The sequence below is a fragment of the Pteronotus mesoamericanus genome, unplaced genomic scaffold, assembly GCF_021234165.1.
Source record: "Pteronotus mesoamericanus isolate MK-2021 breed Mesoamerican mustached bat unplaced genomic scaffold, CSHL_Meso_final contig_82, whole genome shotgun sequence".
In the NCBI taxonomy this organism is placed as follows: domain Eukaryota; kingdom Metazoa; phylum Chordata; class Mammalia; order Chiroptera; family Mormoopidae; genus Pteronotus; species Pteronotus mesoamericanus.
In genome coordinates this window covers 26,334,602-26,406,690 of record NW_026555265.1, presented here as the reverse complement: position 1 = coordinate 26,406,690, position 72,089 = coordinate 26,334,602, and positions in this window count along the sequence as shown.

Sequence of the window (72,089 nt, the reverse complement as noted above, 5' to 3'; positions counted from 1 at the left end):
CAAGTATTTATAGAAACTACACAGGATGTATTTTAAGCAAGTGTGTGCTTTTCTATGAGATTTCTTAATAATATAGTAATTTTAATACAAGGTGTGTGTTCTGAGGATTTATTTCCTTTCCAACACAATTACAGTGGGAAAAAAAAATAAGCGACATTCTACAAACTCTGTCCTTTCATTATTTATCATTCTCATGCTTCCCTGTGTTATGCTGGAGTCCCACCAGGTGGCTTATTCTTTAAGTTCCAACAGATATATGCCATATTTTCAGTGCAAAATGCACAGTTTTTGCCCAAATTTTTGAGGGAAAAATAAGGATGCACCTTATACATGGGTATTGCTAATCTCCCTAAAAAATAAATAAAATCTTATAAAAAATACTTATAAAAAAATCTTATAAAAAATTATGCATCTATATAAATGTTTTAAATTCTTTTATTTATGCTTATGTATTAAAAGTGTAACTTTAGAAAGCAATAACAGTATCCACACACAAAATCTGGAATCCAACACAGAGGTGCTCACTGAAGATTGTCATCCACTAGACAGTATATGGGACTTGAATTTCCTTAAATATTCTGTGATGGGTCTTACTCTGAAATAGTCCGTAATAGAGGACTTGCCTTTTCATAGCCACACACAGCCATGTAACAGCTCCATGGTGCACTTTCTCAGAAGTTATAGTCTGACACCCTTTCATCTCTGCCAGCTTATAAAAACCCATCTCTTCTTGTCCGTCCAGAGCTGACATAGGGAAAAGTTGTACATGACGGTTTCATCCTGAGATCACAGCAATGAGCTGATCGTGTGGAATGACCCTGGATGGTGCGGCTCAGTGCATTGAGTGTCAGCCTGTGAACCAAAATGTCATCAGTTGGATTCCGTCAGCGTACATGCTCTCTCCCTAAAAAATAAATAAAATCTTATAAAAAATACTAACTTGGTCATAATTTATTTAAATTCATTATATTCTAGATTGGTGATTTTCTTCCTTTTTAAAAATTTATTTATTTACTTTTAGAAGGAGGGGATGGGAGGGAAGGAGGGAGAGAAATATCAATGTATGGTTGCTTCTCCCATGCCCCCTACTGGGGACCTAGCCCGCAATGCAGGGATGTGCCGTGACTGGGACTCGAACTTTCAACCTTTTGGTTTGTAAGGCCAGCACTTAATTCACTGAGCCACATCAGCCAGGGCTAGATCAGTGGTTTTCAATTGGGAATTCTTATCAGTCACCTATAAGTTTTATTAATAAATGTGTTTAAGACATTTTATTCATTTTCAATTAGTTTTGATTCAGTTTCTTAAATCTTACAGTTATAAATATGTTCTTATAATTATATGAATGTTCTCCCACTACCTTAAAACTATCCCTTATAACAGGACCACTGCCATTTTTGTTGTTAAATTTTTATCAGAACAGATGTCTCACACATGAGGAATTCCCTTTCACTGGTAAAGCCATTCAAGGAAGCCAATGATTTTTTCGTATTCTCCTAAATTATGTTATCTTTGTCTTTATACCTGAAATAGTAGAGAGAGGTACTAGATTATTAAAATTAAAACTTACTAAACTGACAGGAAAAACTCAATGTCTCCTATGACCTAATATTTTACCTTTATTTTTCCCTATAGGCCTGATTGATTTTCATTCCACTCTCTCTGGGTTGGACCAATTCCCCCTAGAAAACAATAACTGGGTGACCCATAAACATTACTTATTTCCTTGGATCTCAAATATTCTGAACTTCCCAGTTCAGATATTTTAAGATACCACAAGGAGCTGATTAATTATGAACACACTTATCATGAATAGATGAGGCTGTTTTTCCTCCAGTATTAGAGACTTCACTCTCTGGAAACAACTCAGTGGAACACTAATTTAAAAACCCATTAGAAGTGCCCTTACACATTATATTTCTCACCACCATTACTGCCCCTAAGCCCAGAGAGTCCAACTCTAGATTCATGTCTCTCAACTAAAATGATATAAAAGTTACTTGAATAAAATTGCACCTCAGTTAGAAACCTGAAACTAAGGTTTTGTTGAGAGTCCTATGGAAGCAGACACCATGAAGTAGACAGTGTTCTGGAAAATTTTGCATCAAGCAGATAATATCATGCGGTAGTTAGCTTCAATCCAAGACATTGAAACAAGACCACGCAAATTCTGTCTACCTCTGATTCTCACTATGTTATTGTCCTGTATTAAATCTTATTTCATCTCTATTCCTTTCAGCATCACCTTTGCTATCTACCTAAATCCCCCCATTACAACTACAGCTTTCTATAATGGGCTTTAGTTTGTATTATTTTCTCCTTTCCTTCATTCGACTTGCTCTTGTATTAATTCCCGCGGACCTATAAGGGTCCAAAGATCTTCATTCAACTCACAGCACAATCTCACAGTTTTACTATCGATGGCTGATTGTGTATTCCATTCCTTTGAAATACTCCAGTTTACTCCAGATTTCTATATCTGTCTCAGAATATTCTTGAGTTACTACTTAAAGACACTTTAGCTTTTCTCCCTACACTTCAAAAGAAATGTACCTCAATTTCAATACTGTCCCAAAAAGTGTGTGTGTAGCGGGGGACAGGGCATTCATATGAACTCCCAGATACAAATCCATACAATAGTTTCATAAATCGTGGATTACCCCTATGGGATATGTTTTATTTGTGGTAGCTGTGTCTATTGGCTTCTGCCTGTACTCATCAATTTCTCAATAGGGAAGGAGAAACTTGGGCCCACAGAGACAAAGAGCCTTCCTGCTCTGAGTCCACAACTGACTTTCTTTTTCCTGTTCTGTCTGCCTACCCCAGTATCTTTGTGTGAAAGATAAGAGTCTTGGACTATGGAGTCAAAAAGCTTCCGGGAGTGCTCTACCTGCTATAAGGTTTCTGCTGGTCTACCTCTGTAATTTTTGGAGAATATGGAAATTTCACATTTGGTACGGAAGTGTATTATTTCACTTGAACATTTATTTTTGGTGAAGCTTCTAATTCTACTTTGTCTGTGGTGTTACACTCACCTGATATTGTTAGAGGGATTCTCATTTCAGCCCAAGGAAAGAATAAATCTGCTTAGGCTTCGTTCTCTTTCTAGCACCAAAGTTTGGAAACACTGGGTTTGGGTCTTCTTTTGGGTAAGGAAATGTAAGATGTGCTCTTTTCTATAACTATGGTATATTTTATCTCTTGATTGACCATATTTTGTCTATAGTTTTTATGTATTATCACAATTTATAATAAATTAGAATTTTTTCTGGTCCCAAGCATTATTTTTATAGTTTATTGTTGGAAACAGTTACATGAATGTGCCAATGCTTTGACAAAATCAATAGAGGGATGGGCAAAAGTAGATTTATAAAGAATTCTGTGACAAATGTGTATAGCAAGTAGACTGCAAGAACATGTAAATAATGAAGGCCAAAAATCTGAGTGCTTATAAGACTGTACCTAAGTGCACTGTGCCATTGTAAAATTATTTTGAGTTAATCACGTTATTATAATAACTATAATCTTTCTGTCTTTTTCCAAATGAACAACTGTAAACCAACTTTTGCCCACCCCCGTATGCTTAAAATTTTACTTAGTAACTCTGCTACTTCTGGTGTTTCTCCTTATATTTCCTAAATAATAAACCTGAATAATGTTCTTTGTCTTTTTATTGTTGTTTTAATAATTCCTCATTTAAATGTAGTAACTTAAACAAGTCAGATAATCATTACCATGCTCAGAGCATTGCTGTAATATCTTTTCAACTGCTCTTTTTATATCCACTCTCATCCTCTTGTAATTCTTCGTCCATCCCACCACTTCAGTTAAGTAATGACATGTCTTCTTCTGGAAACTATACTAGTCCCACCTGTCCATACATACCTCAACTCTCCCTGTCTTTACATTCTACTCAAATTATTAATTTCTGGTCATTTTCTAATTGATATTATGTACACACACACACATACACACACAATTCTATACATTTTATAAACCCATACTCAAGTCCCAATTTAAATCTTGTTTTTTAATAGCTGCAAACTTTCCATAAGACCCCAAATTGGAGTTAGTTCTTTTCACTTATATTATGTGGTGAATAGTAAGTCTCATTTACTGTGCATGCTCCTACTGTGTCACAGAAGAAACCTTAGATTTACATCTCTATCATAATGTCATGGCATAGAGGTCTTATTCAGGCTTGTATTCAAACTATTCTAGAACATGTGTACATAAAAATACACTAAATCATTAGTTTTTAAAGTTTTATAGTAGGTCATGTTAAATATATTATGGCAGCGGACCTATGTTAGGAATTATAATAATTGTATTTCTTTCTCCAAATTCCTATCTAAGTGTCAACTTTTCATACAAATGGTACATAAACAATTTTTAAAATATTAGATCAAGAAAGAAATAAAGAAAGCTATTATTATTATTTTTCATTCTGGAAGGTAAAGCTCTTTTTAATTAAAATATAGTTGACATAAAATATTGTATTAGATTCAGATTAGTTTCAACATAGTGAGTTGACATTTATTTTCCTTACAAAGTGATCATCATGAGAAGTCTAGTAATCATCTATTATCATACAAAGTTAATGCAAAACTATTGACTGGATATGAAAATAATTTACCATAAAATTTTTATTACATTTGTATTAGTACAGATGAACATTATATATAATTCACAAAGAACAGACCTTTGCTATTCTTTCTTAAAAGAACATATTTTTTACTGACTTTTAAATTTTACTTTAAGACACAGTCTACCAAATAAAAACGTGCCCCTGTGTTTCTCTCTCACTTTCTCTGTTTTTCTTTTTTACATATTGTATCAAATATTACAAAATGTTTTTACCCTGCTTTCTTCCTTAAAATATATGTTCTGGGGATTGTTCTATATCAATAAATATAAGACTAAATGCATTTTAATGACTTAATACTATTAAATTTTAAATATATCCTATGTATTTATCATAATTTATTTAACATGTACCTTTGCCTTATACTGGACATATAGGTTTCAATCTAATTTGATAGTGCAAGTAGTAATGCATTGACCATTCCCTGGAGACAGAGTATGGTCTGCCACTTTAGCCTTCTTTCAAATTTACAGTTTATCATGCTGCTGTTTGGAGGATGCTGGCAAAAGATACGAGACTCATGGTTTAAGGACATTACTCACAGCAGTAGCAGGAGCCAGTATTAGTATTTGCACTAATTCCTTGTGTCCCAGCTCACACTGGGTGCTGTAAAGGGGGCCAGCTGACACCTGCAAACTGTGGAGGGTGCTACAAGAGAACACTGAATTTAAAAAAAGGACACGGTCTGCCTAAATTTTGCCCCAGAGAGAGACATTATCTTTATTACACTGAACAGTAAACAGAACTGATGTTTGTTTTGGAGGAGATATTATCTCTATTTTCCAAGACTGTTCCTTGAAAAGACAGTCTGGAATAAAAGACTGTCAGTGACTCTGATCACAGTATGTGTGGAAATGCGAAAAACCTACAAAGAACCATCTCCCAATATGTCACATATGCATTTTTAACTGAGGGATACATTTCTCGTAATAAAATTGCTGAGTTGCATTTAAATACATTTGATTTAGAAAGACATTCTCAATTTTTTTATTTTTACTTTTATTTTTTTCCATATCCATTTTTCCTACCTATACCCACTTCCACCTCCAACCCTCCCGCCCCGACCCCTACACACAATTGTCACACTATTGTCCATGTCTGTGAGTTATCTCTCCTGTTATTTCCTTTTTGGTTAAAAGCAATGTATAGTGTTCACTATCTCCAGCAATAGTGAAGAGTAACTGTTTCATGAAACCTACTTAAATTCAGGGATTTACCAAACTTATTTTTTTAATTAGATATAGTTAACAAATAACTTTATATTAGTTTAAGGTATATATTATAATGATTTGATGTTGCATAGATTATGAAATAATTACTGTAATAAGCATAGTTAACATCCAAAACCAACAGTTATAATTATTTTTCATTCATGAAAGTTTTAATATTTATTGTTTTAGCAACTAACAAATGTACAATACATAATTATTAACTCTAGTTGTTATGCTGTACATTATTAGAGCCTCATAACTTATTTTATAGCTGGAAGTTTGTATTTTTTGACCTCCTTTATCCATTTCACCCACCCTCATCCCACCTCAGGCAAAAATCAATCTGTTCTTAGTACCTAGGAATTCTTTTATTTTTTTTAATTCTACATTTAATTGTGATCATAAAGTAATTGTCTATGTCTCACTGATTTAATTTAGCATAATACCTTCAAAGTCCATTTATGTTGTCTTATATGGCAACATTTTATTCTTTTTTATGACTGGATTATGTGTGCGTATGTGTGTCTGGAAAAAGTCCAGCCCTTATTAATATAGGGAGAATATTTTGTGCAACATAAATGTAGCCTGGCAGCCAAGGAGAATGGACTGGAATGCACATGCATGAACAACGACAACTTCATTATACTAGTGAGCGGGGGCGGTAGGCACCATTGAGCAAGTACTTATACTGTGTGGCCATCCCATTCAAAATGGCTTGATTTTGTTGTTGACCCAGTTACTGTTTAAAACCATGTTATTCTGCTTCCATGTTTTTGTGTATTTTTCAGTGTTCTTCTTGTGATTGATTTCTAGTTTCATAGTGTTGTGGTCAGAGAAAATGCTTGATATGATTTCAATCTTCTTAGACTTACTGAGACTTGTTTTGTGTCCTGACATGTGGTCTAATCTAAAAATAAAAATTTCCATATGCACTTGAAAAGTATTTATATTCTGCTGTTTTTGGTGAAATGCTCTGAAGATATTAAGTCCATTTGATCTAGTGTGCATTTAAGGCTGCTGTCACCTTGTTGTTTTTCTGTCTGGAAGATCTATCCAATGAAGTCAGTGAGGTGTTAAAATCCCCCGTTATGACTGTATTTCTGTTGATCTGTTTCTTTATTTCCATCAAGACTCGTGTTACATATTTGGGTACTGCTATGTCAGTGCATAAAAGTTTACTAGGGTTATATCCTCTTGTTGGATTGTTCTCTTTAACATTATGTAGTGTTCTTCTGTGTCTCTTACTATAGCTTTGGTTTTAATGTCGATTTTGTTGGATACAAGTATTGCTACCCCAGTTTTTTCCTTTCTATTTCCATGAAATATCTTTTTCCAACATTTTACTTTTAGTCTGTGTGTATGTTTTGATCTGAGGTAGATGTCTTGGTCTATGTCAGACACTGCCTTTGACTGGCCCTCAGCTACCATCAGTCTATAGATGTTAGCTCTCTCTGCTGGACCAGGGTTCATGCATAAAAAACGAGACAGCGTGCTGAGCCTTCTTTGCCAGCACTGGTCCCAAGGGAGCGTCAGCTAAAGACTCAGACCTCCGAGAGATCCACTTTAGTTGTTGAACTTAACCTCTGCAATAACCTCCAGCTGTGCTCAGGAGCCTGGCTAAGCTTCACAGGGTGCAGAGAGTAATTCCTGTGGGTGGGACTATTGTTTCCTCTCAAGCTGACGCCACTTGTTGGGGACTGCTCTGCCAGAGAAAGATGGCCTCTGCAGTATGTGAAATGACTCAGCACAGGTGTCCTGGCTGCTGTCCTTTATCTTTTGCAAAGGGATTTACATCCTTCTTAGTTGCCAACATTTTTTTTCAAAAATATTAAATTTTATCAAAAAATTTTCCAAAAAATTCAAATTTTAGCAAATATTTCTGCTGCATCTGTTGAAATGATCATATAATTTCCCTTGTTATTTTGATAGTACAGTCAAGTAAGTTGATTGATTTTCAAACATTAAGCCAAAATGAATTTATGATATAAAACTTATTTGGTCATGTTGTATTATATTTATTATTTTATTTATTATGGATTTATTGGCTAAAATTTTGTTAAGAATGTAGAGTAATCCCTCACTTAATATTGTGGATAGGTTCTTGGAACTGCAGCAAAATGTCACATAACAAAACTAATTTTACTATAGCATAATTCATATAAACAAAAGTTAAGTTCCTACAACATCTCATTATTAACATTATTCCTGAAATGACATTGAATGAGATGTTATTCTAGGGCCTTCTGTATGTGTCTATATTCATAGAGAATACTTGTGTAATAGTTTCATTTGTAATGTCTACATCTGACTTTCATGTTAAGATAATGCTTATCTCACAGTATAAATTAGGTAGTTTTTCATCTTCTTTTATTTTCATGTAAAACTGGCATTTAATTATTTCTTAAAACTTTATAAAATTCACCAGAAAATCTATGTGAGCATGGATTTTTTTTCTTTTTAGGAAAGTGTTTAAACAAAGACTCAGTGTCTTAATAGATGTAGAGCTATTCTTGTTACTCTCAGCGGAATTTCAGTATCTTGCAAAAAATGAATTAAATACACTGGCATGAAGTTGTTCTTAATACCCTCTGAATTTCATTTTAAAGTTCTAAAAATTTCTATTCTGTAAATATCCCCACTGCAGTTTTTTAAATCATGACTTAGTCTCAGGCCTGTGTGTTTCCTGGTGATTGGCATGCCTGATCCCTTCTGATGGTTTCTCCATGGCCTTGGAATATTTCTTCACTTGTGTGCACGGATACGGACTCATCTGAAGACCAAAGAAGGAGTCTTTGCACATATCCAGAGCCATCTCAATCTATGTGCAGCTTTCTTTTATCCACTACTCTGCTCTGAGAATTTTACAACTTGGCTTCCATAAACCCTGAACATGGTCTCTTCTATCCTTATTTTTCTGATTGAGTATCCCTTCCTTATGTCCGAGTTTGGAAAATCACCTCATGCAGTGAGCAGGGGCTATGGTAGGGATTACTTCATTCATTTGCACTCTCTCAGAATAACTAGCCCTTCTTGCCTGATGTCCATTGTCTAAAAATATGTATTTATTTCTTATCACTTCATTGTGACTGGAAGAGAAGGTCTAAATGTATTTTTAAAGAGAAACGAGTAAAGTGAGGCAGACTAAGATGAGAAAGATGCTTATAGAAATGTACTTGAGAACATTGAAAACTATCTGCATTGGTTTTATAATGTCTTTAGCTTCCTCTTTCTGTTCACATTGGTTTTTGTATTTAATTTAATTAGTTGGTTTGATTTTTAAATTTGTTTTGGCTAAGATATAAAACCTAATTCAAAAATAAATGCTATCACATAGAGGAAATAAAAAATAGTTTGAAATGTCTCACATTAGCTGAGGAAAAGTGTGTCTTTCAATCAAGAAAAATATAATTCTCTTTAATATATATTGGGACAGTTTAATAGCAAATTTCAAAGCTTGCTGGCAATATAGAAGACTATTTGGTTCACTGATTTATATTTTATTTCACTAAAGGAGAAAAGTACAGATGCTTTGGACCTTAGTTCAGAGCTCAATTAACTTTGAAAGGTTTGAAAGTAATTTCCAAGGCCATACAAGTATCTAATGAATCAAATGCCAAGGGAGGTGAAAGTGCTTGAGCAAGAGATAATAATAAACCTCCCCCTTTTTGACCCACAAATCATGGATGACTTTCTGTAGCTTGGTAAGTAGGAAAACACATTTTTCATGCTCAAGATGAAATAAATCAAATAAATATACAGAAAATAAAGGTGTTCTTTATAGAATAAATGAACAAACTTTAAGTATAATAAATTTTGAATAGTTAAAATTACTATTTTTAAACAGTTTCACCCTAATATTTCATTATATCTTCTTAGAATATAAAATTATTTGCTGAGGGAGCTTTATTGATGAGGGGTTTTTTTGTTTGTTTTTTGTTTTGGTCAATCTTCCTCCTCCTAGAACATATAAATTTGTCAAAAATTACTTATTTTTATTGTTTTGATTCTGTCAGGTGACTTGACACTGCAATCCCTAGTCATTTAAACAAATACCTCTTGTGTTCTACCTGTGTGTCTTCTCTCATCTGCTCTTCTCTGCTTGGTTCTTACTAATAGTCTTTACAGTATTATTCTGAAAATAATAGCAAATAACCTTTTTCACTCTATAATATGAAACCATCCTGGTATGGAAACTCTTGGATCCATATATAATATTTTTCATTTTATTTAAAGTTTATTATGTTATAGTTTTTTATAACATATACTGTTGCTATTGAAAATACTTGTACTAGATTACATAATAATAACTGAATTTTAAATTCTTGTATAGTGTATTAGTTAATATGACAATCATCAGTTAAAATTAAATTAACATTTTGCCATAGAAATTGATTGTGGGTGGAATGGGCAGAGAAGACAAGGGGAAATACTGGGACAGCTCTAACAGAATAACAATAAAAAATGATTAAAAAAGATATGTAATACAAAATAAGCAGGGTTTTTTCAGAATAATACATTAGTTAGTGAGTTAATCAATAGTTAGATTTAAATATATTTAATATCAAAAACCTCCATATTTTAAATCATATTTAGAAATAGCCAAATGCACCTCTGAGTAATTAATTATGAGAATCCAACACTTCCTCTTAAAATAGAAATATTGATGAGTTGGAAGAATGATACCAAACCATGTTAAGTATCTTTTTTTTTTTTTTTTACAGATTTCAATTTTGAATTCCAGTCTTATACCGTAATTATTTCTATTACCTCTTCTTCATAGGGTGCCATCCAAATGCATACATTTAAGGACAAAACAATGGAAAGAATGTAACTCATCAGTCTGATTACTCATCAGTAATGAGTAACTCATCAGTGACTCATCAGTAGTATGCAGTCTCAGCTAGCCATGTACAATGCATTTTCACAGTTCAAAGGTCCTAGACCCAAGAAATCTATTATCTTGCCTTTAAAAAAATCTAGTTTTTGATATTGTTTCCTCAATGCATACAGTTCCAAGATTGCCAAAATTAGTTTTTTCCTCAATTTATCTGAATTTGAACTAAACTAATCTCAACATTTTAAGAACTTCTTATAGATTAAGAAATCTTCCTGAATACATAGTGTCAAGTCAAACTTCCTTTGAAACTTTGTCTTTCTCTCAGGTTTCACTTTACCTGCTTACTGAGATTTTTCTTCAGTTATTTACATATTACTTAGCTGAAATTATGTAAGTTCTAAAGTGTATAAACCCATGTTGTGTTACCTTTCATTCACTTAGACACATTAAAAATCAACTTCTTTATCAATATATAATGATTGAAAGAAATTGCAAAGTGGCTTCTACAAAACAAACATTAAATTTCCATCATCCAATGAATATATATCCAAATATATATAGAAATAAAGAATGTAGTTAGAATAATAACAAAATTATAAAGGAAAGATTTTTGTAGTTTCCCTCAAAATAAAAAAATATATATATAAGAAGTAAACTAGAATTTTGTCTTTTGGAAGATTTTTTTTTTGGAAAAATAAAAAAATGAAAAAATTAAATCTGTGTTATAAACTTAAGGAAAATTTGATACTTAAATTTTATTAGGTTTGTCAAACCAGAAACATCACTGAAGAGAATCAATTAAAATAGGTTTTAATACAATAATTTTAGAGACATGCTGCAATTACACATATTTTCAATAAAACTTCCTTTTTTGATGTATTTTCAGATGAGACCTCAGAGGATTATTTCAGCAGTAGAGACCCATTCTCCTCATTAGCATTCATTAAGCATAAGTTATTAAAAATTCTAGCTTGTTCTTAATGCCCTGCAATTTAATTCACAAGTATAAAATTTTTTCACATTTAAAGAACTGAATGTATGAAATCTCAGCTTCTGTAAGCAATGGTTCATCCTATGAATGGCCTTTGGGGATTTATTAAATTAATAATATATTTATTGGTTGATGTTTATAGATAAAGGTTATTATATGTTATTCATAAAAATATAAATTTAATAATAACAGTAATTATCACTGTTCTATGCCTTTTATTGAAATGATAGATAGACTGAAAGTGAACTTAAACAAAATACCATAACGACATTTGTAAAAGGAAATTTGGTCACAAGACCTCAACAGTAAATTACTGTATGTTTAATTTAAAGACCCCAATTAAGTTTTTGACATGCTAGTCATATTTTATGCAGATAAACCCAATAGTCTCTTTTAAAGGATTGGGTTGTAAATAAAAAAGACACTGATTTTAGAATATTGATATTAATGAGAAGTGCCTCTACATTTCTCTCAGTTTCTAGTAAGCATGTTTACTAAAAATGTGTAACGTAGTTCCAGGGTTGCAGCACCAAAGGAAAAAAAAAAGTGTGTAACATACAATAATCACATTGGAAAACTACATTTACTTAAGATTATGAAAACTAATGTTTATCTCTACCTGCATTGTACATTGTGCAATCACTTTTTGATCTTTACATTTCACCTCTCAAGCACTCTATTTTATTTTTGATATTGGAAAGCAGAATGTATATCTCACAAGACATATAATAAACCAAGCTGTTTTTTATGTATAAATTCAAGATGTTTCTATGGTAAATAAACACAGTTTATCTAAAAGTAAATAGCAGATATCCTTATACCTAACATATTAAATATTTAAAAACAACAACAAGAAACAAAGAATAATGGTATTTCTGGGTTGTTTAATACATATCTAGCTACCTAGATAATTAAATAGATAAAGAAGTAAAAGGAAAAATTAAAGCATCTAGCTGATATTTATTTAAATACTACAAACTGAAAAAAACATAGCAAATCGCTTCTTAAATTTTTGAATAATATTGGTAATCAAAGAAGGAAAATAAAGCAATTAAAATTTACTTTTTAAGTTATAGGTTTTAAAAAGGAATATTTATGTTGAATAATTTCTTTTTCTCGTTCCTTGAAAATATAACCCACATGTTCAATTTTTTAAAATACAATATAGTGCTCCAAATACTATAATTATCATCAGCACTGAGCATCAATTTCAGTGTACCATATATGTTTTATTACTTAAAAATTAGTATTTTATCTTTTTCTTTCTGGCAGTTCTGTGTCTCCATCGTTTCTTTGTTTTTTTTTCCCTCTGTGTTTCTGTCTGTTATTTTACTTTGGTGGTATTCTAAAATTTTCTTCTGTTCCCCTTTTTTTTGTTATATGTATCAGTTCTATAATTTTTTTTTGTGGTTACCATTAGGTTTATGCAAAATAAACATTCATGTACACAGTAGTGCTTTTTCTTCTGAATGCATTTCAATTCTCCTGTGCAAATTCAGACCTTCACCCCTTTCATGTTTTTGTTGTCACAAATTGTTCTTTTTTATGCTGTGAGCTTGTTTCCAAATTGCAGTAGCTAGAGTCTTCTCTCTTTTTTAATGTTTTTACCTTTTTTTAAACTTCTATGTTATATTTAAGTATATAATACCTTATTATGAATAGGGTTAATTTCTTGTTTCTGTCTATATGTTAGTCAATTTATTCATAGTTTTATATCATTTTTTTCTTTTTTGTTTCAGATACCATAACTCCCTTCTGTATTTCTGTAATGTAGGTCTTGTGGTGATAAATTCCCTTGGCTTCTGCATGTCTTGGAAAAAATAAAAATAAAATAAGATTTCCAATGCCCTACAAAAAACATCACAGATTACCCACTAAATAAAAATAAAGGATAGAAATTAACTTTATATAGAGATAAAATGATATTTACTAAATATGAGGTGAAATAAACTCCTATTTGATTTCTTCAAACTAATTTGACAATATTAGCCAGTGTTAAGGGAAATATAAAGTTTCCATCTCTCTCTCAACCTGGATTAGTTGGTTTTGTTTTTTAACAAAATAAGAATTTCACCTAAACCTGACTTTATATGAGAGGATTGATTGTTATTTCACATAGAGATATGTGTTTCATAAATACGCTTATTAGATTGGCAGATGATAAGAATAGTAGCTATTAATCTCATTTTCTTACTTATACTGGAAATAAAATAGGAAGGATTTGTAGTTCTCTTTTCTTTTTAACAGTTACCCTAGTCCATTTGGGCTGCTGTAACAAAGTACCAGAGAGTGGCTACATTATAAACTTCAGAAACTTACTTCTCACAGTTATGCAAGTTGCAAGTCTGGAATCCGGGTGGCAACACAGGCGAGTCCACCCTTTGTCCTGGGATGCAGACTTCTGCCTTCTCACGTGGTAGGAGAACTGAGGAGTTCTCTGGAGTTTCTTTTATTTTGTAACGCTGTCCATCCTCATGACCTAAACATTTCCCAAAAGCCCTTAATACCATCACCATTAGATGATTCATAATCACTTCTTAATACTATTAGGATTTCAACTTATAGATTTAGGATAGGTGGGGTGCACAAACATTTAAACTGTTATAAGGGTTTATACCAATGCACTTTGTAGTTTTACTTAACCCAAATTTAGATATATTTGGCATACAATCACCCAACAGTGGTTCCAATAATAGGCTTAATTTACCTGAACAACTGAAGTATTATAACAAAGTATATAAGTATGTTGAGTAGAACAATGGTCAATGATCACAAATTATGGCTTCCCTTGCCAACTTTAAATATCAGTTGTTTAGTCTACCATATTTACTCTTACCTACATTTTTTAAAAATACAAATCCAGCCCTGCCTGATGTGGCTCAGTGGATTGAGCACCTGCCTGTGAACCAAAGGGTCATGGTTTTGATTCCCAGTCAGGGCACATACCTGGGTTGCAGGCCAGGTCCCTGGTGGGGGTGCACAAGAGGCAACCATACATTGATGTTTCCCTCTCTCCCTCTCTAAAAATAAATAGTCTTAAAAAATACAGGTCCATAACACAATAAAGAAAAAAATTTGTTTCATTTTAGGTTGACACCCTAGGTAATGAAATCCCAAATCAATATTCAGAATAATTGACATTTAGAGATACTTGCTTAAAAATACTGCCAGAACAGAGGGGAAGGAGGTTGGGAGATGGGATGAAAGAAGGGAAGATATTAAGAAATAACTTGGCAATTGCAAAAGAGTCATGAGGATATAAAGTAGAATAGAGGATACAGTCAATAATAGTGCTGTAAGTATGAATGGTGCCAGGTTAGTGCCGGAAATGTCAGGGAAACACTTGGCAAAGTATATGATTGACTAACCACTATGCCATACATATACCTGAAACTAATGCAAAATAATATTGAAATTAAACTATAATAAAAAAGGAAAAAGAGCACTAACAGTACATTTAAAATTGCTCCACATAGTCAATGGGAACAGAGATACAGAAATGCCACTATCCTGCTAATGATTATTTCAAATTTGGAGATGTAATACATTTGGTTTAAGCCTAACTCATGACAACACTATAGATACAAGGTAATATATAAATATAAAATTATTTTAAAATTATTTATAAAATTATTTATAAAATTATTATAAAATTATTTATAAAATTATTATAAAAGTATGGCTTTCATATCAGACTAGAATTTTAAGTTGAGAACTTGAGTGAAATTCACATTTATTTTATCAACAAATTTCCACGGGGCCCTGCATTTCACACTGTGTGAACCACATAATGATTCAAATATTTCATATCCTATTTCCAGAGGTAGTAACATCATGCACCCAACAGTGTGCATCTGATTTAAACTGCAATTGAGCATATTTTAGAAACAATCTATTTTAGAACTACATGCACAATTTCAATGTTAAAAATTTTATTCTTAGGAAAATATATACTTTATAGAGCCACAGCTTCAAATAAAGGAGGAAAATTAAAGAAACTAGATGTAAGTACTGGTAAGTAGATGATGTGTCATTTTTTTGAAGTTATTTATCTCACTAAAAGTGGTTCTACTGTTTGAAGATAGGAAATAATATTCTGTAGCATTTAAATTCAGACAAAATCCATTTGAAATGACCATAAAATTCAAGTGATATTTTGACTTTAATCTTGAAAGGTTTTCATTATTTCATGTCTAAAATTTATTTCTAATATAATTTTTGGAAGGTTATGAAAAATATGCTTTATTCTGTCCCTGTTCTTTGAGGTAATAAGAGGCAACCAACACACATTTAGGACAATTATTACACACTCATACTCTACACAGTGATATTTCGATGAACAATGGACCACATTCATATGAATTAGTGGTCCTGTAAGATTATAATGAAGCTCAATTTCCATTAAAAATGGAAGGATTTGTGGCTCAGGAGGTTTTTTATTTTATTTTTTCTCTCACAGTAGCAATATCTGTAGGCGTTGGAAATAGACTTCTTCTCATTCACAGCAGCTCAATTTGGAGTGCACGGATTACATCCCAGTCCTTTAGCCACGGACCTGCCTCAGCACAGATGATCTTGTTGCCAGTGCCACAGATTCAGAGGACACTGCTGCTTGATGGTCTTCAACATACATTGCTGTAAATTCTTTTTTGAGGATTTAAAAGCCTAACAAGGACCCAAGCTCACAGGAGCTATCTTGGCAAGTATTAAATGCCACTGCCACTTTAGTACAAACTGCCCCTGTACTTTGGAAATATTTTTAGTTTGTAATAACAGAAAGCATTGATTAGTTTTATTTCCTTCATTAATTTAATGCCGGAGAAAACCTTTTGTGCTAGAGAGGCTCAATGAAACCAATAACAAATTTCCAATGTCAAAATTTTTGGTCCTCAACTCTATACTCTCTCCATATTGAATGCCCTCTATTATGTGAATACGACAAAGATCCTTAATCTGACCACTGTTCCAACATGCAATAGCCAAAACCACATTGCTATGACAATCTATGTTCCTTATCTCTATGTCTTAATTTCTCACTCCTACTGATCTTCATGCCATCTTTTCCTCATTTTTGATATTAACTATCATAGTGATTACACCTTACCCAGCCAGTTTCTCCTCAATATTTCTCGTCAGTTCAGTTTATATCCCTCTTCATGGAGCATCATTAGCAGCTTTGATATTTTATTTCTGACCCCGTTGGGAGGAAGCAGGGGCCAGGCTTGTAGACAATGTTATAAAGTCTAGAGTAGCATGCAGAGTGTACATTAATGTCCCAGGCTTTCACATTCACTCACTGACTCACCCAGAGAAACTTCTAGTCCTCTAAGCTCCATTCATGTTCAGTGCCTTATACACGTGTACCCATTTTTATCTTTTATACCATATTTTTACTACTTTTCCTACATTTAGATATATTTAGATACATAAATACATACCATTGTGTTACAATTATCTTCATTATTCAGTACAGTAACACACTGTACTGGTTTTGTCACCCAGGAACAATAGGCTATATCATAAAGCCAAGGTGTGTAGTAGGCTACACCACCTAGGTTTGTGTAAGCACACTCTACAGTGATGCAGTTGCCTAACAATGCATTCTTTATTTTATTTTATTTATTTTTAGAGAGAGGAAGGGAGAAAGAGAGGGAGAGAAACATCAATGTGTGGTTGCCTCTTGCACACCCCCTACCAGGGACCTGGCCTGCAACCCAGGCATGTTCCCTGCACTGGGAATTGAACCAGCAACCATTTGGTTCACAGGCCAGTGTTCAATCCACTGAGCCAGACCAGCCAGGGTAGAATATATCCCTCTTGTTAAACAACACACGACCATATTCAAAATATTCATTTAATTACAATTAGGATAAAAAGCTCATTTAACCATATGCATTTCCAACAATTATTATTGGTTAAAGGAGGAAATAAATATAAACAAACACAATACATGGGGAAAAGTGTCTTAAAGGAAGACAGATGAAATACTGTGAAATTTCATAGAAAGGAAAAATATGTGTATTTGAGGAACCAGGGAAAAATTAACAAAGGAATTCATGCTTGAACAAGAAAAAAGTATTTAAATCATGGGAAAATAAGGAGTTAAAATTATCCGAGTCTATGGGAAAACAATTACAAAATAAACAGAAACAAAAAAATATTTTGCCCAGAAAAAGAAATTAATACTGTCATATTTTTAATACTAAAATATATATTAAAATTGATTTTAGAAAAGTAAAAATATCCACAAAATTTTCTAATTAGAGATATAGGTTCCTAGAATGCGTTTTTCACGTTACTTCAATATGCTTTCATAAATTATCAAAGCATGTGTGACCTCAAAGAGATAGCATACATTTTAAAGTATTAAAAGCATGGCAAAATTTCTTTGTGGGCCAAATATTTCCTACTTGGTGTATGTAACTACAAAGAGAAAGAGGGGAAAGAAAAAATTTAAACAATGATTTCACATACACCTTACACATAGTTTAATAATTGTATATTTTTCTTAGGTGTTAAGCTTTCACAAAGAGAACACTGTATTTTTGGATCCAACTATTATATCCTAAATGAAAATTTATAGGTAAATATCTCTAATTATTTTTTGTCATATGCTATGCATGTTGAAATTCTTATGTATTTATAGTTCTTTATCATTTGAGTGAATTCTTGAAAGCAAAATGAATCAATAATTAGATCATTGCATTTCTTAAGAGATAATTCCATAATAGGTCAAATTTAAAACAAAATGTATGTTTCAGTTTTAAATACTGCAGTCGCATAAAAAATTATTAGAATAAGGCACACAGAGCTGATGTTTTGTTATATTAGCACCTTAGAAATTCCTATCTATGTAAATGTATTTACTAAATAGCAATTCTAAAAATAATTGCAATAAATTTGATCTCATGAAGAATTTATAAGATTTAATTAAACATTCTTTCAAAATGCAAGTTTTTTTCCATACTGATTTATAATTAGTTTGCAAAATAGAGATAATAAACTAATTTGAAATCACATTTGAAATTAAAATTTGAAATAGTTTAGAATAGTAAAAATGTAACATTTTACAATCAATTTGAAAGACTGTATTTTTTGTTGTTGTTGTTATGTCCTTTTTGGTATCTTGTCCTATTCCAAAATGTACTAAATATGAAAATACATAAAAATGTTTTCTTGTGAAGCTGTATATATTGTTGTTTTTAAAATAACATTTTTTAAGTTTTTATTAAATGTATTATGATGACACTGGTTGACAAAATTATACTGGTTTCATGTTTATAATTCTACAACAAGTCATCTCTACACTGTATTGTGTATTCACCAATCCAAGTCAAGCCTCTGTGAATTACCATTTATCACCCCAACACTTTCCATTTTAAATATTATAAAAGAATATGACCTCTGTTAGAGACCTTGAAAAACAAAATGAGCACTTTGGGTTTTTATGTTAATTGTTCAACAAAATTTAACAAAAATTACCGGTATTACTTTATTTTTTTAAATAAAAAAAATTTAAATGAGGCATGTCTTTAAACAGATGAATGGTTTTTTCATGTTAAATTTTTTTATTTTATAATTTTGAAATTAAATATATTGAGATGACATTGGTTAATAAAATTATATTGGTTTCAAGTTTACAATTTTATTATACATCGGCTGTATAATGCCTTGTGTGCCCATAAATAAAAGTAAAATATTCCTTCACCATATATTTGACCTCCTTTACCTTTCACTATGCCCCCCTCCCCTTCTTTCTGGTAACCACCATGCTGTTTTCTGTGTCTATGAGTTTTGTTTGTTTTGTTTGTCTTATTTGTCTATTTGTTGCTTTCAGCTTCATATCCCACATAAGGGTGAAATCCATGGTTCTTGACTTTTTCTGTTTGAGTTTATTTCACTTACCATGACATTCTCATTCATATCCCAAATGGTAGTATTTAATATTTTCTTGTGGCTGAGTAGTATTCCGTTGCATATATGCACTGCATGTTCTTTATCGAAGATATGTGCACTTCTATGTTCATTGCAGAAATTTCCCCAAGTGTGTAGTCTTCAGCTTTTAGAGTATTTTCGAGTGTTGAAAGGATCCATGTGAACAAACATATCTTGCTTCCTTGCTTTGGAGTCCAGAGACTTTCTCTACTTCTTTCCAGCCCACTGTTTTAAAAATTTCTTCTTACGTGATCATCTAAGCTTTCCATCTCGATGACTCTTATTTTGATCTAATTTGGTTTAGATTGAAAACCACTGCTTAAGATATATTATTGACTTAACACCTATTCTGGAGCCCTATATTATACAAGCACCTAAAGATGTCACATCACTGTCCTCTGGAAATTTTAAAGATATTATGACACTCTCAAAAGAACACGGTTAGATGCCCGCACTCAGGTCAACACTTCTACTGCCATTACTCTTCTTTTTTGGGAGAGGCATCACACATTTATAAAGATCATCACACATTTTATACCTTTTCCATGCTTATATGAATAACATAATTGTTCATAAGGTCCAGATTTAAGGGTAAAAAAAGAACTTCCAGTAAATTAAGTAAAGAAGTCATATTATTAAAAAAAATAGCATGCCATCAGAAATGACCTTGATAAGGTTTATGTGCAATCAATCTTCTTGTCTGCAATTCTCCTTAGGTTCATCATTGATTTCTATGGCCTTTTCTAGTAGACAATAGATTTTAAATGTGTGCCAATAGCAGTTGGCACACAGTTTTATTAAATGGATGAATGCTTCCAAATTTTTTGACTTGAACTCTCAAGCTCTATTCTCAAAGCTCTATTTTTTCTTCCTTGGGTAGAAAATCAAAGTATCTACTTTTCAAGTTTTGTTCTTATCTTTGCATTTCTTCTCTCTTGGGAATAGGGTAGTAGGAATAACAAGTGTCACCTTGTTAAATGTTGAGGAAATCACAATTAAATGATGTTCTAAAGTATGTTTCAGAATTTCCCCATGTTCCTCAAAGAATTCAGGTGTTAGGTAAAGATTTGAATTCAAAACTGTTAATGTTCTAAAATATCATATAATATTAAATCTGGAAAGGATCATAACTTTAATCCTATATGACAACCTCATTTTATCTGAAAAGAAAAGTTTCAAAGACAGAGAGTCTAACCAGTCACAATGTCTGTTAGTAACTGAGACAGACAGAAACCTAGACCTCTTGATCTAACATAATCTTTTGCAACTAATTGGATGTGAAATCTTTTATATGTCAAAGTGGCAATGATGTAACAATGCACCATCCACCTCAATTAATGGCCATACTAAAAGGATTGCTTACCACAATAAAAATAAATGCAGCAAGTAGATTTATTGAATTTATAAAGCTCTAATGTCTCTCTATGGCCTGCATGTAATGATGCAACCATAGTCTTTTTAATCTGCTTATGTTACTAGATCTGATACCTGATTATTCAGGGAGCTATGAGGAAGGAAAAAAAGTCTAAGTTATATTGAGAAAGTGTGTAGTTACAGAGAAAAATGTCACTCATAAAACATAGAAAAATGTGCCTGTATTGTGTATATGTATGTATTTAATTTATATATGTAATAAAAAAACCTATCCCTATACATTCATTAAGAAATATTCAAAGAATAAAAAGTAAATGAGAACTTAAAAGGAAAAAAACTACTTAGCTTTTTTAAATGAAAGTAATATTAATTTTAGACATTTCTGAGAGCCTGTTAACATTTACAATTAATTATAATGGCACGTAGTGTTTTATTTGAAATTTTCTTTTTTTCAAAAGCGTTTATAGTCACCATTTTAATATGTTCCCACAATAGCCATAGGGAATTGTCAAGAGAGATTTTATTTTTTCCTTTTTACTGATGAGACAACAGAGTCAAAATGATAAAGTGGTTTGCCAAACTGAGTTTTTTAGATCCTTGATCTGTTATTATCTATATGTCAAATTAACAGTTTCACTCACTTTTAATACCAATATATTTATAAAAACACACCATCTATAACTCACAAGGCATGAATATCTGTTTACTATTTTTATTGAAAATACTTTCATAATTGCTTTATCAATTCCATTTTCTTTAATCCAAAGAAACTTTCCTTAAAAAGAAACAGACCACTAGTTCTTACCAAATGTATTCTATTAATTGCTCACACTATGTATAAAATATAGCCCAAAATACATACAGTCTTCATAAAGTCTGAGATCCAACATGAAACAAGAAAACAGAAAAGCAAGAAATATTCCATATATTAGTTTATAATCAGGCTTACTAGATTGTAAAAATATGCCATGGCTAACAGATCTTAGCCATAAGCACTAATAAGATAATTTTATTATGTGTGCTTATTCATGCCACATTCACAAATCAGTTCTTATTCAGACATACTGTTAGTTCTTAAAGTCAATGATGGACCTTGGGTTAGTCATGCTGCATTAGTGTGAGTGCAGTGAATCAGTGTTCTCACTAAGATGTGAACTTGTAGCCATGTTCAATCATTCTGTGTGAGGGAGCCCTGTATTTTCAAGCCTCAACAAATTGCTACTTTTAGGTTTCTTGAACTGTCATGCCTACAGTTTATGGCTTTTTTTTTTCTCTGTACCTTAATATGACCTAGTTTTTCTATCTCATTATAGAAACTTTAGTCTGGATACTTGAACTGTCTGGCCCAATACTGATACCCTTTGTCCCCTTTCAACAGTGATATTCCCCAACTACCTTCATTCACCTAGAATGTGTGATTTTAAAATGTTCATTGAAAGTGCTGAATAAAACAAGGTACATTCATTAGGGCACAAAGCTTTACTTTTTTAATGTGACTTTCCAGCATTTCTATTCACCTTGACATACTTTACACAGATTCACAGCTTTTACATTTACCTTTGGATATCAATAGTTTTGTTCTCAGATATTAAATTTCCCATCAGACATAAATTAAGACATTTATCTAAAATCTAATATAAACTGTATCTCATCCTACCAGTTAAGGCCTGTCAGGCAAAAGACTGAAATTACTGAGAGAAACATTATTGACCACAATTTTATTAAACTCAACCTCTAGAACAACCAGATAATTAGAAAGTATCCAATTGCATGGGAATTTTAAGGTAAGGTATAAATAATTCATGAATGATAGAAGAAATAAAAATGGAAATTAAAACATTCAATTTTGAAACAAAACATTTATTAAGATAACAGGATATAGTTTTAACTTACAGAAATCAATAGTATTCATTAACACAAGAAATGATTTAGGTGATAAAATTGTCGGGAAAGGTCACTTAAAATAGAAACTATGGCTTGCATATGTTCAAGATACAGTCTTTCTTATAAGCCAGGCTTCGGTCCCCACTCGGATTGTCTGAATGGGCCTTAAGAGGTGAAAGCACTAAATCACCTGTATGACCTCCAGTCCTACAGGTGGCACTGGCACCAAGAAATAACAGAGAGCCAACAAAGGTGACTATGCTATTCACTCGGACTTTACTAATACAGGTTCACTCAGCTTTTATTAATACAGATTTAATCCAAATCTATATTAACTTGATAATACTAATTACTCAGGAATAATCAGTAATAATATCACATGAGAGGCTTGGGGGATAAGAAATCTGTGTCAGTCTCAGTTTGCAGGCCTAAGAGACAGCACAGTGGACAAGTAAAATATCGGCATCTTGCAAGGAAGAATCTCCAGAGACAGTTGGGTAGCAGGATAGATAAAGTATTCAGTCCAGCAGGGCAGAGCCTCTGGTAGCTGATGCCAAAGGAGATTAGTGTGGCATGGAGCAGCATCTTGGTATGTAGATGTCAGCTGTCTCCACAGTGGGGAGGAGCCTACCTCAGTTGTACCTTGAAAGTGGTGTACTCCACACTTCTAGGTCTCTCGATAAGTGTCTTGACACATCTGATGATGAGTGGGGAAGATCCCCAGGAGCCTATCTATGGATGGCCCTGCTCTGCAGATGCAGCTGTTCTGGTAACGTATGTAAATATCATAGGTGTGTCTCCTTGCCAGATGTGTCTCATGACTTAGGTAGTTTTCCTTTTGAACCAAAATATCATGGCTGACTGGCAGCCATCTTCATTGATATGAGTGACTCTGCTTTACTTTATATACTTTATGCTATCTTGACTGGACAAATGCCATTTTATTGGTCTTGCTCTCCACAAAAGCAAAGAAGATAAATATACTTAAGACAAAGCTAAAATAAACAAAACCTAGAAATATATAAAATGTAAGGAAAACTCTAGGACACTCAACAAATACAAAACTAAAACTAAATAGAAAGATGTACTTTTTGTAGATTACTAAATGTTATAAAGATGTGAATTCTAATTAATTTATCAATTAAACCAATTCCATTAAAAATGACTACAAACTTTTTATGTAGCTACACAAATTGATACCAATAAATATAGACAAATAAATATACCAGAATCATTTAAAAGGAAAAGAAAGAACAAGAAATTTGCAAGTAGAACTAAACCAACCCCCTATTTAAACAGATTATAAAACCACTATTATTCAAATAATGCAGTGTTGGTGCTTGAATATACAAACAAAAAAAAACGAAATATAAAATTAAGAAAAAGTCAAAAGTACATTCAAAATTTAATACATAATCAGTTTAATATATGATAAAACTGCCTTTACAAATAATTTGGCTAAAAGGAATTTTTAATAAATCATTCTGGGACAGCAAGAGAGCTATTTTATTAAAAAAAAAGGATTAAATACAGCTATACACTAAATATAAGAATAAACTCTAAACTATTTAAATATCAGCAAAAATATTAACAAAATATTAGGAAAATATAAAATGCAAATGGCTAATATTTAAAATATATAATTTTAAGTATATTTTATGTTGTTACACATAATCAATATAAGCCTACCCTACATGATACAGTGTCAAACCAGATCTATCTAAAACATAGGGAGAAAACAAAACAAAACAAAAATAGGCAGCTGAAATAAGGAGACAAAGAAAAAACACGTCCAAATAAAAAAAGAGGAATCCCCCCAAAAATAGCTAAATGAAATTGAGGCAAGCAAATTACTAGAAATTGAGTTTGAAGTAATGGTTATAAGGATGCTCAAGGAATTTAGTGAAAACTACATCAGCAGAAAAGAACATAGAAACTATGACTAAAAACAGGAAAGAAATGATGGCTGGAATATCTTTAATGAAGAATACACTCGGGGGAAGATCAAGCAGGCTAGATGAAGCGGAGAATCAAGTCAGTGATTTGGAAGACAAGGTTGAACAAAAACACCCAGTCAGAACAAAATGAAAAAAAAAAAGACTTAAGAAGAATGAGGAGGGTTTAACGGAGCTCTGGGAAAATAAGAAATGTAGCAATATTTGTATTACAGAGAGGAAAGGAGTCAAAGGACAGAAAAATTATTTGAAGAAATAATGACAAAAACCTCCCTAACCTGGTGAAGAAAAAAGCCATGCAAGTTCAGGAAGCACGAAGAGTCCCAATCAAGATGAATTTAAAGGAATCTACACCAAGACACAACACAATTAAAATGGCAAAGTTTAAGGACTATGAAATAATCTTAAAGGCATCAAGAGAGAGACAGTTAGTTATTTACAAGGGAGCTCCAATAATGCTGTCGAGTGATTTCTCTACAGGAACAGTACAAGCCAGAAGGGAATGGCATGAAATATTCCAAGTAATGAAAAGCAAGGACCCCCTACTAAAATTACTCTATCGAGCACAACTCTCATTTAAAATGGAAGGCAAAATAGATTTGCAGACAAAAAAGAAAAATAAAAAAGAGTATATTTCCACAAAACTAGCATTGCAGCATTGCAAGAGATGTTAAAGGGACTGCTTTTAAAAGAAGAAATAGAGAGAGAGGGAGGACCACAGGTACAAAGGTAAAAAATGTCAGTGAATAAGTACCTATAAATAATAACCCTAAATGGAAATGGAATAAATGCTCCAATCAAAAGACATAAGTAGCTGAATGGATAAGAAAACAGAAAACTCATTTATGCTGTTTATATGAGATCCACCTCAAAATCAAAGATTTACACAGGCTGAAAGCAAAAGGGATGGAAAAAATATTCCATGCAAATGGAGATGAAAAAAAGCTGGAGTAGCATTACTTGTGTCTGACAAGATATACTTCAAACAAAGGCTATAATAAGGGACAAAGAAGGACACTATATAACACTTAAACATTCAATCCAACAAGAGGATATAATGCTTTTAAATGTATATGTACCCAAAATAGGAGCACCAAAATATATAAAGAAAATCTTGTAGGACTTTAAGAAAGAGATCAATAGCAATTCAGTCATAATAGGGAATAGTAACACCCACTGTCAACAATGAACAGACTTTCCAGGCAAAAAATCAATAAAAATATAGCAGCATTAAACTATACCCTAGATTAAATAGATTTAATTGATATCTATAGAACATTTCATCCCAAAGAAACAAAATATTCATTCTTCTCAAGTCACATGAATTATTCTCAATGATAGACCCCATGGTCAAACACAAAATAAGCCTTAACAAATTCAAGAAAATTGAAATCATATCAAGCATCTTCTCAGATCATCATGGCCTGAAGCTAGAAATCAACCTCAAGAAAAAAAATCAAATACATGGAGGCTAAATAACAAAGTATTAAACAATGAATGGGTTAACAATGAGATCAAGTAAGAAATAAAAAAAATACCTGGAAACAAATGAAAATGAATACAGAACAACCCAAAATCTAAGGGACACAGCAAAAACAGTCCAGAGAGGGAAGTTCATAGTATTACAGGTCTACCTAAGGAAGATAAAAAAATCTTAAATAAACAACCTAAACCTACATCTAAGAGGACAAAAACAACAACAGACAAAACATAGAATGTGTAGGAGGGAGGAAATAATAAAAATCAGGTAAAAGTAAATGACATGGAGACTACAAAGAAAAAAAATCAAAAGATCATCAAATCCAGGAGCTTGTTCTTTGAAAAGATAAAAAAAAAATGAACAAACCTTCAATCAAGAAAAAAAGAGAAAGGACCCCCAAAAAGTAAAATCAGAAACAAAAGAGAAGTAACAATTGATACCACAGAAATAAAAAAGATTGCAAGAAATTACTATGAACAACTATATGCCAAGAAATTGGACAACCTGGGTAAAATGGATGAATTTCTAGAAACACACAATCTTCCAAAACTGAATCAGCAAGAAACAGAAAATCTGAACAGACTTAAAACAACCAGTGAAGCACTATTCAAAGAACTCCCAGCACACCAAAGTTCTGGATCAGATGACTTCACAGGTGAATTTTACCAAACATTCAAAGAAGAACTAATACTATCCCTCTCAAACTATTCCAAAAATTTCAAGAAGAGGAAAGACTTCCAAATGTCTTTTACTAGGCCAGTATTACCTCAGTCCATACTGAGGTAAAAACAAAACAAAGAAAATTACAGGCCAATATTGCTGATGAACATAAATGTTAAAATCTTCAAGAAAACATTGGCAAACCAGATCCAGCAATACAGCAAAAAGATATACACCATGAGCAAGCAGGTTTTATTCCAGGGATGCAAGGATGGTACAATATCAGCAAATCAATAAATGTGATATATCACAAAAACAAAAAGAAAAACATGAATCACATGATCATATTAAAAGATTCTGAAAAATTAATTGATAAAATCCAGCACACATTTATAATAAACACTAAGTAAAGTGGGAATAGAATGAGCATACATAAACATAATAAAGGTACAAAAAACCTACTGCCAACACCGTAATCAATGGGCAAAAACTAAGAAGCACTTCCTTTAAGTTCAGAAACAAGACAAGGTGTCTGCAATCACCACTACTATTCAACATTACTTGAAGTCCTAGTCACAGCAGTCAGACAAGAAGAAATAAAGGGCATCCAAATTGGAAAGAAGGAAGTAAAGCTGTCATTATTCAAGGGTGACATGATATTATAAATAGAAAACCCAATAGGCTACACACACACACACACACACACACACACACACACACACTACTCGACCTAATAAATGAATTCCACAAAGCAGTGTGATACAAAGTCAATATTCAGAAATCAATGGAATTTTTATGCATCAACAATGAACTGTCAGAAAAGGAAACTAAGAAAATGATCTCATTTAGTATTGCAAAAACAACAAAGAAAGTACTTAGGAATAAATTTAACCAAGGAGGAAAACACCTATATTGGGCAAACTATAGAACACTGAAGAAAGAAATAAAGATACAAATAAGTGGAAACATACACTACATTCATGGATTGGAAGAATTAACATCATTAGAATGTCTATACTACACAAAACAATCTATACATTCAATGCAATTCCTGTTAAGCTATCAATGACATATTTCACAGATCTAGAACAAATATTCCAAAAATTTATATGGAACCTAAAATGACTCCAAATATCTTCAACGACCCTGAGAAAGAAGAGTAAAATTGAGGGATCACAATACCTGATATCAAACTATACTACAAGGCCACTATAATCAAAACAGTCAGGTATTGACATAAGAACAGACATATAGATCAATGGAAGGGAATAGAGAACCCAGAAATAAAGCCATGCCTTTATGGTTAATTATTATTTGACAAAGGAGGCAAGAGCATACAATGCCATAGACTCTCTCTTCAATAAATGATGTTGGGAGAACTGGACTGGTATATGCTTAAAAATGAAACTAGACCAACATCTTACAACATACACCAAAATATACTCAAAATGGTAAAATACTTAAATATAAGTTGTAATACTATAAAAATCCTAGAGGAAAACACAGACATTAAATTTTTGGATATCTCATGTAGCAATATTTTGGCCAATATATCTTCTTTGGCACGGGAGGTAAAGGAAAAAAATAAACAAATAGGGCTACATCAAACTAAAAAGCTTCTGCACAGCTAAAGATACCACCATCAAAATAAAAAGGGAACTGACTGCATGGGAGAACATATTTGCCAATGATACATTGGACAAGGGTTTATTCTCCAAAATATTTAAAGAACTTATATGACACAACACCAGGAAGACAAACAATCCAATTACAAATTGGCAAAGGACCTGAATAGACACTTTTGTAAGGAGGATATACAGATGGCCCACAGACATATAAAAAAATGCTCAACATCACTAGCTGTCAGAGAGATGCAAGTTGAAACTCCAATGAGATACCACTTCACACCCGTCAGAATGGACATCATTAATAAATCAACAAGCAGCAAATGCTGGCAAGGATGCAGATAAAAGGAAGCCCTAGTGCACTGGTTTTGAGAATGCAGACTGGTACAGCCACTGTAGAATATAATGTGGCATTTTCACAAAAAATCAAAATTGGAATTGCCTTTTGACCTAGTGATTCCACTGCTGGGAATATGCCCTATGTATCCTGAAACATTATTTCAAAAGACTTTATGCGCCCCTATGTTCATAGCAGCACTATTTATATTAACCAAGATTTGAAAACAGCCTCAGTGCCCATCAGTAGATAAGTGGGTTAAAAAACAAACAAAACAACTGTGGTACATCTAGACAATGGAATACTATACAGCGAAAAGGAAGGAGGAATTTCTGTCTTTTGCTTCAGCATGGATGGAGCTGGATACCATTATGCTAAGTAAAATAAGCCAGTCACTGAAAGACAAATACCATTAGGTTTCACTGATAAGAAAAATCTAATAAACAGCATAAACTAATCAGCAAAATGGAACCAGAAACATAGAATCATGGAACAAACTGACACCTATAAGAAGGGAGGTTAAAGGTGTGGAGACTGGAAAGAAGGAGAAGGGGTTAGTCAAAGAACATATATGATGATCCATGGACATGCACAATGGTGAGGGGACTGATTATGGAAGTGGGGGGTGGTGGAGGGGGTAGAAGAGGGAAAATGTGGGACAACCGTCATAGCATAAAAAATAAAATATTTAAATTTTAAAAAGGGAATGTGTATTTTTCAGAGAAGTTGATAACTAAGGATACTACTTAAAAATCAAGTTTAAAACACCAGTTAATAAAACATGTATTTAACATATTTTTATGTTAATTCAACACTTATGGGAAAAAATGCAGACCTCTATATAACTACACACCTTAAATGTCACACGGATTTGAAAGTTGCTCTGTAATAGTAGCTCAAATTGATATTAATTATAAAAAGGTAATAATGACATTTTAAATAATTACTTGCTAAGTGCCACAAGATGACCTCTGTGCTTTACATACTTCAAATTTTAAACTATCACAGTGAATTTATTATGATATTATGCAGAATAATGCTCTTGGTTCCACTCTCCGCAGCCACACCTATTCCTATTTCTAACTTCTGTCCCATCAAAAAGCATGTATCCACTTCGTGCCTGGAGCTAAAGCCTGAATTCTCCTTAATTTCACCTTTTAATTGTCATCTTATTTGAAATCCATTATTAAGTACAACTGGTTCTGCCACCACCCTGTATTTCATTTCCATAGCTTCAACTCTACCACATGTCCACATCTTCTCTGGGTTGGAATTCTGCATTTGCCATATTAAAGGCTATTTTTCATAGCATATGTCAGGTTTATTTTATAGAATATAAATTTGATCTTGCCTTTCCCCTGCTTAAATCCTGCAACATCTCCTCATTGAACTTTCAATAAAATTTAAGTTCTATAATATCACATTCTAATTTTTACAGAAAGGAGTCACTGGCTACATTTCTAAACTCACCTTATATAAGTATCTCACTCAAATCATCCTCACTGGCCTTACTCCTATTTCTTACTATATAATAGGCACTTTTCCCATTACTTTACATTTGCTGGTTCTTATCTGAAAGCTATTCCCAAGGTGTTTCAATTGGCCAACACCTTCTCATTTTTCAGGAATCTGTTAAATGCCATTTCCAAAGAAACTTTTCCCTAAATATTCAATCTAAACTAATGCTCCATTACAATTTATCATATACTTTATGTTTTCCACAACATATTTGCAAGCTGAAATTATTTTTGTTTTATGAATTTATTGTAATTTTTTAATTCTTCCCAATAAGACTAAGATCCTTGATGGATCTGACATTGCCTATCTTTAACATCTCCTGGGCTTAAAACACCGACTTGCATATAGCAAATAATAAATATGTAAAATGACATTTTGTGCTGAAATTATATAAATGGTGAAGTTCCACCTCCCACAGAGTAGGATTCTAATGTCAAACAGGAAAGTAAAATTACATATAGTCAAAACGGTAACCTCAAAATACATTCAATTATGATAACTACAAGGTTCACATTTTATGTGTAGGATAACACTCTCTATAAACAATGTTGGTGGTTCCTCTAATATTTCATGAGACATTTTCTCCATGGCAAATAAGTATTTGATAAACTTTTCCTGATCATGTTCATAATTTTCTCCCACTAGCATTGAAAATTTAAGATTTGCTTTTTATAAGCTATTTTCAGTTTTTTTCTCCTCCTCCTTCTCTTCCTCTCCTTTTCTACCTTTTTTAAATTAAGAGGAAAAGTGACTACTTTTCTAAATGACTATGAGTATTTTGCAAATTGTTATCACCTTATTTATAATATAAAAAATTTAAAAAATTTTAATAATATTGCACCCCACCAAAATTACCTCTTCCTTTTCTGACAGTGATGCAATAATACAAAACATACACTTAAAACAAGATTAAAGAATCTCAAATTAGGCATTAAAAAATTCTGAATAACTTGAGTCACACGGGAATGATGAGGATGGAACAAAAAGTAATGATTTGATTGGGGCACATGAATAAGTGATGGTCCCCTTTGCAGAATGGAGAAGTAGCAAGTAATGGGTTATAAAAAATAATAGTAATGATTTCTGTTTAGACAAGTTAGGTTTGTGGTTCCTTAAAGGATCCAAGTAGACTGTTACAAATGCAGTTTTATGTACAAGTATAAAACCTAGGAGAGAAATTGGCAAGAAATTAAAATTCTGTAGTTATCTCTTTCGAGGCAGTATGTAATATGTGGACATGGAGGAGGTAACTGAAGTATTGAAAGCAGAAAAAACGTGAACTTGCGTTGCACCCCAGACAATTCACGATTCAATACTTTGTGAGTGGGAAAGGCAGGGAAACTGGTAGAATGAAAAGTAGGAGGAAGAAAAGGAGGAGAATGCTATATTTCAATGAAGTTCCCAATTAAATACTATACTTAATGAAAATGACTAGCTTTTTATTTCTCTCTTTTATGTGGGGGGTGTGTGTGAGAGACTGTTGTTTGTGTGTGCTGAATAACAATATAAATATTAATGTCACAACCAAAATTGTTTTATAACCACTCTACAGTGTTTATTTTCTTAATCTTAATTTCTTTTACAGCATGAAAACTTTTTATAACAGTCTCTCATGAACAAAATATATTCTCTTTATCATTTTATGTTCAGTTTTCTTCTTGCTAGATACTGGAGTGAGTGAACATAGTTGCATAATTTGATATAACGTGTCTCTTTTATTTTAATAAATAGATATATCCCTAGATAAAAGGTTTTTTTTATTTCATTTTTTATTTTTTTATGCCACAGGTCAATGTCCTTCAAAGTACACTTTATTTTTCATTTTGTGTACCATGGAATAAATGTCAAATATTATATATTCTTTCCACTATTGTGTCTAAGTTAATTATGCTTTTAGAAAAGACAATTTAAGTATAAACTTAGTTTTTTTGTTTTTTTTAATTTTATTTTAATTTATTTTTTCAAGTACATTTATCTCTGCCCACCCCCACCTCTTTCCCTTGCCCCCTCCCTCCTTCCCTCCCTCAGCTCTTCCCCTTTGGTTTTGTGCATGAGTCCTTGCTATATGTTCCTTGACTTTCCCTTCCCTTCCTTTTCCCCGCCCCACCTCCCTCTTTCCCTCTTGTCTCGGTTGATTTCTTTTCCTTTCAGTGTTGCTGGTCTTATTTTCCTTGCATCTTTGTATTGTTGGTTAAGTTCCACTTATACGTGAGATCATATGGTATTTGTCTTTCGCCCCCTGGCTTATTTCACTTAGCATCGTTAATGTTTATACATATAATATATGTTATATCTTTGAGGGCAAGAACCTATGCTCATGTTAGATGTTTTAATATATTGCAGACTATTCTCCAAGATTAATTATTTGGGCAAAGTTTATAATAGAAAAAAATAAATAGCTCCAAAAATTATGTATTAGCCTTCACAGATTATGCCACATTTATTACACATACCAACTAATATTCTCAAATAATCAGCATTTTTCAAAAAAATCATAAAATGTTGTTTAGATAAAATTAACCACAGATAATTAATGAATCAAGGGAAAAATGATCTTGTAACAGTTTCTTCAGGGCAGTTTAGAGATCTCACTCCTAAGAAACTATGACTTACATAGTCTTTTACTACTTCTATGAGTAATCTATGGATATATTAGTTATAATTAAAATTAAAATTAATTTAATTTGGGAAATTTTTGTTTTATGCAGGATTTTATTTTTCATGGGGATTTTTATAATTTTGCTATCTTCTTTATATATTTATTATTAAAATATTCATATAGGAGGTATGATTATTATGTTGAAGTTGAAATATGAAACTAAACTGTCACTAAGATCAACAATCACCAGTTCTTAAAATTTCTGTGGTCACAGATCCTTCTATCTATATCCCTACATATACACATGCATATATATATATATGTAAAATCTCATATAATTTTGAAGATAATTTTGGGGGGTGATGATAGGAAAACAGAGTATTTAAAATGAATCACAAATATATATGGATACTTCATTATCTTTTAAGTAATACTGGCATTCAAACAATTATTTAATATATATTGTATGTTAGTTACACTGTTTTCTGAGTAAAATGTGGTTCCTGATTTCAAGGATATCAAAGTTTGGAAGACAAGAAATGTATGTAACTAATCACATCCCCTAATCATTGGGGCTGTGCTATGAAGAAGTGGTATGGGAATACAAAGAAAAGAAAAAATAAACATTAATTCTTTTTCTGACATTGGAATGGTTTCCAAGTAAAAGTAGGTTATAAAAAGCTGAGTATCATTTAACTCGTGTGAAAGGGAGAGAAGAGAAATGTGAAGACCATGAATCAAGCAGATACACAAATAAATAGAGACTGTGCCTTATTATATTTGTACCATATGGGCTGGTCTAGTTTGAGGTATAAAACAATGTATTGAGGTTGTAGACTTATCAAGACAGAAATAGAAAAGATTGGGAGGGGAGTTTGTAGAAAAAGTGTTGAAATGACAAAATGCCTAAGAAAGTAAATGGGATTTTATTGCTATTAAACTTTGTATTAAGAAATATGGAATCTTTATTGTTGATAACATGAGGAAAGCTCTTAAACTGTGCTTTTCAATTTTTAAATTTATGAAAGATTTAGGAAAATAAAGTGGCAACATGGCTTGCATGTTTAATAAAAAGAAATGAAGTATGAAGGAGGCTTTAATATTGCCAGTATAATATTAAGACAAGGTAAATGAAAGATGGAAAAAAGATGAGTCAATGAATGTATTTTGAGAGAAAAACAACAGACGATTTGGTACAAAACACTAATTTATTTTTTGTGTGCATGTGTATTATCTCATTTATTTTTAAAAATTTTATTATATTCTTCCATTACCATTTTACCCCCCACATTCCTCTCCCCTTCCACAGCCCCCACACTGTCCATATCCATGAGTCCCTTTTCCTTTTTGCTGATCCCTCCTCTCCCAGACTCTCCCCAGCCAGAGCTGTAAGTTCATTTATTTAACAAACATTTTGTAAGTTTTTGACTTTAAGCATCTTATTTAGGGTTCTAATAGTAGAAATTACACTCTATTGTGGTCATGTAAGATCAACAACTATCTTCAAGGAACTAATAATCTATTAAAATTTATAAGCAATTAATCTCAAATTATGTTTTAAATTTATTTAAATCACTTATATTTTGGCCTATTAAAATGCAGATTCTACTTTTTATTATATTTCCTTTATGCCCCAATCTCTAAATTATATCTGCATTTATTTAAAAATTCAGGAGCATAATAAGAAATGTTGCCTTATTGTAGCATAAAAAGTAGTATATAATAAAATGCTATGTGCATCCACAAAATAATAGAAAATACATAATCCGACAATTTTCATGAAAGAAGCAAATTAAGTGATGACTTATGAGAGCTTTTCTTTATGCACACCTAAAATGGTTTTCCATAGTAAATGTCCTTGCCACACACACACACACACACACACACACACACACACACAATTAAAAGCACTTATATCCAAGAGTTATAACATTTAAAAATATTTATATGTGTATATTATGCATGTATTTTCTCTTATACCTACATATATAGGTATTCAACCAAAATATTAGATGCTCCTCATTTTTCTTTCACTAGCATTTTTAGTTCTTTACGATCAAGCAGATATGGACCTACAAATATTGAAGTTTGAAAATTTCTAGTTTTGTCTGATAATTCAAATACAGATAACTGCCTATGTATACCACTACCTAGGATAATAAATAATGCATTGGTGTTTTTATATTTAAAACAAATGTTATTTATCATTTTAGTATCGTTTTCTTACAAGGATTTCTCAGGACCTGTTGCTTAACATGTAGGAAAAACCATTAAATTTCATTATATAGAAACTTATTTTTCTATAAATTTATTGTAATAGTTTAATCTAAAAATTATTTAAAACATTAAAAATAGTGAACATCATATTTTTTCTACACAAAACTGCCAGTAATTTTTGTCTTTTTTTTCTATGGATTTGCACTGCAATGATTCTATAAGTCTTCTTAACTCCTGCAAGGATGGTTGATCTTTAGAATGCCATTGAAAATGAACTTGTGGGACAGATAATTCCTATGTGGCAAGCCTATTTGCACACTGCCACCAGCATTCAATGACAAGATATAAAAACTGTCAGAGCAATTCAAGTGAAGAACATCACACCACATAACATTATGGAGAACCCATATAACTAATAATAACACATTTTCCTGATCTCTTTAAGTTAAACATGTAATAAATTATCTGCCTGATTGTATAGTATGAAATCTACATTGCATTCAAACCATGTTGTGTGTTCATATGAACAATAAACATACAAATACACATATACACAGAAAGTTTCCAGTGCATTAAGTTCCAGTGAGAAAAAATATGAGACCCAGGCAGAACTGGAGACTCACTGATAGAAGCAAACCTTTATTAACCTATGGTACCTCTGTAGTAGTTCTAGCCAGCAATTCCACAGACACTTAAATCTAAATTACTTAATGGTCCTTGTCAGCAGCCTGCACTTCTAGGGATGTTGCAAAGTATTTCTTTCTTCCAGTCACAGAGAGCCTTGACTACAGTGAAGGATACTGAGGAAGTAGAGCATGTGCTATAAATGAAATATATTGGGTCTCTAATGCACATCTCCTAGTAACCATTATTATTCCCAAGTTTCTCAGCCTAAAGTCTGGTAGCTGCCAAAAAGAAATAGTAGTAGTGGCAGTTAGAGTAACCAAGGCTTAAAAGGTAATGCCTTCCAGGCATGGATAATTGATAGCTTGAGATCAAACAAAAAAGTCCTCCTGTGAATGCAAACCTATTTTAAAACAAAGTAAATTTTTAAAAAGTGTGATGACTTTATTCCTTGGCACCACCTAGTTACATATTTCTAGCTAATGAAAAGAAAGTGCTCTTTATATCTTGTGTGATCTTGACCCTCTTCTCTCAAATAAAGATGACAAAGCATAACTTATAGAATTGTTATGCATAAATATTTTTTGTACTTTTAAAACCCTTAAACCTATGCCTAGAACATAGTGAGTATAAGTGCGTGGGAAACAAACTAAAGAGAGAATAGAGAAAACTAATCTGAAAACTAATTTAGCTCACATCACTGTTTAAGGAAATAGCATGAGGAAGATCTCAACCCTACCTCTTACAAGCACAACATTCTTAGATAAATTGCTTAATTTTGCCAAATTTCACCTGTAAAATGGAAATACTGCTTGTTTCATAGTGATAACTGAGAATTAAAGTTGCCACCACCTGTAATGCAGTAGATAAAACAAAATAGATGCTCAGCACGAAAGAGGTAATATCATCCAGATTTTCCTGTCAATTAGTACTAGGTTTGTCTTTGGGTTACTTTCCACTACTCATCCATGTGACCTGTACTGAACTTGATTCAAGCTTCTTTCACACTTTAGTAACAAAAGCCTTTCAGGGCAGAGCTCATGTAGTGCAAGCCTAGTGGAAATGAAAATGTTTAAAAAGAAAACTTCAGGATATCATAACCAGAGGTATGTCTGAGAGTATAACTTAGAATGTTACTTGGAATCAATGGCTTTTGTGAAATGTAGAAGGCTTCCTCTGGTTGCATTCAACTGAGAAGTTATTCTTTTTCTACCAAAAGCAGGAGCCAAATAGGATGTACAGAATGAACAAGATGCAATTCTATAGAATACAGAGGTACAGTTAATGAAGTCTCTACACTTGAGATTAAAGCATGAGCAGTTACAGAGAAAATGAAGAACCAACATATAAAAATGACCATTTTGACTTAGATTAGTTTACAGTGACAAAAGGTCAGTGAATTGCACAAAATATAAGTGACAAATAAGACATTCTATAGAGGACCAGGTCAAAACATCAATCTTAGCAACAACTAAATGAAGTGGTATCTGTTTCTTTATGTAAAGAGCTGTGTGCTAACACTACAATCATGCTAAATTTTATGAGGTATTGGTTGAGTAAGAACATTTATACTGTGTTTCTGTATATTGTGGGCATTGGACTACAGAAAACTAATAGAAAGGCAAGTGAAGATGAAATAATACATAAATGGAAATATTTTTGAAGGTTTATTGAGGAGAAGAAAAAATTAACATGTTGAAAGGATTATTCCAAGAACATTATGGAAAAAGGACAAATGGAAGAAAAAGTATGGCAAGAACTATGGAGAAGTTCATTAATTTTCATGTTTCCCCTCCAGTAAACTACACAATAGGTTTGGAAATAAGCAAAATAAAAATCTGGATGAATATAACTGGGACCATTGATCTACAAACAACCACAATAGCAACCATCATTGATTATAGTATAATCCTGCAGAAATCCTACTTACAAACACAGTTGGCTATTGGAGAAAAATCAGTCTTGGTATTAGTAGATCAGCCACAGGGAACTCCATTGAATCCCAAAGCAATCCCTAGAGGTATGAACACACACAGATCAACTTCAAATATAAGATACATGTGCCTATATGTACACATGAGATGATCTTAGGTTACCAATAAACTAAGAGCCACATAATTTCAAATACCATAGTATAGTAATCCAAATACCTTAATTTAAAAAAAAAATCTGGGCTTGGGGGAGGGAGTTAGAATCAGATGGAACTGAATTTAAAACATCACAATGCATTCTATGTTTCTTTTACCTTTAGCACTTTAACCCTGTTAGCTTATTTATCTAAGAAAAAAATATATTCAGTTGTTATGTGTAAATATATATAATAAAGGCATAAAAGCTACAACTCCTGTTCTTAGAGAACTCTCTGTTTAGTGAGGCAAGTGAACAATGAGCAGATGCTAGAGTATTATAAATACTAGAAGTGATGCATAGAAAGGGCTATGATCAAGTCTGGAGTACAGGGCATTGAGGATGCCATTAGATATTTTGGAGGAAGTGAAATATTAGCTAGACTATGAAAACTGAAAATAGCCAAGCTTGTAGCTGGGAGATTGTTTTTTGTAGATGAAACCATCTGTCCAAAATGTAAACAAATATGAGTAGGAGATTGTACCTAAAAATTATAAATAGATCCATATGGTTAGAGTGTAAGGAAGGGTAAATTAAAAGGGAATAAAAGCACGTCATTATGTGTAATTTAAAATTAATATTAAAGCCTGTAGGAAGCCACTGATGGATTTTAAAAAGGAGACTGAAAGAGTTTTAGAAAACCGCTTGGATGGTATGGTGGATGTGTTTGGTACTCTGCCCAGACAGTTTCTTCTGAGCAATTGAACTTCTTTCCAAAACTGCTGTTGATGCTGTTTATGTTAGCTACCCATGGCTCAGAGTTGCCCCCCTCGAGAGAACCTCTCTCAGCTGTGGTAGCCTGACATACCCAGTATGCTATGTTCTCTCCTTCCCAGAAGGCTCCACAGGCAAAATGACTGACTGATATGGGGGTGCGCAAGGCTGGTCCAAGGGAGCACTAATGCTGTAGAGTGGTTTATGCTCAAGCACACCCCAAGAGATCAGGTTGAAGGCAGACATGAGCAAAGACTACATCCTGGCTTAGCTTTTCTCTCCTGCCTTATCCTGTATCCATTTTTTCCCTTTTCTGGAAAACAATCCCTCAGTGAATTGTTTGAACAACAATTTCCAACTAAGAATTTGCTTCTAGAAAATCCAACTGCCGTGGTTCGTGTGGCTCAGTGGATTGAGTGCTGACCTGTGAACTAAAGAGTTGTCAGTTCAATTCCCAGTCAGGGCACATACCTGGGTTTCAGGCCAGATCCCCAGTGGGTGCACAAGAGAGGCAACCACACGTTGATGTAACTCGCCTCTTTCTTCTTCCCTTCCCCTCTCTCTAAAAATAAATAAATAAAATCTTTTAAAAAGGAATTTAAAAAAAGAAATTCCAACCTAAGGGAGTTATTTCTGTAAAGGATGGCCCTGAATGGGAGATGGAAGTTTGGGAAGAGTTCATTCTAAAATCAGAATAATTACAGAGCTCTTACTAAAACTCAGATTAGAAGAAATAATGAGGACCAGAAGTAAGGCATAGCACTTAGACTAGAGAAGACTGTGTCATTTGTAGGGATATGGAAGACTAAATTGACAAGACTAAGAGATATGTGATAAAGGAGAATGTAACATCAAAGATGATATCTGGCTGTAGTTACTGGCATTAATAATTGTTGGAAAAATAATGCATTTAACAATTTATGTAAACATTTAAGCACACACAGGAAATAAAAGTGAATATTTAAAAATACACACTCACTTTTAAAAACACCAAAAACAGTAGAATTGGTGTCAGAATTGGGGACCAATGATGGGATCAAAGATGGAAAAGACTATAAAATCAAACAATAAGGCCCTGTACTAAGGACTAAAAATAGCGGGCTATGATTTGAAGAGTGTGATTAACTCAGCTTCTTATTTTCATACCATTACCTAGGAAAAGCTGTGTAAGAGAAGAACATAGGGTAAGTGGAGGAAATGTGATGGAGGAAGAGACTATTTATTAAGTTTTGGATGTGTCTAGTAGAAAGTTGAAAATTAGTTTGCACAATTTGCCTTATTACCGAATGTTAGTGTTTTTGAATTTGCTTTTTGGTATGGCTCAACTTTTATTTTCATCTGATCCACTTCTAAACTAAGGACTCTATAGTCTCAGGCTCTCTGCTTTACTATTAACTGATTATTTCAACCAAATTACTACAGGTTTACTTTGTATCCTATCATTCACTAGTTGAGTTAACTACCAAATATAATCATTTCATTAATCAATGTAGCCTATGTTGTTTCTTTGTATGAATGGTTTGGAGTGGGAAAAACAAACAAACAAATAAAAGCTGCTATTCTCCATGTAATTCCTTAGCTTTAAATTACTGGAAGTGTACAACCAGGTTGCTTCTGGTTAGTTTACTTCCTTTAAGTCCCTTAATATAAAGAAGATGAAATTAGGTCCCTGAAGAGCAATCAGCATATATATTAGTGAAAAATGAACATGATACTCACATGGAAAATATAGGCAGGTTGTTATAATTATATTTGAGTTGCCATAATCTACATTTTGGATGCATCTTTGCCACAACTTTTTCTCATAGAGGATAATTCAATTTCAATAGTAGCATTTGAGCCCAGTGCTTATGGATTATATAGAGAGAGCGAGCTGAAAGAAGACACCCAACATGAGATTTAGAAAAAGACTGTACAATTAATCACACAGCAGCTAGCCAAGGCTAACTTGAGAGGTCTCACAGACCCAGAACATGATACCATGTTGTTTCTTATCATCTAGACCAGATGGCATGCATTTCCCTTACAAGACAAATAATTAAGAACAGAGATTGAAACAACTACCTGAGAGAGAAAAGGGAAAGAGGGTGGGATTATGATGTTGATTTATAAATCCACTCTTCTGCTTTTAAGTAAAGATGCTCTTTAAGCCATGTCAATTCTCCATGTATACACATATACAAACACACAATACCTTCCAGGAAGAGAAATATATTTATAGTAATAAAAATTTCCGTGACTATGTAGTTTATCTCTTTCAGAAGGAGAGAGAGGCTAGTGACAGGGCAGAAGTTTCCAAAGGTTTAAATTTTCTCTTATTAATTTTTGCTTGTTAGTGGTATTAATAAATATATTCATATTATTATACAACGTGAGTGTACATTCATATGCAGATAAATATGTTACCAAAACTAATATATATATTACTTATTTCTACTTTATTTTTTCCTTTTTCATCATATTTTCTCCATCCTTACCTTCCTTCCTAATCAATCTTTCTTTCTTTCCTTTTTCCTTCCTTCCTTCCTTCATTCTTTTCTTCCCTCTTTTTCTCTTTCTGTCTCTCTCTTTTATCATTTCTTCCTTTTTTCTCAACTGAACTATCTAAATTATTTTAATTAATTTTATGACAAATAAAGATGGATCATGGACATAATGTCAAAAACTTTCTGGCAACTTGATTAGGTACAAAATGACATTCTTACCCAATAACCAGGTAAATCAAGAAAAACATAAAGTGCCTAAAAGGTAAAAATGGGTTTAGGATAAAGACCTAGTACATTTTAATTTTACCCTTAATTAATATCCTTTTACACTCTTCCATTGCAAAAGCTAAATTATACATTTTATCACCCCAAGCTAATAAACATGGAATTGTGATGTCTTTAACAAGATAATAGACTGGAAAAAAATCTTTTAAAAAAGACCATGCCTTTTAATTTACTTACTTGTTTCTTTAATAAATCTAGAAATGACTTGGGAGAATAAGTAATAAGTTATTTCATATAAAGAAGTTAATGTGTCTGAGATGGAGGATTAGCCATGGACTAATGGACTACCTTGAGTGGTAAGTAAGATAAGTCTTTCATTTGGAATAAGTGAGAATCATACAAATCCCTGCTCTAAGAGTCTTGATTCTCAGAGAGAGTCTTTCTCTGAGTTCAGTAAGCCTACTTCTTAAATTTCTATGAGTGAATATCCTAAAGCATGAGGATGGATGAAGAAAATGTGAATATTTCTATTAGAGCTGAAGGAAGGCCATGACTTTCAAGGGGTAGCCAACAGGTATAAAAGCTTCAGGGAGATCAATTTGCAGCAGCCACAGAAACCAAGCATGAATTGGCTATCAAATAGGATGCCAAAAAAGCATCCTGAGAAGACTATTCATCTCTCAAAAGGCAATCAAACCACCTACACCCAGACATCAGAGTAAGGGTTTAGATTCCCCTATCTTCAACATCAAAAACTTGCGAAAGCCCTTTTATATACCCTAAGATGCCAGTTTAAAGAACACAATTGTTCTCTAACATTATACAATGCAACTATTAAAATTACTAGAGCTAAAACATTCTATATTGGTCAGTGCTAAATTTTAACCTAAACATGATGCTCATGAATTTCTAGTCAATTATAATCAAGATAGAAAACCAGCAATTCCTCTCTCTGTATATATGAGTTGTAGCATTACTAATTTTGACACTTTACACATAGTCACATTATTAACTTTTCTAAATCATATGTAATACTGATACTTAAGTCCATATGCTGAAATAAAGTTAATATTCCAGAAAAAGGATTGACCTATTGTCATTTTAAAATTTTTGTTATTAAAGCTTAATACCACAGATTTATAAATTCTCCATTAAGCATGTTTTTCTCCCAAACAAAAAGGATTACCTTCAAGACTGCTCAGATGACTAATCCACTTATGCTAGGTTTAGGGGCTAATCTTCTACTTATTTTCTTGCATGTTCTAAAATATATGCTACTCCATAGAATTATACCAGTGGAAAGAATTCTAATGAATCAGAATATTTTCCTTTACCTTAGTTAAGACTGAAAACATATTCTAAAAGTTATCACAATTATTAAAATATACAGAATATATGTATCAAAACTTACTATCAACTAAATATACTAGTGGCTATGCTTACAATCTAAATATAAGAATATCTGGTGTGGCTCAGTTGGTTGGGCATTGTTCCACAAATCAAAGCTTTTCTGGTTCAATTCCTGGTTGGAGGCACGTGCCTGGGCTGCAGGTTCATCCCTGGCTGGGGCACATGTGAAGCAACCAATTGCTGTTTCTTTCTCACATCAATGTTTCTCTCTCTCTCTCTTTAAGGATTCATTGACATAGTCAATAGTGTGGTGATTGCTAGGGGTGGGGTATAAGGGGACTAACTGGTAATGGAAAAAAAAGATTAAATTAAAAAACTTATCTTTGAATGGTGAATACTATCTCAATTGCCTCATTAAAACTTTTAATGTTTTTATCAATTTATTGAAATAATAAGTCGTTTGATTGGTGCTAGGTCTCTAGTACTTTTCCTTTTTTTAAAAATATGATGTTTTACCTAAAAATATGAATTAAAAATGCACATTTTAGCCTTCACATTGAGCCACATAGGATAAACTTTTGACTTGTAATATCCTTCTAAAACAAAAATCTTGCAAATGCACACATGGAGGTAAATCCCTGAGAATCCACACACAGAATTTCAAAAGTTTATATCCAAATGAGTTGTGAGGTGAGGGTTGCATTACTAGATCATTTGGCAATTAAGGGCAATACTGAGAAGATCACCATTTAAGTACTGAATTGATGACGAAGAAACAAAACAGCAGACATTTGGAGCATTCCAGGCAGGAGAAAAAGTAACTGCCAAGGGCCTGTAATCAGAGTCTGACTGGTGTGTTTGAAGATGGGCAAAGAATCCAATGTTGCTGTAGTGGAATGTGAAAAACAGGTGAGAACAGATGCAGCCAAGTGACATACTGTGTGATCTTTGGCTTTTACTTTGAGAGGGATGGAAAACCACTGGAGGATTTTGAGCAAAGTAACGTAAAGTAACTTATGCTTTATCATGATCAATATGACTATTTTATTAAGAAAAGATTGAAAATCAGAAGACAAAATAGCAGGATGACATTTGCAGTGCCAAATCATTGAAAAGAAGATATTGGAAAGTTAGGTTGTTAGTTCTAAATTTTCCACTTTTTCTTTCTTTTTTTTAACTTAAAATGTATTCATTTATTAAATCAGATTTTTAAAAATAGTCATCTATATTTTGCTATGCACATACTTCAGAGCAGAATGACCTGAGTGACATTAGAGATTAGAAGAAATATTGTATAAAATATATAGGCAGGGAACAAATTATGTGTTCAGGAGATCCTCTTTGTACAAAGTAACTTGAATTAAAGATGAGTAGGGCAATGTCAGATTAATATTGGAGGGAAAATAATCAGAAAGTCAGAAGAATAAGGTGAAGACTCAGAGAGAGGAAAGATCTTGGTATAGTCCATTCATTTTAAAGTAGTCAAAGTGACTGAGTAAAAAGTGGAATTACTGAAAGGCTTGGGATGAAGTTAGGGATCAGACTATGAAGGACTTTTGAATTATTGTCTTAGTTCCATATTTTATTCTGAAAAGTGGGTTTACTCATTGAAAGGTTTAAGCTAGGGAAGCTTTATTATTTGATTTATTGTTAAAAGAATTACTCTTAGAGCTCTTGAAGAATGGAACTGAGATGAAGAAACAAAAGCATAAGAGAGGAAATGAGTAAAAATATCATTACAGAGAACTGATACTTAAAGATTTATTATAAAGCTACACTAATTAAGAGTTTGGTAGTGGTGAAGAAGAGACATATTGAAAATTCTAGTCACTAAGAAAGCTATAAAAATAGGACTACCTGCAGTCCCTGTTTTGATGTAAAGTTGTGAATTTATTCTATAGGGGGGGAAATCATTAATTCCTCTTCATTATTTGAAACCATGAGTATAAGCTTTTTTATATTTATTCAGATGACTAAATTTGTGATGCTAATACAAGCATACAATAGCAACAGTAAATAAAGTATGCAAAAGTGTAAAATTATCAAGGGTCAATGTTTGAATAAAGCCCAATCAACTTTATAGTATTGATTATAAGAAAACAATGGATGGCATAAATACATACTTTATAAGGTTTTGCTCAGAAAGGTAGCTGTCTCCCCAGAAAGTTATTAACTTAAATTTATTAACTTTTAGACACACTCAGTGGTAAAGCAACTAGAGATACGTATTATAGTATGCTTCAGAAAAGTATAAATTCAAATACACTGAGAAAAAAATATTTTATTGTGCTAAAAATAGAAAAGAAGAGAAAGAAACTAGCTTGGTAATGATACAATTAAAAAGAAGATGGAGTGATATAGAAACTTATGGTGCTAGTGAAGAAAATTCTTTCCTCTCACCTGTCATAATTTTTGAAATTCTGTTTCTATGAGACCGATATAACATGTCTTTAGGAAAACTGCCCATTATCATCCCCACTTTTCATTTTTTTAAACCTCATTTCTTCTCAAAATTTATTTTTGGTTAAGTAGGGCTAGAAAGTCATGACATACGTGCCTTTCTCCTTCTCGCTGAAAATGTGAACATTCCTAATTGGATTGATTGTTACAGTGTGTAATAATATAACGGATAATGATGATCCCAAAACACTCAATCCAAAACTCCATTCAACCAGTCCATATGAGTTGATTGACAAGGTCACATAAGCACTGACATACGCTGTTTCATGTTGGTATTTCCAAGTATATTGTAATCTCTAGTGCTAAGCTTATATCACATCTTTGAACCTTGTTTCCTTTTAATAGATGTGCAATACAAATTTATTCATAACAAAGACATAAAAGAAATGGGCTAGAGCCCAGCAACAATCATGTTGGCCATGAAAAGTTTCTGATCCTCTTCAGAGCACTGCTAGAATTGTATACCTCCACTCTTTTGAAGTTACATTTCGAACACATTTGTCTTAAGCAGCGGTTCTTGTGCATCAGAATCTACTGAAGGGCTTATTAAAACATAGATTGCTAGGCCTCAATTCAGTATGTAGATGATTAAGTAAATCTGAAATCTCCATTCCCTAGGAACTTAGAGTATTTCTAATTCAGAGTTTGGATATCCAGAGTATTTAAAACCAGATTTTAATTCTAGAGAGGAATCTAGAAACTTTACATTTCTAAGAAGTTTCTAGGTGTTATCTAGCTGTAATGCTGTTTCTGGTATAGGGAACACCTGATTAAAATCACAATTAAATGAAATTAGAGTGCAAAAAGCTGATATTTTAAGAGCCAGTGACTGATTTTTCAAATCAATCTCTCCGTCTCTCTCTCAGCTATTTTATTCACCATGGAAACCTGCACCATCCACATACTGGATTCTCTGGAAGCCTGGGTTCTAGTTTAGGAGAGATGGAGGACAACCCCGATCATGTAAGACATGTAATACACATGTAATATGAGGGAGAAATATGTTTTATGTTGTCAGTTTCCATAGCATGCATAACCTACCTAATTTAACAGAGAAATAGGCTGTCCAATTTTTCAAACATCAACATGTTTTTTAATAAGTATCTGATTATAATCAGGAGAAAATAATTTTTATCTCTTTCCCTTCCCTGATTAAGTGTCTCAGAATTAAATTTGCACTCATTTCTTTATATTAACTAGATTAAACCACTTTCTAACTTAATTTCAAGTATATAAGAAATAGTTGAGTAGGTATTTATGCAAATTAAAATAAAGCATACATTTTTATAGATAAAATTTGAAAAAATTGACTTTAGTAGCACTTGGTAAAAATCTGATTTTGCATAACTAAAGTAGTTTGTTGACTAGTTATTTTCATTGTTTAAGATAATTGCTTAAGAGAAAAAAACATGCAAAATAGAACTATAATAAATCAAATACAAGATTTGTAGAATCTGGGATGTAAATGAATAATATTTTTAGTTTTCAAATAAGTGAAATTCAACTGATATAATTTAATATTAAGATTAGAGAAAGTTATTCAATGTTTTCTCAAAGTCATCAACTACAAGGAAGGTTCTTCATAAATAAGTCATACTAGAAACAGGGTAGCATTTTGAAATGTCTCTGAAGAATGATTATTATTTATTTCTCAAGACACAAATCTTCTTACTTTAGAAGTACAAAATTGAAGAATCTATCATATCTCATATTGTGTGTATTGGAATTCAGATAGTAGTACTGGAAACATTTGAGCTACTATAGAGAAAACAACCCTTAAACCAATTTCATTTGACATATCTTGAAAAATCAAATTACACATATGAATCAGAATTATGTGTCATAAATATCCTCCAATTTCTTATAAGATTATATCAGCACTATAAGATCATTCAATTCTAAAAGATTAAAGTACAAAGACCTATAAATTGAAAAGATAAGACAATTTTTCATTGTTAGATCTATCTGATTAAAGTAGAAGAACAAACTGCATATCAAATGGTTGTTGAAGGAAAGAATATATTCAGTTTTCTTCTCAGCAATATATTGAATTGCTTTATATTTATCAAATTACTCTGTGTATAATTTTTTTTCTTTGGCAATTAAAACTTAGAAATCTGTTGTCAAAATGTTTGCTTATCTGGTATACATTGGCCATTACTAGGTATATAATGGGCTGTATGTAATTGAACACTCACCACTTATCTAATAATTTTATTAGTATAAAAACTCTTCTATCATAAAGTATCTTCCTTGAAATAAGGTAGAGTCTTCAAATAACTAAGAAGAATTAAAGTGATTTTAAACATATTGGTATCTCCAAGGATCTCATGTTGTTAACACCATTTAATTTTGGAGAAAGAGAAAAATGTCCAATTTTTAAAATTTTGTGATTTTTTTTCTTTAAAATTTAGAAGTAGTAAAAACACTCTTGTGATTTAATATGTCATTTTCTTTTGTGGAATTTCTGTAAATCAATTATTTGGTATAAAGTGCTATTCTAAAATAAAAATTTATTTTTAAAACTGTAAGTGCAGTCCATGTTCCAGTCACAGTTCTCAACAAAGGACTATGTGTGAGTGTAACTCCTGTGTGATATACATATACATTTATGTGTACATTATATATAAAAGTGTATATATATGAACATATACATATATTTATGCATATAAACATAAATGCAGACAAATGATCTTATGGGACCTTTAAAATACATAAATTATTTATATATATTTATATATACTGTGTGAGTTTTTGTTTCTTTGTTTTTAGCACTGGCTTATGTCCACTCATCCATTAGTTACTTTCCCAGTTTCCTTATACCCGTTATATATATTCTGCATGGCAATTGGCTTAAGACATCTCCCCTAACACAACTATAAATGGAGATAAAGTAGATCCAACTCAGTAGCATCCAAAGTAATATTTTCAGGACCTCAGTAGCACTTATAAGTATCATATGAAAAGAATAAAAAAAAACTTTATTTTGATGGTATTTATTTTTTAACTACAATATTAATAATTGCATCTATAGCTGACCAAAATTGAAATAAAAGCTATGCTCTGCTTTGTTTGGCTCAGTGGATTGAGTGTTGGCCTGCAAATCAAAGGGTCACGGGTTTTATTCACAGTCTAGGGCACATATCTGGGATGCAGGCTAGGTCCCTAGTAGGGAGTACACAGGGGTAACCACACGTTAATGTTTGTCTCCCTCTTTTCTCCCTCCCCTTCTAAAAACAAATAAATACAATCTTTTAAAAAAGAAAGAAAAGCTCTTATATAGATTTCTATCGAATTACAAATATATCTAAATTGATATAAGGTAAATTTGCAAAAAAAACTAATAATTTCAATGATGTTTAAATAACTTGTCATGTTTTATAAAATGGTATAAGGGAGTCCAAATTGCAAGTGTGTATTCTGCATCATGTTATATTGTACCAGATATTTTATTGGAAGAAACATTATGATATTCTTTCACTCTTAGATCAGTTAATAAACTATATATGTGAGAGGGAATAAAAAACACAAAGGAAATTTTTCAATGAAAGAGAAAATAAACACTTAATAAAAATAATCTAAAATCTTTTAACTTGACAAATTAGTCGTTTTATTTTTATTTCCCTGAGATTTGTCAGAATTCATTGTTGCTTATTTTGCCAAAATAGTCAATAGTTAAGAGTAGACTCTTGAAAATAATAAGCAATTGAGATATCTGTCTGTCTGTTTATCAATTTATCTATCTATTATCATTAGTAAATGCATATAATTAACAATACTAAATCAAACATGATTATTTAAGGTAAGTGCATTTTCAATATTCCATGCTCAGTTATTTATAAAACTATTTTTTACCCTTTAATTTTATTCCCTTGAAGTTACAATTACCTATAAAATATTTTTATCATATATTTCAAGGCTTGGTGTTTTATACACTATGTGAAGTTTGCAAGGAAATAATTTACTTATAAATGAGGTTAAAATACCTATGTAGTTATTTGCTTTGAAATCTAAAATATTATTTGGGTGATTTTTATTTTGAAATAAATTGCAGATTATAAATTCCTTAACACAAAACACGTGTTTTTAAAATTTTATTTTGTGCGTGGCAGTAAATATTTCTGTGATAAAACTATTTTTATTATTACTGTTATTATTCTATGAAAATACGATAATTAGCCTAATTTCCTAAGTCATTGATAAGCTCTGAATTCTAAACTCACATGCCAATATGGACAATGTAACATAAGTTAATAAAGTTGAAATATTTGTATATTTAAAAGTAATATTTTTATTTCCACATTTTATTAAAAACATAAATACTAGCAATATTTAACTTTAAGTCATATAATTTTAAATCGTATGATCAATACATACTGACAAGGTCAGTACAAAATGGCAAATGACAAACATACCGTTGTAAGAAAATAGAAAATAGAAGGAAAACACTACTACTTACTCCTAACTTTGTTTCCATGTGTACTCAGTTTTTCCACATCTTCCATTACTAAAATGAATCCAACACCCTGGATTTTGTTGATATTGCTGTACTGTTAAAATTCATAATTTTAACATACATGCAACTTGTTTAATACACATTATTATTAATACCATGTGGGTCAACACTGTAGATCACCTTAATAATCTGTAAGCAGAAAACTGTAGTGTGTGTTCTCCTGATTGAAATTCCCAAGAGTGTTGAGTAAAGTGAGCACTCCTTTTTTCATAATATCTGATAAACTGGATTTTGATGTAATTCCTTTTAATTGTTTATAAGGCTAAGTTATAGCTGCTACAGAGAGTAGGTCACAAATCGTTTCTTTTTTACTGATTTGATTATTTCAATAGTCATAAACATTATTATTTTAGAATTCTAGTTTTCTAACATTTAAAAATCCCAACCATTTTAAGCACTGTATTCCTATAAAGTGGAACTAAGATAAATCAAATCAAATCAAATGATTATCATTTATGCTGAAACAGCTCATCTCAAACACCTTTATACTTATGGCCCAATAAATTATTTTGAAATTTGCATTGAAAGAGTTTGTTATAGCAAACATTTGAATGGATAAAAACCATCAAGTTTCTAAAACTATCAGATTTCTTTATAACACTGATACAAAAAATCATATTTGATATATACTTTTGCATAATTAATATAATATAATGTATAATATAGTATTTTGATTTTTCATGTTCATAAAACAAATAAATATTATTTAATCTAAGTTTATCTTAAGAATTCTGAAACTATTCTACCAAAGAATAAGAAGACACCATCTTTTACACAAAAACAAAATAAAATTACAAAAACAGTTATAACAACAAAAACTTATTTTGTTTGTTGTAACATCAAGGTTGTTATCTGAGTTTGATAAATAAATTGAAACCTAAAGCTCTTTTTGTTTTAAATTAATAAAAAATTATGAATATGATTAGAGATTTATGCATATTTGTATATTGTTAAAAATGGAAAGATTAATTCCTTCTTTGATGATTAACTTCATCTTAATCATTTCAAATAAGGAATTTTCTGAGATTTATACAACAAGTAAAAAGTATCACACATGTATGTGTATAAACTACAGCAAAAATATTTTTAAGAAATGATTATAATATCACTATTAAAGTTCTATATAAAGCCAAAAGGGAAAGTGCCTCTGAACTAACTGAAAAGTAAAAGCAAAAGAGAGGACTTAAAGTTATTTTTGGCAGTTATAATTTCTTTTTTAAATTTTTTATTGTTGTTCCATTAGTTTTTGCAGTTTTCCCCTTTTGTCCTCCTCTTCCCAGCCCACACCACCCCCCACCGGCTCCCACAGGCAATCCCCACACTGTTGTCCATGTCTATGGGTCATTCATGTATGTTCTTTGACCAATCTCTTTCCCTTCTTTCCACCAATATCCCCATCCTCTCCGCTCTGGTCACCGTCATTCTGTTCAATGGTTCCACACCTCTGGTTCTATTTTGTTGGATAGTTTATTTTTATTCATTAGGTTCCTCTTATAGGTGAGATAATATGGTGTTTGTCTTTTACCAACTGGCTTATTTCACTTAGCATAATATTCTCCAGTTCCATCCATGCTGTGGCAAAAGGTGAAAAGAGTTCTTTCTTTCTTCTGCTGTGTAGTATTCCATAGCGTATATGAACCACAGTTTAGACATATGAAAGATGCTCAATACCACGAGCCATCAGAGAGATGCAAATTAAAACCACAATGAGACATCAGCACACACTTGTCAGAATGTCCATCATTAACAAGTCAACATTCACCCAGTGCTGGTGAGGATGTGGAGAAAAGGGAACCCTAGTGCGCTTTTGATGGCAATGTAGACTGTTGCAGCCACTGTGGAAAACAGTATGTAATCTCCTCAAACTAAAAATGGAACTGCCTCGAACTCTTGCCTTTTGTGGCAGCATGGGTGGAAATGGAGATTATTATGGTGAGTGAAATAAGCGAACCTGTGAAAAACAAATACCATATGATCTCATCTATAAAAGGAATCTAATCAACAAAATAAACTAATGAAAAAAATAGAATAACAGGCATGCAAACATGAACAGACTGAAAGTGACCAGAGTAGAGGTGGGAGGGGGATAATGGTGGAAAAAGGGGAAGGGACTAGACATAGACCATGTATGAATGACCCATGGACATGGACAACAGGGTCGGGGGGATTGACTGTGGGAGCGGGGGTAGGATAGGTGCAGGCAGGCAAAGGGTGAAAACATGGGACAACTGTGATAGAATAACAATAAAAATGATTTAATTTAAAAATAACAGAGAACCTTAAAAAATGTATATGGTAAAAGTAAATATAATTTGTCTTTAAACAATATTCAGTTCGTTTCTTTTTATATTTTTTTTATTTTAACAGTTAGCCTGTTTTTAGAGTCTTTATCTATAAAATAAAATTGCCTTTGGGCTCATGTCCTCAATAAAATTATTTGAAAAAGCATATACTCATTTTTTCACTTACCTCTAACATTTCACATGAATTTAAATGTAAATTGTGTCATTTTAATGTAGTTTTTAAAAAAATATGTACTCAATAAAAGCAATTTGTCAAAGATGGAGAAAGAAAGCAGAAAAGTTTTAGATCATGAACCTCAAGTCTTGTTAACGTCGAGGTCCTCCTGCTCCATTAGTTGAGAGAAGTGGATGGAGTCTGGTCAGGCCCAATCGGTAAACTATTATCTGCCATACAACATGGAAGAAAGCAGTTGAGAACCTGTAATTTCTGCTGTCAGGTAAATCTAGAGAGGGAGGAAAGAAAGGACCTGGGCTATGTATACAGACCTGGTTTCTTATTTCAAACTCACAGTTATGAGAAACATACTCAACAAGATAAAGTATGACTGAGGAGAGTAGAACCAGTGGTGTTATGTTATTGGAGGAGACAGTAAAGTAGGGAATGACTTAACATGTTCTCAACATTAAATTAACATTACATTAACAGTTTTGTAACTTAAACTTGTCATGACAGAAATTATCTGTATATTTGAGCCTTTTATATTAGCCCATATGCATATGTATATGAATTACATAAAAATATGTAATATTTAAAAATATTAAAATATTCATATATAGCCCTGGCTGGGTAGCTCAGTTGATGGGAGCACCAAAATGTTGCAGATGTGATTCTCAGTCAGGGCACATACCTAAGTTGCGGGTTCCATCCCCTGGTGGGGCATGCATGTGGGACTCAGCCTATCGATGTTTCTCTCTCTCTCCCCCTCCCTCCCTTCAACCCTCACTTCCTCCCATCTTTTCTCTCTAAAATCAGTGAATATATCCTTGGGTGGGTTTTTTTTAAATGTGTATATACATACGTATGAACATATCTTTGCACCTATAAAATAAAATATCCATTGTATTAATGAATAATATTAAACTAATTTTCTTTGTTTAATATTACTATTATATGGAAAGATTATCCACACCTTTTTTCTATATATCCCTTTCCATTTAATGCTATCCATGTTCTAAAAACTTACTTAAAGGTCACAAAATTGAAGGAATTTGAGTTGTAGCAAAATTGATATTACAATTCACTGTATTAAATTTGTTTTTTTATATCTGTGATATAATTATTTCTCAGGGTAACTATTCCTTCTTTTTTTTTTCTGGAATTCTCTAAATCACTTCTCATCACACTTTTACATGTCTTGCCATCTGTAGCAGTCTGGGTTTTCAAGAGAAACAGAACGAAGAGGTTATGTTTATAGATATATATGAGGAAATTTTTTATAGGAATTGGCTCATGTGATTATGGAAGCTGAAAAGTTCCCTGATCTAGTTTCTGAAATCTGGAGAACAAAAAAATCAGGTCATGTACTTCAGTCTCAATCCAAAACCTGGAGAATCTGGAGGCTGAGGGTGATTTACACAAATCCCAATCTGAGTTGAGTCTGGTCACGGGGAAGAATACTGATGCTTCAGCTCAAACAAAAAGAGCAAATTTGCCCTGCCTCTACCTTTTAGTTGTGTTTAGGCCCTCAGTAGATTGGATGATGTAAACATATACTGAATCTTCTTTATTACTCAGTTTAAGAGTTCAAATGCTAATTTATTCTGGAAACGCCTCGCTGCCACACCCAGAAAAACTATCTGGGCATCCTTTAGCCTCATCAAATAAATGCATGAAATTAACCATCATGTCATCCGTTATTGTTATCTTGCAACTCTGCTTTGAATATGTTTTCAATACCTTTTTCTCTTTTGCATTTTTAACATTAACAAGAACTATTTTTTTTTCTGAAGATTTATTTAGCTTCCTAGAGCAAATTGTTTTCCAGTAAACATTTTCATGTGTTTCATTTCAGATGTTTTCCTATTTTTTAAATCTCTTTACACACAGCAAAGCACCAAAGCAATTTTTAGTTATTTTTGTCTCATTCAGTCTCACTCAATGGAACTTTTTCTAAAAGTTCATGTAAGCATTACCAGAATATACTTAATATTTTAGTTCTCCCTCATTGCCCCTTCACAATTTTTTAATGAAAGTAATCAAAGTTTGTTATATTACATTTACCTAGGACACAAATAATATTTTTAGTAATAAATATTTCCTTGACCTTTGAGATATCATTAAATCACTGCATGCCTAACTATGTGGCAATATGTACAGTGGATTTTAAATATTGTAATATAATCAATTTTGGGTATTTTCAAGATTTTTATGTATTATACTACTGTGAGGTTTTACCATATTCCTATGAATTAACTAAACAAGTAATGTTGTTATTCCTTATTTGGCTTACTATTCAATTTTTATTGAAATTTAAAACGTTTTATTCATTAATTTTTTCATATATGTTTTGTAGTTACTCAGTGAAATTGATTTCTGAGAGTTGTGAGCTCTCAGGAAACAAGAAGGTTGTAAGTTATCTGCTCTAACTTCATAATCAATATTATTTACTTTCTGGGTAGCCACACAATACTAATATACAAATATTGCTACTTCTTTTTATTTATAGTTATACTTTTATTATATGCTAAGTATTAAAAATTATGTATTTATTCTTTCATGTTTAAATTGCAGTCACCTTCAAAGTATTCTCCATTTGATGCAATACACTTAAGATTCTTTTTTCAACTGCTCAAAATAGTTTTTGAACTTGATTTTAATGCTTTTTAGTGCTTCTGCCATTTTTTTGTTTCACCTCTTCCACATTAGCAAAATGTTTCTCTTTGAGGACTATTTGCATCTGGGGAAACCAAAAAAAAAGTCACTCAGAGTGAGATCAGGTGAATAGGGAGGGTGGGGCATGGGAGTCTCACTATTTTTGGTAAAAAATTGCTGAAGACAGCGCAGCATGCTTGTAAATCACCCGTTATGAAATGGGCAAACATGTTGAATTTTTTTAAAAAATTCATTATAGCTGTATACAGCCTCTTACAAAATGCCAGCTGGTACACTGTTACAGAAGGGTTCCTAGAACACTCATCTAGCAGGTCAAGCCTGTACTACAGGGGGCCTACCCTCCTGAAGATAATTCCATTGGAGGGGGTTGCCCCCTCATACCTGTATCAGTAAGAATACTTGTTCATATTATATCAGAAATATTGCCAAAATTTAATGTGGGTAATGTGGAAGAATAAAAGACATAGGCTAAAAGTTGTTGAGATTATGCATGTCTTGTTTAAAAAAAGATCAAAAAGTTGTATTTTTTCTAATTAAATTGTGATATACCCAAAGCTATTTCTTCGGCTGTTATTGTAAGATTCTTGTATTTTGTTTACCAAACAAGTATGCCAAATTTAGTTTTATATTTTGTTTTTTCTTAACTTTTCATTCTATACAGATGCAAGAGGTCAAAAGGACTTCTGAAAGAGTAAATGAGGCTGATAAATATTGTTCAAAATGCCTATAATATTTAAGAAATTGTTCTAATTTAACAAGTGTATGATCAGGCAACCATCTTTAGGATGTATATATTTAATCCTTTTTTAATACTATGTACAATTACTACGAAAAAGTGTAGTTATTGTTTATTTTCTGTACATCTTTACTATCAGAATTTATGCATTCAAGACTGTTTTCTGTGTTTAATATTATAAACAATTGTTATAATATGTTTCTGTTTAATAATATTAATGTCAGAATCTTTTTAAAAACAATTTAATTAACATATACTTTGCAAATGTTCCTATTTTATGATAACTTTTATAGTATCTAATTCTGTTGCTCTTTTCTTTTACTGACTTTTCTGTTATGGTGAACTTGTGATGTGTAATGAGACAAACAGAAACAAACCTATGTGTTAATTTTGTAAAATTATTTTAAAATGCTCTGGAAACCCTATAAAACATTGTCAATTATAGAAAAATGATTTTATAGTTTATGCTCCATCAAGAAAAGGGGGTTTTTCTTAACACAGTAACAAAGCAATTAATTCAGGCTCAGGTAAATGTTTGGAGAAAACAGAACTTTTTAATATAGCATCAAATAAGGCTTTAAAAGGAATAACAGGGCAAGGACAAATGAGCATTAGGCAGGATATGGGTAGATTTTCATACACTGTTTAAAAATGTGAGATTAGAGTAGCTTTTAAATTATTGTAGTTAGAAATACCAGACAAACACAAATTAAAAGACAGTCTAAAAATAATTTTAAAAAATGTGTAGGATATTAAAGTCAAGAATGAAGAGTTGTTCTGGGTTGAATGACATCTAAATATAACATGAACTTGGGTTGGATCTTTTTGATGTAAAGGCTATTACTGGAACATTTTTTGAAATGTGCATGAAGTAACTGAATTGAAGTTATATGGGACATTTTGTACTGTTCCTTATTTTTTTCACTAACTTTGAAATGAATTCAAAATAAGTTGTAAAAGAGAAGAAAGAAAGCAACAACTTACTGAAGTATGCATCCTCTCTAAAATTTATCTGTTATGTATATACTTCATTGTAAATTATAGCCTTTTATTCACATAAAATCAGAAGGTGCATATTAAAGATCACAAACTTAAAAACACAAAGTGAAAAAACAGTTAATAAAAGTAAAGGATAGCTAATAAGAAATGAAAAAATAACCAATTTTATGCATGCTTAAAATAATATGTATGCTAACAGTTACTAGAATGACAAATATTTTAAAATTTGAGAATGTGCAATAATGTGAGGGCTTAGATAAATGCACCCCCTTATATAATATTGAGGAGTATATTATTGAATATTAAATTTGAAGGTTAATTTGGAAATAGCCAAGACTAGTTGCTATTAGACTTATGAGAATAATTTTGCTTTGCTTTCTGTTTTTTCTCTGAGTTTTTATTTTGATAATGGTATCCTTTCTGATATAAATTTCTTTCTTTTAATCTATTTAAAATCATCAGACTTTTTTCCTTTTCTTTTAATTTAATGGTGAATTTTCAAAATAATTTCCTGTATCCAATATTTTAATTTAAAAAAATATTTTGTTTAAAATTGTGATTGTGGATTTTCCCATTTATTCTGAATTATCATTTAACAAAACTAATGTCACTCTTTATTTTCTGCTTTGATCTTTTGCTACCATATAATTTTAGTTTATTTTTAATCCCATGTACTCGTATGTTTTCTATTGTATTTTTAGTGATTTGATTTTCCTAAAATGTTGATAATGGTTTTCACTGTTTCCAAAAATAGAGAATAAGGATTTTAATTTGTCTCACTTTTTGGAAAACAATTCCAGTTAAGATTTTGATTGTGTTTTTATACATGTATCTTATATATAATTCCTAGGTCATTGATTGTACCTACACATAATTTACCAATAGAGCCAGACTGCTTTTAAGAATAACTGCACCAACAGGTCACCGGAGAAACAATAGGTTCTCTATATTTCAGCAAGACCTGCCATTGTCCAATTTGAAAGGTTTAATGTGATAACTAGTTATTTCCATTTAAATTTATGTGATTACTAAGAAGTTACAATATGTCTTCCTACTTCTTAGTTTATGCGTTTGACTTTCTGTACAATGCCTATTCATCTCCTTGGCTCATTTTCCCATTTGTGTTGCTGTCTTTTTCTAGTTGATTAAAGTTATCAGTACATTTTATTATAATCCCTATATACTAAATAGTAATCCTTAGTTTTATTCATTTTTTCATCTTTCATATTTTTTCATGATATCCTACCTGAATATCATCATTATTTGATTTCTTTGTTTGGTTTATTTAATGGTTAGTACTTTCAAAATCTTGTTTAAGAAAGTCTTCATACTATCTTAATAAAAATGAGTCTTCAGCATTTTTACTTACTGACTTTTTAGTTTTACTTTCCATTAAGCTTTTAAACCATCTGGAGTCCCCTGTTCTATGTGGATTTAAATAAAGGTCCAAGTTTACTTTTCTTCACATAATGAGCCAATTTTTCCAATACTATCTAATAAATAACTATAATTTCTGTGTACATCGGTGATGCCACCTTTATCATGCTGTAAGTTTTTATATATTTAGGAACATGACTGTTAGAAACATCAGGAAGAGGCAGTTCACAAATTTTGAAACTCAAGGAAGAAGTGAAGAGAAATAAAGAATAATCAATAACTTGTGAGGCCATACCAAGTTTTTGAAAATTTCACTCTCGCACAGGGCATTGACCCTAACCTGACATACTCCATTGCCTCATATTGCTAAGATAAAGACTCAAAAAGAAGAGTGGTATTTAAAATGTTTCTTTAAAAATATTTTCTCTCTCCTTCTCCCAGTCAGTTTCTGCAGCCACTAATCTTCCAACTAAACTACCCTAAGGAGATTTTGGCATCCCTACACTTCTCAAGTTGGTTGTATTTGTTGCAGTGATTTATTTTATTTTATTTTATTTTATTTATTTTTACTAATACCTACATTTTGCTTTAACTATTGTAGCTATCCCAAGGTTGTCTTTATTTTTGTTTTCAGTTTGTGGTTTTTCCTGTCAGCAGACTGAGTTGCTGTTGATTAGGCATGAGTTAGAATCTCCTCAATGGCTTCTTCATATGTCTCATTTGTCCTAAAATCTCCCAGACTACTCTTCTTAATTTACAGAAAACTATCTGTTGTCAATCTTGTTCTTCAGTTGACTCAGGCTTTTGGTAACAAATACCTTATAGGGTCCTTCTCTGAGATGCGGTATCACAGAATCTGCTACCTAGTTAAATGGAAAACAGGAAAAAAAGAAAACTTGGGGAAAAATTAACATAAAAAAACCTTTTCCACATGTACATAAATAGTAATTAATATGAGTCTGTGCACCACATTATGACACCTTCCAGTTCAGGATATATCTATGTAATGCTTTTTAATTTATACAGTGCTTTTAAATCTCTGAACTCACAGAATGGTAGGCTAGTAAAGTATATTCACCTCACTAACTTGCACATGTATGAAGTTCAGTCAGTATTTCACAATGTAGGGCCTGTTGCATGATTCTTCTGTTTTTCACACAGTAACATTTTGTTATTATCAAGAACTTTCAACTAACTCTCCACATATGCTTTACTGCTTAAGGAATTTTTCATGTTAAGTAACAAAAGTGCCTGTCTTTCCCTTATCACACATTACTTTACTGAGCTACCAATTATTATGCCCTGAGGAAAGAAAAACTAATTTTATTATTAGCTTAGGTACAACACAACTAGAAAGTTAAATCTACTACAGAAAGTCACTTCTTAAAAATTCTTCTAAAATTAACTGCACTTTTAGATTATTCATGTCCTTGCTTCTCTCCAATAGTGTGGATAAGTGAAAGTTGATGAAATTGCTAAATTGAGTTCTTCAGAACAGCAAACTGAAAACTTTCCAGTAAGTTAACACTTTTCTTGATTGAAGATCAAATCATTTATTTTAAGAAATAGTCTCTTCACAGTAGCACCCCAGAGCATTTGAACTTGGGGTTTCAAAATCACAGTTTGAAGTTTCTCATCTCACCAACTCCCACATCGAAGCTAGGGTCAAATATGTTGTAGTTATAAAACAATATACTCAAAACTAGAGCCAAGGAATTTTTTTACAAAGTAGAAGGTGTAAGAAAGTCAAGTAAAGTAATCCTATTTTTTTCCTACTTGCAGATTTTTAAACTTTAGGAGGAATGGTGTCTTCTGAAATTTTTGGATGTTGTTACATAATTTCCAGTTTTTGAAAAAGACATCTAATATCCTTTTCATTTGGATATTAATTTGATCATTTTGATGAAATTACGTCGATAAGTAAAAATATTGGTTTGCAATACTGAAAGGACTGGTCTGATGATTTACAAGAAAAATTGATTACAGATTCTTTGGCTATATAGACAATCAGATCATAGTGCTGTTTATTGGCTCTTCTGATATTTCATGATATACCCATTTATCGCATAATCTGTGCTCTTTGGTTTGTTCCAACATCTTGGTTTCCAAAGAGTTTCAATAACCCAAACATTGTGTATATCCCAATTCTTGGTAGCATTAAAAACTAAATGCTACCTTTCTTTTGTTTCCTAGGGGAGTCCCTTTAATGATACATTTCCCTGGGAAGAACTGTCACTGGTTTCCTAGCAAGTAGAATGATGGCAAGTTCCGGGGACTCTTTTCCAGCAATTTCTATAGGTGGCACTCCAATGACTTTTCTGTCACTCAATAGTCAAGATTGTGTTTCTCCACACAGAATAATCTGTGTTCCAACACAGTCTGAATATAGCCCTGGGCAGTCCTATCCTGTGGGTGTTCTATCTCTGCTCTAGTGGCAGTAACTATGCTTATATGAGGTTCTTATGCCTTTTAGAGTTCTCGCTTACTAACTAATTTCTCATTACTCTCATCCCCTGTTACAGTGAATAATTCTTTATATTAAACTCTCCAAATCCCTGTGTTGTTTTTACCTCTTGAGTGAATCCTGATTACTACGCACAAAATGATGGCAAAGTGAGGATAAACAAGATTTTTACTTTCTGTCAATTGTTTACAAATAGATTAACCTTAAACATAATAAATGATAACACAGGCTATTATGGTGGAAAACATAATTTCACAGAAAAAAATGGTGAAACTTAAAATTAAGAGGGAAGAAGCTGGATGCCAGTGTTCTCAGTCAATGCAATGAAATCAACAGAGGGTCAGAAAATGCCAGTGATGTTCAAGGACACAGGGAAGTTTGTACAGATGAAGACTAGTCATTTAAGACATATTCTCTTCAAAGTATTATCTTGGAGTATTTAAACTATATATCAAGAATCCAAAAATGTATACATTTATAATAGTATGAAACTAAACTTTGAAACTAAAAATACAGAGTTGAGAAAACACTGGTACCTAATTTATCTCTTTTTCTACCTTTGTGGTATACTTAGTGAACGTAAAATTTTTCACTAAAGCCAATTTCAGAGAATTCCAAGAATTCAGCTAGCATTTTTAAGTCAATGATAGCTATTAATTTTTTAATAATATCCAGTAACTTCGGATGTATAATAAGAACAGATGACAATGTAAACAAAATCATATATTTCTAACTTATAGGGACAATGCTCTAACCAACTGAGGTACCTGGTCAGAGCTCAGAATATGTGGTTTTAGTGAGAGTTTTCCATATTTTTTTTTCTCCCACCAATTGCTATCTCCTATCCTTGATTACCAGGATGGACACATGATATGAGGAGGCAAATATAGTTCTATTTTTTTCACTTACATTATGTTGATATGAATATTGACTTGAGGGGAAATTATCTCCCCTCTTATTTGCAGCCTCAGCTAATTTAGGTTTAATTTCTGTTATTTACAGTTTTTTAAAAATCTGGTTGATGTAAAATCTAGCACTTTCCATTACCACTTCAATGTCAATAGTGTTTGTTCCCACTATATATTCTCCTATATTTCTGCAGATTTCACTGGTGTTAACATCACTGATGGTTCATTGGCTTCTGTGCAGGACTGACAGGAGATGGATATATAAGAGCAGGAAATGAGCATCCCATCTCAAGTGTGACTTAGAGGGAGCTGCAAGTAGGACTGCGCTTCATGGATTCATTGTAAGGCAGCAAAGTCCCTAAGCATGCAGATAAGGGAGGAATTTTAAGCAACACTATAGACATAGAAAAAGAGAGAAAACTCCAGAAACTGGAAAAATAAAAGTTTTTAATCACTCTTTAGAATGTGTTAATCTTCATTAAGCAAGAGGAAGAGACTTGGAAAATAATCATTGATAATTAAATCAGTGATAAGCCAGTAACCATAGAATAGGTGATGTGTTATTACCTAGTGCCACTGTATTTCTAGACTGGTGGTAGTGTGAAGAGCAAAATTTACAAAAGTTATTAATAAAGGGTCATTTTTAATCCCTCTCAGGATTATAGAGAATCGTGTTTCTTATTATAGTAAAGATTCAGCATAACCATACCTCTTCATATGTTCTCATTCTGATTTGCTACATTGTTTTTGTTGACAGTTTGCAAGTCAGCTTGAAAAGTTAGTAAATTATATAAGTATAAGCCATTATAGTATCACGTCACATGTATACATACTTGAGGTATAAAGTATAACATCGGGTATATTAGATAAAATTTTATGACTTCATGAAAAAGTTATTTATGACATTTGTTGAGTAGATAAAATTATTGTATCTGCCCTGGCTGGTGTGGCTTAGTGGATAGAGCACTGGCCTACAAACCATAAGGTCATCAGTTTGATTCCTGGCCAGGGCACATGCCTGGGTAGAGGGCCATATCTCCAGATGGGGGCATGCAAGAGGCAACCAATTAATATTTCTCTCTCACAGTGATGTTTCTCTTCTTCTCTTTCTCACTCCCCTTTCATCTTTCTAAAAATAAATAAACTCCTTTAAAATATATTTTTAAATATTGTATGTGTAATCTATTTTTTTAATTGTGGCAATATTGCTTTTAAAACACAATGCTTTTGTTTTGAAAGGTCTAATATACCATTTTACATTGGTTTTGTGTATGATCAGTACTGCTATTCATAGACAATGTTGTTATAGCATTTGTCAGATTAATTTATTCAACCATCTATCAGGAATTGTAATGTTTTTATTTTAATTTATGTGAGTGTTAAATTTTATATATAATTACTGAGGAATAATAAATTGGATATAAAACAACATATTTTTAGTGAAGATAATGTTTTCTAGTACCCCCAATTCCTGAGGATTATCATTTAAGTATTTAAAATTTGATGCTAAAATTATCTACATGATGTCAAAAATAGTTAAAATAAGTAAGCAAATGCTGAAACATATAGACCCCATTAATATTATTTTAATTATTTCGTTAAGATATAGCCGCTTTTTAATACTCTCATTATTTTTGTTTGACACTAAAAATATATCTTCCATTTCATTTGCTTGTTCCCATGCATGAATTAATATTTTTCATAGAACTGAAAAAAAACTAAAGTATAAAACATATTTAATAAAATTGTTACAGGAAATACCAAACTAATAAATTTTATACTTGATTTATACTTAAATCAATTAATTCTTAAATGTTTGTGAAATATGTGTTTTTCAAATACACCAAAAGGAAATAGTAAAATTTTTGATAAGAATGATTTTAGAAAAATGTCTGTTTATTAAGCCAGCTGCTGGAAACATGCCAGAATGAAAATTATAGAAAGCTGGTTTAGCCCAAACATTTCTAGATCTGAAAACAGCACATAACCACAAGATATATGGAATTTATCATCTCATATGTTCCATGGGTTAAGAGCCAAAACATTTTAGCTGGGTACTCTGTTTAGGATCTGACAAGGCTGAAATGAAAGTATTGGCTGGGTGGCTGTGTCCTCAACTAGAGGTTTGAGTGGAAAAATATATGGTTCCAAGCTCTCCCAGGTTGTTAGCTGTATTTATTTTCTTGCAGTAATATGACTGACATTCCCTTTTCTCAGTAGTCATAAGCAGGAGACCTTTCTAAATTTCTACAGATCATACTCAGGTCTTTCTCACATGGCCCCTTCCATAAGCCATCTCACATTCAGGTATCTTCCCTCTACAAGTGGCCAATACCTTTCAAAGGCTCACCTGATTGGATCAAGCTAACCCAGAGTAATCTCCTTTTTTATTAGTTCAGACTCAACTGATTGGGGGTCTTAATTGTATCTGTAAAATCTCTTTAATTCTGCTCATTTTCATAAGGAGGAAATGATACAGTTTGTGTACACCAAGGGACAAGATTCTTGGGAGCCACCTCAAAATTCTCCCTACCAAGGTGGTTTCCTGAGAGAATGTGAATGGCTAAGGGAATCCAAAACAAAAGCTGAATGAAATGCAAATACCTTTATTTCCTCACTATCAGGAATTATATGCAGTAATGTGGAACACTAAAATATACGAAATATTTTAATTATATTTCCCTTCAGTCCTGTGTAATGCAATCAATTAACCTTAGTATTTTAAGAAACACAGATATCTGACAGTCTTAATGCATGACCAATAAACCCTTTACTGGAAATGGGATATGCTGTATCATTATGTGTTTGATGGATGAAATAAATATTCTCAGAGGACCAAACTATTTCTCTACTTTGTTCTGAAAAGAAGCATACATTTAGCTAAGATAATAATAATATGCAGTTTTATATTCCTTGATTTTGCCCACCAAAAATTCTACCTCTTAATACTCTTATCCATTAAATCTCTGTAACATCTGATTTTTTACCTGTTTAGCTAAGTATTATTTATGTAGTGTCCAGAGAACCACAGACTTATGAATATGTTTAAGATTTACTAATATAGAGGTGGTTATTACTCCTCTTTTGATGCATATTTAATTGCTTGTCTTTCCACAGATGTTTACTGCAACCTGCCCATAACTGATTCATATATATGCCTATCTCTAACACACATGCAATTTTTTAAATTAAAAAATGTTTTATTGAGTTCCAATTATAAGATATTTTAAAGTATGTGGTGTCAGTGAGATGAGGAAGCTAAAAAAAAGAATTTTAAATCTCAGAAAGAGTAGAAAAATGGTTGACAGAAAGCAGGGATGGGACAAATGCAGACAGGTTGTTAAAAGGATACAAACTTTCAATTATAAGATTAATGAGTCATGAGAATCTAATGAAAAATATTGTGACTCTAGTTTATAACACTGTATTATATAATTGGAATTTTCTAAAGAAAAAACTAAAATGTTCTCACCAAAATAATAAATAAATATAGATAAATAAATAAAAAGTGAGGGTTGTGTTAACTAAATGGGATGAATCCTTTCACAATGTATACATTTATCAAATGACTACACATGTGATTTTAACAATAATAACATCATAATACAATATTTGTTTTTTAAAAATTAATATTAATAAAATTAATATTACTAAATGCATATCATATTATAAGCACTGTTCTAGCTGTTGGGGGTATAGTAGTAAACACACAGAAAAGGTTTCAAACAACATGAATCTTGCTTTTCAATGGGTGGGGAGAAAGGAAACAACTCAAAAAAGTCTAAGCAAAATAGCTGCAAAGATTAGAAGGGACAATAAGTAAAATAAAGTGTCATCAGCCACTCTAATTTATTAGTACAATTTTTAAAAGTTTAATCTTTTATTTTATTTTTTTCTCAAAGTTTAAATAATCTAAATATTGATCTCTCTTAAGCTAAAAAATATCTTGAAACACTGATCCAATAATATTAACTTAACCATATTTGAAATACTTTATATTACTTAATCTAGGTAAGTTTTCTACTTCTTGTATTTGTTAAGAAGGAACATATTTCTGAAAATGATTTTTTTCAGTCTGTCAACTGTAGTAGGTGTTTGAAAATGGCTCCCAAAGATCCCTGCCCCGTTACTATATGTTCTTATATACTCATCTTCCCATAAGTGTAAGCAGGACCTAACGTCTTTCTCCTAAAAAATTAGAAAGATGTCATTTGTTATATTAAGATATTAAAAGAAGATTAAAAAACAAAACACACAAAAAACTGTATCTTGCCCTGACCAGTGTGGCTTAGTAGGTTTATAAGGGGGCACAGCCAGGGCCCCCACAAAGGGTATTTGTAACGGGGTCCAGAGATTAAGGTGTCCAAGAAAAATATATTCTCCCCACCCCAGTGCAGGCCGCCATGGGGGATGGGAGCCTTGAGCAAGGCCTTTGAGAGTCATTTTGTCTGTCAATAACAGAATAGCTTCACTCCTCATATGCAAAGAGAGTTATTTTGCATATCACCAAAGCTAATCAGAAAGGTTTCAAAGACTTTATACGGAATGTAACTGAGAGAGAAAGAGGAGAGACAGGGGCCTGCAGGAGAGACAAAGGGACACAGACTCTGGGGAACTGTGAAGACCACGCGGGAAGAGGGGAGAAAGGACTCTTGCTAGTGGGCCAGGAGAAGGTGTCACATGGTTAGGGATTAAGAGCTGGAGATAGAGCCCACGCAGCGGATGGTGCTGAGACCAGGGAGAGGCCTGCCTAGCCGAGCACCGTACTTCTGTTCATTTTCTTCTGAAGGACGGTACCCCTGACTGGCCTGACTGGCTTAACTGGGCAAAGGGGGGAAGGCAGGATGGTGTGTGTGCTGGTGGTTGTTTTGAAGGGATTTTGAGGTTTAAGGGTGACATTTAGCCATTAATCAAACCTGTATAACTTTTGAATAAATAGTTCCTTTTCTTTTTTACCAAACTCTGCCATTCAGAGCCATAATTCCAAGGGCGGTGGGCGAAGGACCCACAACCGAGGGATTCCGGGAAAGGAGGGTGTCGTTTTGGTAATAGCATCTGGCCTCCGCCCCCGCGCCCCGCCCCCGACGGGTCCTTTTGTTCGGTAACAGGTTGAGCATTGTCCGGTAAAGCCAAAGGTTACTGGTTAATTTCTGGTCAGGGCATGTGCCTGGGTTGTGGGCCTGGTCCCAGGTAGGGGGCTGGGGACATGCATGAGAGGCAACCAATCCATGTTTCTCACACACATCAATGTTTCTCTCCCTCTCTATCTCCCTACCTACCCCTGTCTCTAAAAGAAATAAATAAAATCTTTTAAAAACTTTTTAAAAACTCTATCTTTAATTCTCTATCTCCATCTCTCTCTCTCACTGTTTTTGTTGATTCTACTGAAACAAGCTTCCTTCTTATGAGCTGACCCATGGAGAGTCCCATGTGGTGAGGGAGTAAGAAAGGCCACTATTGCTAGGCAGCGAAAAACTAAGGCACTCATTCCAACCAAGGAGGAATGTATCCTAGCAAGTGATTGAGCATGTGAGTAAATCCTCCGCAGTTGATCCTGAGAGAATTACAGCTCCTAGCTGAAACTTTTGCAGCTTTGTAAAAGACCCTGAGCCACAGGAGATAACAAAATCACAGTTGGATTTCTAAGGCACAGAAACCCTGAGATAATAAATGTTGTTTTAGGTAACTTAAGTTTTGGTGAAATGTGTTATAACTATCACTATACAATTATATATAGCATTCTTCTTTGGTTTTAATCTTTACTGATTGCCTATTTTTATTCCCTCCCTAGCTACTAATCTGCATTTTGTCTGTCTTTTTCCTTGAGTAAATTTCAGAGGCCTTTGTGAGACAGGATACTAAGAAGCTAGGAAAATTCCTAGGCAAGTGGAATAGGAAAACTGAGACAAGAGAGTTAATCAAGGCCAAACAGTTTGAGCAATTTACAGCCAGCTAGTGAATCACAAGACTATCTCCTCCAACCAAGGACTCTAGAGAGTAAATGGTTTATACTTTTCCTTCCTAACTAGAGAATACTTAACCTCTCTGGCCATAAACCACAGGCCCCCTGGGGAAGAGAGAAAGAGGAATTCTAATGCAAACAGGAAGATAACATCAGGAAAAAAGTAGCCAGTTAGGGAAGAAGCTGCAGACAGACTTCCTTTCAGCTACCCTGCCCAAGAGAACAGCATGTCTATGCGCCCCCTTAAATTCCCCCTCCCAAATTCTTACTGTTTCCCCTATATAAACTTGCTTCCTGAAGCTCAAGGTAAGGTGGATGTTAGTGTTTTAACTCGCCACCTTCTCAGACTGCTGGCCTCTGATATGAATAAAAGTGCAATTACGATCTAAGCCCTGTCTCTGCTTTTTGCCTAAGCGGTGGCAGGCAGCAAGAGCAGCACTCTCAGCTGCCCTCCAGTTTCATTTGTTCTTTCTTTGTCAACATTTTCAAAGAATGATGTTTTAGATTTATCTGCTTTTATTTACTTTTAACATTACATATTGATTTGTTACATCTCCTAAATGTTTAAGGTGTAAAACAAACTTCTACTACTTGGAAATGTTAAGGTTTACTTTTAACAAAGTTGACAGCTTTTTTGTGTGTTTATTCCATGAATGCAAAAACAAAGGTGCATCTTTTCATAATTAAAAGAATAGTTCTAAATGTATCTAACTAAATGGAGTTTCTTTAATCACATTGTTCTATAACCTCATTGCCTACTAGATAATCCTTATTGTTAAAAAGGTAAATTACCTTCCTTGCCATAATTTTATTCATAATAAATTCTTCTTGCATCTCTAATACAATTTTTCTAATTAGTTGCTGCAGAGTTTGATATTGTTAGTATATTTACCTTTTATCATTACTTAATGTAATTTTTTTCCTATTTGTAATGATAATCATAAATTTAATCTTGTTTTGTATATATTTTGCCCATTATTGATTTCTGTATTAGGTGTCTCAGGCTACCATAACACAATACCACCAACCAAGTGGTTTAAACAACAGACAGCTAATCTCTCACTGTTCTGGCAGCTGAGAAGACAAAGATCAAAGTGGTGTTTGATTCTGTTGCTGGTGAGAGCTCTCCTACTGGCTTGTAGACTGATGACTTTTCATTGTGTTCTCACATGGCCTTCCTAAGTGCATGCAAGCAGGGAAAGAGAAAAAGAGAGAGAGAATAGGGAACAGAGGGAGAAAGATATCTTCTTATTTAAAGACACTAACCTCGATGTTATAGTACCACATTCATCACCAAATCTAACTTTATTATCTCTTAAAGATTTCATCTCCAACTACCATCACATTGGGTACTTAAGCTTTAAAACATGAATTTTAAAGGACCACAAACATTCAGTGCATCACAATTTTCATTCTTTTCACATTGTTTTAAATATATTTCTAATAAACATCTTTATTAAAGTCCTTAATTTGACCTTTGTTTAGAAGTTAATCATTCATCTTTATTTTTTTTGTATTGTTTATTCTATTAGAGCTGTCCCAATTTTTTCCCTTTTGCCCCCCACAACCCAGCCCACTCCTTTGGCCCAGAGTCAATCCCCTCTCCATTGTCCATGTCCATGAGTCAATCATACATATTCTTTGACTAGTCCCTTCCCCTTCCTTCCACCATTCCCCATTCTTCCTCCTACCATCTGCAGCTATCAATCTGTTCCATGTTTCCATGAATCTGGATCTATGTTTCTCATAGTTTATTTTGTTCATTAGATTCCAGATATAAGTGAGGTCATACGATATTTTGCTTTTGTTGACAGGCTTATTTCACATGGCAAAATAGTCTCCAGTTCCATCCATGTTATTCCAAAAGATAGAGGAGTTCCTTCTTTCTTCCTGCTGCATAGTATTCTATCATGTAAATATACCACAGTTTTTTAATCCACTTGTTGACTGATGGGCACTTGGGCTGTTTCCAATAATTAGCTATTGTAAATAGTGCTGCTATGAACATAGGGTTATATAAGTATTTTGAATTGGTGTTTCAGGTATCTTAGGGTATATTCTCAGCAGTAGAATTGTTGGGTGATAAGGCAGTTCCATTTTTAGTTTTTCGAGGAAACTCCATATTGTTTTCCCCAGTGGCTGCACCAGTCTGCATTCTGACTGAGGGAGCCGTGAGAGCAGGGTCAAAGCTGAGGATAAGGGAGGAACTAATACCAAGAAAAACATATCAGGGTGCGGCCCCCATGCAGCTGGGCCAGAGTTGACAAGAATGAGGAGGAGGCATAGGGCAACGGTTGAGCCTTGCCTCAGATAAACATCCTGACCAGAGAAAGACAGAAGAGGAGGGCCCAGTAACAGCCTTGAACCCAATCAGCAGAAAAGAAGCTGCCTAAAGTAGCCTATCGCTAACTGCCACTTCTCGCCCTTGTATCCTGCTTGCTTGCTCCACTTATGTATAAAAACCCTAGTGCCTTAGCAGCGGCGCGCCCTTCGTAGGTGGAGGGTCTGCCCCTGCGCAGGTTCATTTGGCCAACTAATAAAGCGCTTGCGAGAAGTCCTGTGTCCTGGAGTAATTCGAACAGCGGGGAACGTAACACTGACCAACAGCATACTAAGAGTCTCTTTTCTCCACATCCTTACCAGAACTTGTTTATTGATTTATTAATGATAACCTATCTAACATCTTTACATATATCTATATGCCATCTATATGTCCTCCTTGAATAAGTGTCTATTCAGGTCCTTTGCCCATTTTTTAATTGGGTTGTTTGTCTTCCTGGTGTTGAATAGTATGAGTCCTTTATATATTTTGGGGATTAAATCCTTTTCTAATGTATCATTGGCAAATATGTTCTCCAATATAGTTGGTTCCCTTTTCATTTTGATAATGGTTTCTTTAGCTGTGTAGAAAAGTTTTCATTTGATGTAGCCCCATTTGTTTATTTTCTCCTTCATTTCCTTTGACCTAGGTGATATATTAGCAAGAATATTGCTATGTGGAATGTCTGAAATTTTCCTGCCTATATTTTCTACTAGGACTTTTATGTTACGTGTTATATTAAAATCCTTTATCCATTTTGTGTTTATTTTGGTTTATGGTATAAGTTGGTGATCTAGTTTCTTTTTTTCTTTTATTCTTTCTTTCTCTCTCTCTCTCTCTTTTTTTTTTTTTTTTTTGCATATACCAGTACAGTTTTCCTAACACTATTTATTGAAGAAACTGCTTTTATTCAATTGTATGCTCATGTCCCTATTGTTGAATATTAATTGAGCATAGCAACATGCATTTACTTCTGGGCTCTCTATTCTGTTCCATTGATCTATATGTCTGTTTTGTTTTGTTTTGCTTTTTTATTTTTATTATTCAAGTACAGTTGCCTCCATTTTCCTGCCACCACTTTCCCCTGGCCCATCCACCCCCACCTCCTACATTAAATCCTTCCCCACTTTGGCTTTGTCCATGGGTCCTTTATATATGTTCCTTAACTTGACCTTTCCGCTTCTTTTCCCCATTACTCCCCTCGCTGCTCCCCTCTTGTTACTGTCAGTTTGTTTTTTTCTTTCAACGATGCTGATTATATTTTTCATGCTTGTTTGTTTTGTTGATTAGGTTCCACTTATAGATGAGATCATATGGTATTTGTCTTTCACCCCCTGGCTTATTTCACTTAGTGTAATGCTCTCCAGTTCTGTCCATGCTGTCATGAAGAGTAGGAGTTTCTTTTTTCTTTCTGCTCCACACGATTCCAATATGTAAATGTACTATAGTTTTTTAATCCACTCATTTACTGATGGGCACTTAAATTGCTTCCAGTACTTGGCTGTTGTAAATTGTGCTGCTATAAACATTGGGGTGCATAGGTTCTTTTGGATTGGTGTTTTGGGATTCTTAGGGTATAATTCCAGCAGTGGAATTACTGGGTCAAAAGGCAACTCTATTCTTAGCTTTTTGAGGAAATTCCAAACTCTTTTCCACAGCAGTTGCAACAGTCTGCATTCCCGCCAACGACATACTGGGGTTCCCTTTCCTCCACATCCTTGCCAGCACTTGATGTTTATTGATTTGTTTACAATGGCCATTCTGACCTGTGTGAAGTTGTATCTAATTATGGTTTTAATTTGTATTTCTCTGATTGCTAGTAATGCTGAGCATCCTTTCATATGCCCCTGGGCCCTGTGTATGTCCTCCTTGGAGAAGTGTCTGTTCAGATTCTTCGCCCATATTTTAATTGGATTGCTTGTCGTCCTTGAGTGGAGGCCTGTGAGTTCTTTATATATATTTGAGATCAAACCCTTGTCTGAGGTGTCATTGACCAATATATTTTCCTATACGGTTGGTTCCCTTTTTATTTTGCTGATGTTTTCTTTAGCCATGCAGAGGCTTCCTATTTTGATGAAGTCCCATTTGTTTATTCTTTCCTTTATGTCCCTTGATGTAAGGGGCATATCAGTGAAAATATTGCTCCATAGAATATCTGAAAGTTTCCTGCCTATGTTCTTATGCCAGTAGCAGACTCCTTGATTACAATGGCTTTCCATTGTTTGATAGCAGGTATTGTGATCCCTCCAATTTTGTTTTCCTTTCTCAGGATGGCTGAGGTTATTTGGGGTCTTTCAGTTCCATATAAACTTTGGGGATATTTGTTTTAGATCTGTGAAATATGCCATTCATATTTTAATAGGAATTGTATTGATTATATAGATTGCTTTGAGTAGTATGGATATTTTAATGATGTT